General features: G+C 40.5%; 5 protein-coding genes across 5 annotated transcripts; 3 read left to right on the forward strand and 2 right to left on the reverse strand.

The window, feature by feature from the left end:
- Positions 1-11,906: 11,906 nt before the first annotated feature.
- Positions 11,907-17,388, reverse strand: LOC146548858 (uncharacterized). Its single transcript, XM_085263406.1, has 2 exons — positions 15,538-17,388; positions 11,907-13,727 (listed from the first exon to the last, which is right to left on the reverse strand). The coding sequence occupies exons 1-2, from the start codon at positions 17,048-17,050 to the stop codon at positions 12,196-12,198; spliced, it is 3,045 nt and encodes a 1,014-aa protein (XP_085119532.1). The 5' UTR covers positions 17,051-17,388; the 3' UTR covers positions 11,907-12,195.
- Positions 17,389-19,786: 2,398 nt separating this feature from the next.
- On the forward strand, positions 19,787-25,039 carry LOC146548859 (XK-related protein 8-like). The gene is made up of 3 exons (XM_085263165.1): positions 19,787-20,184; positions 20,681-20,928; positions 23,009-25,039. Exons 1-3 carry the CDS (start codon positions 19,877-19,879, stop codon positions 23,686-23,688), a joined length of 1,236 nt encoding a protein of 411 aa, XP_085119291.1. The 5' UTR covers positions 19,787-19,876; the 3' UTR covers positions 23,689-25,039.
- A 3,179-nt stretch (positions 25,040-28,218) lies between these two features.
- On the forward strand, positions 28,219-31,658 carry LOC146548860 (XK-related protein 8-like). Its single transcript, XM_085262850.1, has 3 exons — positions 28,219-28,526; positions 29,046-29,278; positions 30,928-31,658. Exons 1-3 carry the CDS (start codon positions 28,219-28,221, stop codon positions 31,656-31,658), a joined length of 1,272 nt encoding a protein of 423 aa, XP_085118976.1.
- A 4,892-nt stretch (positions 31,659-36,550) lies between these two features.
- Positions 36,551-40,642, forward strand: LOC146548861 (XK-related protein 8-like). The gene is made up of 3 exons (XM_085262369.1): positions 36,551-36,895; positions 37,175-37,365; positions 39,223-40,642. The coding sequence occupies exons 1-3, from the start codon at positions 36,588-36,590 to the stop codon at positions 39,888-39,890; spliced, it is 1,167 nt and encodes a 388-aa protein (XP_085118495.1). The 5' UTR covers positions 36,551-36,587; the 3' UTR covers positions 39,891-40,642.
- A 1,211-nt stretch (positions 40,643-41,853) lies between these two features.
- On the reverse strand, positions 41,854-46,938 carry LOC146548862 (interferon-induced very large GTPase 1-like). Its single transcript, XM_085262243.1, has one exon. It carries the CDS (start codon positions 46,921-46,923, stop codon positions 42,544-42,546), a length of 4,380 nt encoding a protein of 1,459 aa, XP_085118369.1. The 5' UTR covers positions 46,924-46,938; the 3' UTR covers positions 41,854-42,543.
- Between the last annotated feature and the right edge of the window lie 24,544 nt (positions 46,939-71,482).

Raw genomic sequence — 71,482 nt, forward strand, 5'->3', positions numbered from 1 at the left:
AGCAAACATGTCACACTGATGTGTTACAGCATTTTTCTTTTTTTAAATGAGTGAAGTTATCAAACCAGAAGCCAAGAGGCTTGATGTTGTGTCCAGTCCTACTGGATCCCTACTGTCTGTTTAACGAGCAGGCTGTGAAGTGTTAACAGCTCAATGTTGCTCTTTTTTTTGGCACCTGTTAGATGTTTAGTAATGATGCTGGATTCGTGATTCCTTGCAAGCTTTGTTTACTATGTAACTGAGAGACATTAGATGCAAGCAGCTTGACTCCCGGGGGCGGGTCTAGCGTTAGATGTTTTCTCACTGGCTGCGTGCGCAGAGTATTACTTTGAACAGGAATAGGAAACAAGCATTAATGAACAATACTAATCAGATGTTCTACAGCACCTGAAACATTTGAACAAGCTAAACAAACCCTGGATGACTGAATAAAATTAGCACTAAATCTGGTACTTGAACACAGTGAAATCTCTTCATTTCTAACATATTTATGGCTGTGATGAACACGCAGCGCTCTGAAAATGGGCTTAGGTTAAATTTAGAAGAGGGATGAATTAAAATTTAAAAATAAACAAAAACACATTTCAAATTAATGTATGAATTTAACTGACAAATTCTGAGAGCCTGTGGGCGGGACCTATTTTCAATGGGCGGGAACTATTTTCAAACATCAAAGCAAAGAGAATGAGGCCATGACATCACAGTCACCAAAATTCTATAAATAGGGGTGAAACAGCACACTGGTCAAGCACGTTTCTTACTTACAGTCACGAGCGATTCACTAGACGAACTTTTGTTCTGCTACAGCCAACTTCAAACCCTGATTCACATTTGATTATCGAATTCACATCTGAATATCTTATTTAGTGTAACACGCTAAATTTGTTTCAAAGTTAAATATCAAAAATGAGCAATCAGGAAGGAAAACCAGAATTTGTCTTCACTCTGCCAAAGAGTGCACTCGACAACCTCATGCTGGTTAGGAAAGCCTTGCAAAACTCTCTGACTGAAAACAAACTTTTAAAAGAGGGTGAAAGTAGAGCCAGACAGCAAATCAAACAGATGATGACTCAAATTTCAAACATGCGCACCAAGCTGGAGCTGTATGAGAACCAAGCTGCAGGAGTCACTGACGAATCAGTGTCGCGCAAACCGCAGGTGAGCAGCGCCACCAAAGAAAAAGAGCAACAGACGTGTTCAGATCAGGAAAAGGTCAGCAACCTTGACCTTGAGATGAACTGTCTGAAAGAGCAGCTTCAGCAGAGGGACAACGAAATCCTGATGCTGAAACAGGAGAAGGACACTCTGTCTGCCAAGTTCACGCAGCTCCAGAAACATGAAAGAGATCTGAAAGAAACTATGTGGAATGCTCTGTGGAAAGAACAAACACTGAGAGAGAATCTGGAGCAGGAGAAAAAAGTCCTGGAGGAACAAAATAAGAAACTCCTGGAAGAACAGAAAGTGGTGAAGGACACAACAGAAGAAGTCAAAGAGGCCATCACAAAATGTCAGCATGCAGAGAAAGAAGAGAAAGAACTGGAGGAGGACAAGAAAGCTCTGCAGCCACAGAGTGAGGACTCCAGCGAGATTAAAGAAAGTCAGGCAGAGACAAACATACCAGAAATGCAGACAGAACTGGACACGCAGAGAAAAGAATTAGTAGAGTCTCAGACTGAAACACAGGAGACGGCAACCCCAGAGTCGTCCTCATCTGATTGTCTGAGTGGGGAAAAGTTGTGTGTCAACAAAGTGATTGAGTTGGTGGTTTCACAGGCCATAGAACAAGTCTCCACTAAATACAAGCTCTTCACAGAGCGCCTCACTGCTGACTGCATTAGCGATCGCCTGATGGAAAAAATTTGGCCTGAAATTGAGCCGAAACATTTGGATCTGTCCCCCAAATGGCTGAAAAACATAGACAAGGCCATTCTCAAGGATCTTTGCAAAAGACACAACTGCAAGGGAAAATATCTGATTTTCAATCTGAGGGAACAGCTTGATAGTATTACTGTCCCAGCCTTCACCAAACACCTGTTGGCATTACCAACAAGAGTACTTAGTGTCTCTAAACACAGGGAAGAGTACCAGGAGGCTGTGAAAAATGTCACCAAAGATCTGGTAATGCACGCTATGAAGGGAGAAAATGAGGCAGCTACATGGAATGCAGGAACATCAGAGTTTATTGTACAGAGGCTTTCCCACAAGATCTGGAACAAAATTTTGTCCAAAAGCTACAAAATGTCCATGGAAAACATTGAACAACTCGGCCTGAAAGTAGCCAATGATCTCCGTGAAAAGTGGCCTTCTCCAATACTGTTAATGAGGTCAAGCAACCCAGTGGTTGACGAAGCGGTCGTCAGCATATTCAAAAAACATGCCAAGCTGAGGAGCCAAAATGTCATCTTGAGGGTTTTCTCATGAGCACGCTAAAATCGAACTGAAACGTGCACGTGATTATGTTACAAAACTCTTAAACTGGCGTCAAATATTCTTTTAATTCAGCAACCTAAATTACATTTTAAAACCCCAACTTCCTTCCCTCATCACTAACTGGCCGAGGCAGATGGCCACCCCATCTCAGAGCCTGGTTCTGCCGGAGGTTTCTCTCTTTTAAAAGTGAGTTTTTCCTTCCCACTGTCGCCAATGTGCTTGCTCTAGGGGCTTAGTTTTTGTGCATTCTTGTAGGGTCTTCACCTTACAATATAAAGCACCATGGGGGAAGTGTTGTTGGGGCTTGGCGCTGTTTCTTAGCTCAAAATGTCCAATTACAACAGGACATTTTGAGTTAAGAAACAGCGTCAAACCACAAAATAAAATAAAAAAAATAAAATAAAAAAAACAACTGTGACTTTGTGCTTTGTTTCATTTGCTGTAAATTTGCTAAGAATGTAATATAAGATTAGAATAGTGTTTATTTGTCTGCTTATTTATAAGGAACTCCATTAGCTTCCACAACAGTGGTTGCTAGTCTTCCTGGGGCCTAAGCCATCAAATACAATCAATTAAAATATTACACAATAAAGTGGATGCAAAATATCCACAATTTGGCTCTTACATCCACAGTGAGATTTTGCAATTGTGAAAATATAAGCATATAAATATCAATAACACTGAGGCAAAACACACCAATAATGTTGTTTAGATATTCTACTTTCCATGTTCCAGATCCCCAGAATTGATATTTTCACCGAATGGTCTTTTCTGTCTGCCAGTGTGTCATGCAGGTTTCAAGATTAATAAGCGCTGACACTCAACCTGACAAAGTGTGAATTTGCCAAGGCCACTGTAACATACTTGAGCAGGGAAGTGGGACGTGGTCAGGTGCGGCCCCTTAGCGCCAAAGTGGTGGCGATTAATGAATATCCCACACCTAAACAAAGGACTTGAACTGTGCAGATTCCTGGGAATGGTAGGTTATTACAGGAACTTCTGCAAAAACTTCTCCTCCATAGTCCAGCCATTAACTGATCTACTTAGTCCAAAAGTGGATTTTATATGAAAGTGCAAAATTCCTCCTCTGCCACACTCCTGGCTGTAATCTAAAGCACAGCGTTAACATAACTTTATGGCAGTTCAGGTACTACCATAAACAAGGTATAGCGTCACATCAGCAGTGACAACATCAGTGACATCGCTTCACGTCCTTTATAAGATTTTGTTTTCCTGATGTGTCATGATTTTTAGTATTCCCCAAAATCCGTAATTAGTAATAAGCTGTTGAAAAATAAAAAGATCACCTTAAAAAAACCTAGTACACATATTCTCTGTGTTTTAATTGGATGCAGGATGAAAGCAAACATGTCACACTGATGTGTTACAGCATTTTTCTTTTTTTAAATGAGTGAAGTTATCAAACCAGAAGCCAAGAGGCTTGATGTTGTGTCCAGTCCTACTGGATCCCTACTGTCTGTTTAACGAGCAGGCTGTGAAGTGTTAACAGCTCAATGTTGCTCTTTTTTTTGGCACCTGTTAGATGTTTAGTAATGATGCTGGATTCCTGATTCCTTGCAAGCTTTGTTTACTATGTAACTGAGAGACATTAGATGCAAGCAGCTTGACTCCCGGGGGCGGGTCTAGCGTTAGACGTTTTCTCACTGGCTGCGTGCGCAGAGTATTACTTTGAACAGGAATAGGAAACAAGCATTAATGAACAATACTAATCAGATGTTCTACAGCACCTGAAACATTTGAACAAGCTAAACAAACCCTGGATGACTGAATAAAATTAGCACTAAATCTGGTACTTGAACACAGTGAAATCTCTTCATTTCTAACATATTTATGGCTGTGATGAACACGCAGCGCTCTGAAAATGGGCTTAGGTTAAATTTAGAAGAGGGATGAATTAAAATTTAAAAATAAACAAAAACACATTTCAAATTAATGTATGAATTTAACTGACAAATTCTGAGAGCCTGTGGGCGGGACCTATTTTCAATGGGCGGGAACTATTTTCAAACATCAAAGCAAAGAGAATGAGGCCATGACATCACAGTCACCAAAATTCTATAAATAGGGGTGAAACAGCACACTGGTCAAGCACGTTTCTTACTTACAGTCACGAGCGATTCACTAGACGAACTTTTGTTCTGCTACAGCCAACTTCAAACCCTGATTCACATTTGATTATCGAATTCACATCTGAATATCTTATTTAGTGTAACACGCTAAATTTGTTTCAAAGTTAAATATCAAAAATGAGCAATCAGGAAGGAAAACCAGAATTTGTCTTCACTCTGCCAAAGAGTGCACTCGACAACCTCATGCTGGTTAGGAAAGCCTTGCAAAACTCTCTGACTGAAAACAAACTTTTAAAAGAGGGTGAAAGTAGAGCCAGACAGCAAATCAAACAGATGATGACTCAAATTTCAAACATGCGCACCAAGCTGGAGCTGTATGAGAACCAAGCTGCAGGAGTCACTGACGAATCAGTGTCGCGCAAACCGCAGGTGAGCAGCGCCACCAAAGAAAAAGAGCAACAGACGTGTTCAGATCAGGAAAAGGTCAGCAACCTTGACCTTGAGATGAACTGTCTGAAAGAGCAGCTTCAGCAGAGGGACAACGAAATCCTGATGCTGAAACAGGAGAAGGACACTCTGTCTGCCAAGTTCACGCAGCTCCAGAAACATGAAAGAGATCTGAAAGAAACTATGTGGAATGCTCTGTGGAAAGAACAAACACTGAGAGAGAATCTGGAGCAGGAGAAAAAAGTCCTGGAGGAACAAAATAAGAAACTCCTGGAAGAACAGAAAGTGGTGAAGGACACAACAGAAGAAGTCAAAGAGGCCATCACAAAATGTCAGGATGCAGAGAAAGAAGAGAAAGAACTGGAGGAGGACAAGAAAGCTCTGCAGCCACAGAGTGAGGACTCCAGCGAGATTAAAGAAAGTCAGGCAGAGACAAACATACCAGAAATGCAGACAGAACTGGACACGCAGAGAAAAGAATTAGTAGAGTCTCAGACTGAAACACAGGAGACGGCAACCCCAGAGTCGTCCTCATCTGATTGTCTGAGTGGGGAAAAGTTGTGTGTCAACAAAGTGATTGAGTTGGTGGTTTCACAGGCCATAGAACAAGTCTCCACTAAATACAAGCTCTTCACAGAGCGCCTCACTGCTGACTGCATTAGCGATCGCCTGATGGAAAAAATTTGGCCTGAAATTGAGCTGAAACATTTGGATCTATCCCCCAAATGGCTGAAAAACATAGACAAGGCCATTCTCAAGGATCTTTGCAAAACACATAACTGCAAGGGAAAATATCTGATTTTCAATCTGAGGGAACAGCTTGATAGTATTACTGTCCCAGCCTTCACCAAACACCTGTTGGCATTACCAACAAGAGTACTTAGTGTCTCTAAACACAGGGAAGAGTACCAGGAGGCTGTGAAAAATGTCACCAAAGATCTGGTAATGCACGCTATGAAGGGAGAAAATGAGGCAGCTACATGGAATGCAGGAACATCAGAGTTTATTGTACAGAGGCTTTCCCACAAGATCTGGAACAAAATTTTGTCCAAAAGCTACAAAATGTCCATGGAAAACATTGAACAACTCGGCCTGAAAGTAGCCAATGATCTCCGTGAAAAGTGGCCTTCTCCAATACTGTTAATGAGGTCAAGCAACCCAGTGGTTGACGAAGCGGTCGTCAGCATATTCAAAAAACATGCCAAGCTGAGGAGCCAAAATGTCATCTTGAGGGTTTTCTCATGAGCACGCTAAAATCGAACTGAAACGTGCACGTGATTATGTTACAAAACTCTTAAACTGGCGTCAAATATTCTTTTAATTCAGCAACCTAAATTACATTTTAAAACCCCAACTTCCTTCCCTCATCACTAACTGGCCGAGGCAGATGGCCACCCCATCCCAGAGCCTGGGTCTGCCGGAGGTTTCTCTCTTTTAAAAGTGAGTTTTTCCTTCCCACTGTCGCCAATGTGCTTGCTCTAGGGGGTTAGTTTTTGTGCATTATTGTAGGGTCTTCACCTTACAATATAAAGCACCATGAGGGAAGTGTTGTTGGGGCTTGGCGCTGTTTCTTAGCTCAAAATGTCCAATTACAACAGGACATTTTGAGTTAAGAAACAGCGTCAAACCACAAATTAAAATTAAAAAATAAAATGAAAAAAAAAACAACTGTGACTTTGTGCTTTGTTTCATTTGCTGTATTCCTCAATATTGAACCCTTAACAATGGCCTATATTTGTGACTGTTTCTTTTGTAGTTTATTCCTATATGAATATTAAAAACTTGACTCAAAGTATTAAAAATGTATTTACATTGCTTTACAGAAAAAGGGAAAAATCATAGGACTGTGGGGGAAAGAGTGATTACCTCAGTTAAATAACCAGTGTTGACCAGTGTTGGTCAAGTTACTTGAAAAGGGTAATCAGTAACTAATTACTGATTACTTCCCCAAAAAAGTAATCCCGTTACTTTACTGATTACTTATTTTCAAAAGTAATTAATTACTTAGTTACTTAGTTACTTTTTAAAAACATGATTTACAACATGAAGAGGTGATAAAGCGATAGATCTTTCAGCCCAATTCTACTTTTTCTACATAATCCATCATGCAAAATGTAATCAAATGGAAAAGTCTCTTTTTTTTAACTTGTTTTATCAGTTTTAATCTTTTAACTTTATGCATCAAGCAAAAATTTTATTATATGCAATATTCTCTGACTTGAATAAATTAGTTTAACATTTAAATCTATTTTCTGCACATTCCAGCACATAAAATAAAATATTTTTTGTGTTTACACTCACTCTTTCAAATAGATGCAAGTAAAACACAGCAGAAAATAAATAAAGTCAAAGACTCAGCGGTCCTGTTGCTCTATTTTCACCTGTAAAGCAGGACTGACTGCGGTAGGCGGAGGTTTACCCTGGTGCAGGTGTGCCGCGGTCAGTTGAAGAATCCGCGAGTTTCTCTGTGAATTTCCCATTATGTCATTGCGCACTCGGTGCTTGCTTGGAAGTTTAGGGGGTTTTTTTGCTGTTAAAAAGAAGTTTTCTTCCCAGGCACAATGGACGCTAATGTTTTTGTCACTTTTTATGGAATCAAACTCAAAGTAAGGTCAGTACTTCCAGGCTTTAAACGCTGCACGCTCATACTCTCTCCCACAATCATATGTGATCCATTGTTGATCTGCACACAGCTGTTGTCAATACGTCACTGTTGTCAGAAAAATCACGGTTTTAGTAACGCAGCGTTCCTACGGGAAAGTAACGGTAATCTAATTACCGTTTTTGCAATAGTAATCCCTTACTTTACTCGTTACTTGAAAAAAGTAATCAGATTACAGTAACGTGTTACCCATCTCTGGTGTTGACTATATTAGGTTCAGCTTTAAGGACCTCTGCATGTCTCCAAATGGCTTTGAATGTCTTTGAAATGAGAATAATACAAATAGAAAAAAAGAAAAGTGGACATCTGAACATTTCCATTAAACTTTACATTTGTGAAAATGACATTGGTTGTATTTATGAGGTTTCTACACAACACTTAAGCTTTAAATAATGTGCATTATGTTTTTTGTTGTTGTTATTGTTTTGAACCACTCGAATGCAAATCTAAACTCTGACATGAATGTTTTCTCCTTTTTTACAAAAGATGTTAGTTGTGAGTTCAGCTCACATGTTGATTAATCGAAGAAATGAATATTTTAGACATCAAATCTCTGTTTGTTGAAAACTTTTTCATCTCTTCAGTGTAATTATTAAAGTATTAAATCACTTCTTTTTCTTCTATGATGTTTTGTGTCTTTATTTCCACATAAACTGATGAAGCAGTAGTGATGGACTGCCTGACAGATGAGGTCAGCAGGAGTCTCTGTGAACTGTGATGTTTGTTGATGACACTGTGATATGTAGTGAGAGTAGGGAGCAGGTGAGGTGGAGGTGTGCTCTGGAGAGAAGATACAGCTTCTCTGCAACTGTGAAAACTTTGACATGAAGTCAGAGGTTCAGGACCAAACCACAGTAACTCCAGTAGCTGAGTCTGCTGCAATAAACCATCTACAGATTACATCATCGGTTTCATGTCTCCTTGTTGTAAAATATGCCTGTGTGTAGACTCATTTAAGAACTGGGAACATGTTGATGCATGAGTCAAGTCTCAGTCTCCTGACTTACAATAACAAAAGTTTTCTTTCATTTGTTGTAACTGAATTTATTTGCTTCTTCTTGTGTGTGACAAAAATGCTGTTTTTCAGAGAAGCTGGTTATGTTTCATAATCGTTTGGCTCTCAGTCACAGAGGATTCATGGAAAACAAGAGAAACACACAGAGCTTCTACACAAAGTCAGTAAGAGTGTGTCCAGATTCCTGAACCATGATGTCCGCATGTTATGAATGTTCGTGGCAGTGCTCCATGGCTTATGTCATGTGCATGCTCACCATTTTTCCTTCAGCTGGATCCTGTGACAAGAGTTTATTACTCAAGCTAGGTCATGCAGATACTCTGTCAGTATCAGAACAGAGCAACCAGAAGTTAACTTTGACTTCTGCACGTCAGAACGTACAACATACGTTGTGCACTGCAATGAGGAAGCTGGTTTAGAGCTATTACTCCTGATCTGCATCATTTGACATCCACAGGAGTCATGCTATACCACAAATTTAAAATTTAGATCACAGGGTTGTGTAGGATTAAGGACTTGGACTTGCATCCTGATTAACCACAGTTCCAGTCTCATATTACTCAGCCTAATGTGGACATAAAATCTCATCTGCACTGTCTGCTCTGGAGAAACATGACTGTATGAAATTGATGTTTGAGGGCTGAGAGGAAAGACTTCTTTGAAAGATATTTTAATGGATCTCTAAATAAAATAAGTGTGAAATTGGTGTAAAAAGCATGTTGACGAATGTGTTATTGTTTAAGGTAAAAGAGGAAAAAACCCGTATTATTGGTAAACCTGTTCAAAGAATATTGCACTGTTACTAGGCTGTACTTTATTGAATTGTAATACATTCACTAAATAAAGGTTAAACGAGCTGAAAGGATACCAAGCTTCCCTTGTTTTTTCAAATGTATGTGAGCTCTGTTTATTTTCTCTGTTTCACTTTTGTAATTTTTCCTTAGAAGAGACTAATAATTAAAGAGGAAACAAATATTCTTTTTACCCCAGGACTGATATACTGATCAAGAGCTGAGCATCAACATAGAGCACTCAGGTGTGTGTTAACAGAATGTTACACCTCCCAGGAGAAAATTCATCCCAAAGCCAGATGGTGCAATGCTCAGAAAAACTACAAATCTCCCAACAGCTACACCTCAAACTCCACAGGCCTCTGCATGTTAAATATTAATGACAGTTGAATTAGAAAAGGGCTGCACAATTATTTTTTTCAATGGTTACCAGGAGAAAACCATTGTTCTCTTTCTCTGTGTATTTGCACAGCAGCAGATCTACAACAGAATGGCTGAAAAACAATTGAACGTTTGAATTGTCCAGCCATGAAGTCTAGATTCGATTAAATTTAAATGCTGTGGCAGAACCGTGAGAGAGCTGTGCACAAGAGAAACTTAGGATAACTTGATGATCCAAAGCAACATTGTGTGATGTAGAAGAGTGGGTCAAAATTCCTTCGCAATGATGTGAGAGACTGATAACGTCATATAGAAAACTCCCTCGCTGAAACACATTCAGTTCCATTTTCCCACACTTCTTACTACTTTCAGTATTGCGTTGTCATTCATGTTTGCGTGACGGAGGTCACACACATTGTGTGTAAAACAGCCACACGCCGGATGTTGCAACACAGACTTCAAAGCAGCTGACTGCTGTTTCTTATGGGCTCATCATGATTCACTCAGGTTAACAGCTGGATGTGGTACAGCTGTGACAACTGAAGCCATCCACATGACCCACCTCCCACGTGATCTTAATTCGGTCATTCCTGATCACTGTAGAATAAGGAGGGGATGTTTTTCTCATTATCATTTAATATTTTAATATGCCATTATTAGTTCATTAGAAGTATATAACCAGCTTTGCATTAAGCATAAATTGAAGTTTTTGATCTTACATTATTCTTTGCATTACAGTGATGGTGATAACTTTAGTTTGATCTTTTTTTACAGGTACCAGAATAATAACATGATTTTCCATTGCAGATGTAATCATGATCATTCCATACACATTGCAGTTTGTTGCTCATTCTAGAGTTGTGCTCAAGGTAATTAAAGGTTAAAAGCTACAGCCAGCGCGAGTCTGGCTGATCTATGGAGGGCAAAGGCTTTGAGCTTGGAAGGCCGCACGCGCTTACACAGCACTTATAAGATGTCATTCTTGGTGATTTTGTGCTTAGTCATGTTTTAATATGTTTTAAGTAGAAGTAGCTGATCCAGCAATATTCATTTAATATTATATACTTGATTTAGAGCAATACACACTGATGGTCTTAATAAATGAAAGAGTCCTTGTAGTTGCCATGTTGTGTCTTAGCAGGGTACAGACGGTTCCAGGAGAGGGGGGCAGTTAGCGTCTGCCCTCGGGAAGGAGACAATGTTATTCTTTGTGTTAAATAAAATTGTCAACATTGATTGTATTACACCTGTCACTACGCATGAGGGGGCGTTCTAATACCCTGATTTCATAAAACTATGGAGATGTGTTTTTTGAGATGAGATCTGAGACTGTCTGCATCAGTGTCCATCTCCCACGTGTGTGATCATTAAATCATCGTTTGACTCAACCTGACCGGACCAGTGTTGTTATTGTGGGTTTTTCCTCTGGTGTCCATCTCCAATATTTTTGAACCATAACATCACCTTAGCTGGTGTCACCCATTGGGGCTTCCAGGCCCCACATCAGCACAAATGTTTCTTTATACTATACCATATTGCCTGTTGTATTGGGTGCAAAAAATTAGGGCTGGGCAATGTGAGGAAAATCTCAAATCAGAACATTTCTTTTTTGCTGTATCACGATATATGTAAATAACCTAAAGATTCAATGTATCGCCCACCCCTACTAGAAACACTTGTAAATATCTTCAAATACAGGAAGCTATCTGGGCAAAGCGATCTGGAACACGGAAAGTAGAATATCTAAACAAATGTAACCAGCTAACATCAAACACAGGTTATACTTTATTTATCTTCTGTGTTTTTTCACTACCGGTTTGTACACACATACAGAAAGACAGTACTATGACATCCACTTCAAACTGGGAAATGATGCTATGATACATAAGATTGAGACACACTATTCTAATCTACTATTGCATTCTTTGTAAATTTACAGCAAATGAAAGGAAGCACAAATTCAAAGGTTTTTTGTTTTTTTTAATTTGTTTTATTTTTTTAATTTCTGGTTTGGTGCTATTTCTTAACTCAAAATGTCCTGATGTAATTGGACATTTGAGTTAAGAAGCACCAAATTCCAACAACACTTCCCTCATGGTGCTTTATATTGTAAGGTGAAGACCCTACAATAATGCACAAAAACTAACCCCCTAGAGCAAGCACATTGGCGACAGTGGGAAGGAAAAACTCACTTTTAAAAGAGAGAAACCTCCGGCAGAACCAGGCTCTGAGATGGGGGTGGCCATCTGCCTCGGCCAGTTAGTGATGAGGGAAGGAAGTTGGGGTTTTAAAATGTAATTTAGGTTGCTGAATTAAAAGAATATTTGACGCCAGTTTAAGAGTTTTGTAACATAATCACGTGCACGTTTCAGTTCGATTTTAGCGTGCACATGAGAAAACCCTCAAGATGACATTTTGGCTCCTCAGCTTGGCATGTTTTTTGAATATGCTGACGACCGCTTCGTCAACCACTGGGTTGCTTGACCTCATTAACAGTATTGGAGAAGGCCACTTTTCACGGAGATCATTGGCTACTTTCAGGCCGAGTTGTTCAATGTTTTCCATGGACATTTTGTAGCTTTTGGACAAAATTTTGTTCCAGATCTTGTGGGAAAGCCTCTGTACAATAAACTCTGATGTTCCTGCATTCCATGTAGCTGCCTCATTTTCTCCCTTCATAGCGTGCATTACCAGATCTTTGGTGACATTTTTCACAGCCTCCTGGTACTCTTCCCTGTGTTTAGAGACACTAAGTACTCTTGTTGGTAATGCCAACAGGTGTTTGGTGAAGGCTGGGACAGTAATACTATCAAGCTGTTCCCTCAGATTGAAAATCAGATATTTTCCCTTGCAGTTGTGTCTTTTGCAAAGATCCTTGAGAATGGCCTTGTCTATGTTTTTCAGCCATTTGGGGGATAGATCCAAATGTTTCGGCTCAATTTCAGGCCAAATTTTTTCCATCAGGCGATCGCTAATGCAGTCAGCAGTGAGGCGCTCTGTGAAGAGCTTGTATTTAGTGGAGACTTGTTCTATGGCCTGTGAAACCACCAACTCAATCACTTTGTTGACACACAACTTTTCCCCACTCAGACAATCAGATGAGGACGACTCTGGGGTTGCCGTCTCCTGTGTTTCAGTCTGAGACTCTACTAATTCTTTTCTCTGCGTGTCCAGTTCTGTCTGCATTTCTGGTATGTTTGTCTCTGCCTGACTTTCTTTAATCTCGCTGGAGTCCTCACTCTGTGGCTGCAGAGCTTTCTTGTCCTCCTCCAGTTCTTTCTCTTCTTTCTCTGCATCCTGACATTTTGTGATGGCCTCTTTGACTTCTTCTGTTGTGTCCTTCACCACTTTCTGTTCTTCCAGGAGTTTCTTATTTTGTTCCTCCAGGACTTTTTTCTCCTGCTCCAGATTCTCTCTCAGTGTTTGTTCTTTCCACAGAGCATTCCACATAGTTTCTTTCAGATCTCTTTCATGTTTCTGGAGCTGCGTGAACTTGGCAGACAGAGTGTCCTTCTCCTGTTTCAGCATCAGGATTTCGTTGTCCCTCTGCTGAAGCTGCTCTTTCAGACAGTTCATCTCAAGGTCAAGGTTGCTGACCTTTTCCTGATCTGAACACGTCTGTTGCTCTTTTTCTTTGGTGGCGCTGCTCACCTGCGGTTTGCGCGACACTGATTCGTCAGTGACTCCTGCAGCTTGGTTCTCATACAGCTCCAGCTTGGTGCGCATGTTTGAAATTTGAGTCATCATCTGTTTGATTTGCTGTCTGGCTCTACTTTCACCCTCTTTTAAAAGTTTGTTTTCAGTCAGAGAGTTTTGCAAGGCTTTCCTAACCAGCATGAGGTTGTCGAGTGCACTCTTTGGCAGAGTGAAGACAAATTCTGGTTTTCCTTCCTGATTGCTCATTTTTGATATTTAACTTTGAAACAAATTTAGCGTGTTACACTAAATAAGATATTCAGATGTGAATTCGATAATCAAATGTGAATCAGGGTTTGAAGTTGGCTGTAGCAGAACAAAAGTTCGTCTAGTGAATCGCTCGTGACTGTAAGTAAGAAACGTGCTTGACCAGTGTGCTGTTTCACCCCTATTTATAGAATTTTGGTGACTGTGATGTCATGGCCTCATTCTCTTTGCTTTGATGTTTGAAAATAGTTCCCGCCCATTGAAAATAGGTCCCGCCCACAGGCTCTCAGAATTTGTCAGTTAAATTCATACATTAATTTGAAATGTGTTTTTGTTTATTTTTAAATTTTAATTCATCCCTCTTCTAAATTTAACCTAAGCCCATTTTCAGAGCGCTGCGTGTTCATCACAGCCATAAATATGTTAGAAATGAAGAGATTTCACTGTGTTCAAGTACCAGATTTAGTGCTAATTTTATTCAGTCATCCAGGGTTTGTTTAGCTTGTTCAAATGTTTCAGGTGCTGTAGAACATCTGATTAGTATTGTTCATTAATGCTTGTTTCCTATTCCTGTTCAAAGTAATACTCTGCGCACGCAGCCAGTGAGAAAACGTCTAACGCTAGACCCGCCCCCGGGAGTCAAGCTGCTTGCATCTAATGTCTCTCAGTTACATAGTAAACAAAGCTTGCAAGGAATCACGAATCCAGCATCATTACTAAACATCTAACAGGTGCCAAAAAAAAGAGCAACATTGAGCTGTTAACACTTCACAGCCTGCTCGTTAAACAGACAGTAGGGATCCAGTAGGACTGGACACAACATCAAGCCTCTTGGCTTCTGGTTTGATAACTTCACTCATTTAAAAAAAGAAAAATGCTGTAACACATCAGTGTGACATGTTTGCTTTCATCCTGCATCAAATTAAAACACAGAGAATATGTGTACTAGGTTTTTTTAAGGTGATCTTTTTATTTTTCAACAGCTTATTACTAATTACGGATTTTGGGGAATACTAAAAATCATGACACATCAGGAAAACAAAATCTTATAAAGGACGTGAAGCGATGTCACTGATGTTGTCACTGCTGATGTGACGCTATACCTTGTTTATGGTAGTACCTGACCTGCCATAAAGTTATGTTAACGCTGTGCTTTAGATTACAGCCAGGAGTGTGGCAGAGGAGAAATTTTGCACTTTCATATAAAATCCACTTTATTGTGTAATATTTTAATTGATTGTATTTGATGGCTTAGGCCCCAGGAAGACTAGCAACCACTGTTGTGGAAGCTAATGGAGTTCCTTATAAATAAGCAGACAAATAAACACTATTCTAATCTTATATTACATTCTTAGCAAATTTACAGCAAATGAAACAAAGCACAAAGTCACAGTTGTTTTTTTTTCATTTTATTTTTTAATTTTAATTTGTGGTTTGACGCTGTTTCTTAACTCAAAATGTCCTGTTGTAATTGGACATTTTGAGCTAAGAAACAGCGCCAAGCCCCAACAACACTTCCCTCATGGTGCTTTATATTGTAAGGTGAAGACCCTACAATAATGCACAAAAACTAAGCCCCTAGAGCAAGCACATTGGCGACAGTGGGAAGGAAAAACTCACTTTTAAAAGAGAGAAACCTCCGGCAGAACCAGGCTCTGAGATGGGGGTGGCCATCTGCCTCGGCCAGTTAGTGATGAGGGAAGGAAGTTGGGGTTTTAAAATGTAATTTAGGTTGCTGAATTAAAAGAATATTTGACGCCAGTTTAAGAGTTTTGTAACATAATCACGTGCACGTTTCAGTTCGATTTTAGCGTGCTCATGAGAAAACCCTCAAGATGACATTTTGGCTCCTCAGCTTGGCATGTTTTTTGAATATGCTGACGACCGCTTCGTCAACCACTGGGTTGCTTGACCTCATTAACAGTATTGGAGAAGGCCACTTTTCACGGAGATCATTGGCTACTTTCAGGCCGAGTTGTTCAATGTTTTCCATGGACATTTTGTAGCTTTTGGACAAAATTTTGTTCCAGATCTTGTGGGAAAGCCTCTGTACAATAAACTCTGATGTTCCTGCATTCCATGTAGCTGCCTCATTTTCTCCCTTCATAGCGTGCATTACCAGATCTTTGGTGACATTTTTCACAGCCTCCTGGTACTCTTCCCTGTGTTTAGAGACACTAAGTACTCTTGTTGGTAATGCCAACAGGTGTTTGGTGAAGGTTGGGACAGTAATACTATCAAGCTGTTCCCTCAGATTGAAAATCAGATATTTTCCCTTGCAGTTATGTGTTTTGCAAAGATCCTTGAGAATGGCCTTGTCTATGTTTTTCAGCCATTTGGGGGACAGATCCAAATGTTTCGGCTCAATTTCAGGCCAAATTTTTTCCATCAGGCGATCGCTAATGCAGTCAGCAGTGAGGCGCTCTGTGAAGAGCTTGTATTTAGTGGAGACTTGTTCTATGGCCTGTGAAACCACCAACTCAATCACTTTGTTGACACACAACTTTTCCCCACTCAGACAATCAGATGAGGACGACTCTGGGGTTGCCGTCTCCTGTGTTTCAGTCTGAGACTCTACTAATTCTTTTCTCTGCGTGTCCAGTTCTGTCTGCATTTCTGGTATGTTTGTCTCTGCCTGACTTTCTTTAATCTCGCTGGAGTCCTCACTCTGTGGCTGCAGAGCTTTCTTGTCCTCCTCCAGTTCTTTCTCTTCTTTCTCTGCATCCTGACATTTTGTGATGGCCTCTTTGACTTCTTCTTTTGTGTCCTTCACCACTTTCTGTTCTTCCAGGAGTTTCTTATTTTGTTCCTCCAGGACTTTTTTCTCCTGCTCCAGATTCTCTCTCAGTGTTTGTTCTTTCCACAGAGCATTCCACATAGTTTCTTTCAGATCTCTTTCATGTTTCTGGAGCTGCGTGAACTTGGCAGACAGAGTGTCCTTCTCCTGTTTCAGCATCAGGATTTCGTTGTCCCTCTGCTGAAGCTGCTCTTTCAGACAGTTCATCTCAAGGTCAAGGTTGCTGACCTTTTCCTGATCTGAACACGTCTGTTGCTCTTTTTCTTTGGTGGCGCTGCTCACCTGCGGTTTGCGCGACACTGATTCGTCAGTGACTCCTGCAGCTTGGTTCTCATACAGCTCCAGCTTGGTGCGCATGTTTGAAATTTGAGTCATCATCTGTTTGATTTGCTGTCTGGCTCTACTTTCACCCTCTTTTAAAAGTTTGTTTTCAGTCAGAGAGTTTTGCAAGGCTTTCCTAACCAGCATGAGGTTGTCGAGTGCACTCTTTGGCAGAGTGAAGACAAATTCTGGTTTTCCTTCCTGATTGCTCATTTTTGATATTTAACTTTGAAACAAATTTAGCGTGTTACACTAAATAAGATATTCAGATGTGAATTCGATAATCAAATGTGAATCAGGGTTTGAAGTTGGCTGTAGCAGAACAAAAGTTCGTCTAGTGAATCGCTCGTGACTGTAAGTAAGAAACGTGCTTGACCAGTGTGCTGTTTCACCCCTATTTATAGAATTTTGGTGACTGTGATGTCATGGCCTCATTCTCTTTGCTTTGATGTTTGAAAATAGTTCCCGCCCATTGAAAATAGGTCCCGCCCACAGGCTCTCAGAATTTGTCAGTTAAATTCATACATTAATTTGAAATGTGTTTTTGTTTATTTTTAAATTTTAATTCATCCCTCTTCTAAATTTAACCTAAGCCCATTTTCAGAGCGCTGCGTGTTCATCACAGCCATAAATATGTTAGAAATGAAGAGATTTCACTGTGTTCAAGTACCAGATTTAGTGCTAATTTTATTCAGTCATCCAGGGTTTGTTTAGCTTGTTCAAATGTTTCAGGTGCTGTAGAACATCTGATTAGTATTGTTCATTAATGCTTGTTTCCTATTCCTGTTCAAAGTAATACTCTGCGCACGCAGCCAGTGAGAAAACGTCTAACGCTAGACCCGCCCCCGGGAGTCAAGCTGCTTGCATCTAATGTCTCTCAGTTACATAGTAAACAAAGCTTGCAAGGAATCACGAATCCAGCATCATTACTAAACATCTAACAGGTGGCAAAAAAAGAGCAACATTGAGCTGTTAACACTTCACAGCCTGCTCGTTAAACAGACAGTAGGGATCCAGTAGGACTGGACACAACATCAAGCCTCTTGGCTTCTGGTTTGATAACTTCACTCATTTAAAAAAAGAAAAATGCTGTAACACATCAGTGTGACATGTTTGCTTTCATCCTGCATCAAATTAGAACACAGAGAATATGTGTACTAGGTTTTTTTAAGGTGATCTTTTTATTTTTCAACAGCTTATTACTAATTACGGATTTTGGGGAATACTAAAAATCATGACACATCAGGAAAAAAAATCTTATAAAGGACGTGAAGCGATGTCACTGATGTTGTCACTGCTGATGTGACGCTATACCTTGTTTATGGTAGTACCTGAACTGCCATAAAGTTATGTTAATGCTGTGCTTTAGATTACAGCCAGAAGTGTGGCAGAGGAGAAATTTTTCACTTTCATATAAAATCCACTTTATTGTGTAATATTTTAATTGATTGTATTTGATGGCTTAGGCCCCAGGAAGACTAGCAACCACTCTTGTGGAAGCTAATGGAGTTCCTTATAAATAAGCAGACAAATAAACACTATTCTAATCTTATATTACATTCTTAGCAAATTTACAGCAAATGAAACAAAGCACAAAGTCACAGTTGTTTTTTTTCATTTAATTTTTTTATTTTAATTTGTGGTTTGACGCTGTTTCTTAACTCAAAATTTCCTGTTGTAATTGGACATTTTGAGCTAAGAAACAGCGCCAAGCCCCAACAACACTTCCCTCATGGTGCTTTATATTGTCAGATGAAGACCCTACAATATTGCACAAAAACTAACCCCCTAGAGCAAGCACATTGGCGACAGTGGGTTGCGACAGACCCTCATTAAACACTCACATTTTACAGCTTCACACGACTGTGGGTCAATATGAACGTGTCATGTGCCTGTTGCTTACGTCTAAGGTAGGAAGGATAATATTTAGTACAAGCGGGCGAACTGCGCTGATTTTTTTTTTTTTACTATGGAAAAAAATTATGTCTTCGTTTTTTGTGTTATATATTGAAATAAGATTACTTCTCTTGTGTTTAGAAAATAATGCAGTTTTTCTTAATCAATCTTAAAAGCAGCTATTTGCTGTTTTGCGTTGCATCCAGACCTACTGCTGCCTCCTTCCTTTGCCTCCGTGGGTGTCTTTATCTGAGCGTCCCTTTAGCCTCCACTACGACGCTCCTGGTAGCAACATTTAACTTTCAAGGCTGTTTACAATCAGACAAAAAGTCTCAGTTTTGAGCGCAATCAGCTCTTAGTTATTCTGACCTCACCACAGCGCCATCTGTTCAACACGACGTCTGTGTGCAGGCTCATGACCGTCATGTCACAGGTATTAAAACACATGAGAGAGATGCTGATTCATCACAGCCATAAATATGTTAAAAATGAAGATATTTCAGTGTGTTCAGGTACCAGATTTAGTGTTAATTTTATTCACTCATCCAGTGTTTGTTTAGCTCGTTCAAATGTAAAAAACAAAACAAAACAAAACAAAACAAAAAACAACTTTGTTTACTTCAATCTTAGTTCAAAGTTCAGTACGTGTACTGGCCTAAAGATTCAGCAAAGATTCAGCATTATTTGTAATATATGAGGCATTTTATTACAAAAACCTGCGAGACAGTGTTTGAATCCACGTTTTTTCATGTTGTCGGCGAGTATCAAAAGTGAGGCTCAGTGTTTGTTGTTAAACTTTAACCTATTCCCTGCAATAAAAATACACATTTGTTAAAATTTTCTATTTGTTATTTGTCTGTTTTTACTAGATTTACTTTAGATTTTACTGTAAGCCATTAACTTCTGTGTGGAAATACCGTCAGTTAATGTTAAAGGGGCGGCTGTCAATAGCAGGCGTGTTGGTGTGTGAAATACCTCAATGTGCCTTTAAGACGATCCTGCAAACATGGGCGGGTCAGACTGTAGGAGGTGTTTTTAAACGCTGAACTTTGGTCGTTGCTTTCGTTTGTGTCAGAACTGCTGCTTGAATCTTAATCAGCTGTCAATGTTAACGTGTAGCTGTGTCAGAGGCACGCAGAGAACATGTCAGGTACTCGGACCAAGTTTAAATACAACTGCTGGGACTTCTTCTTCACTTGTGTGGGCCTGCCGCTGTTCATGCTTGACGTCGTTTTGGATGTACTGGCTGCTGTGTCCTTTTATAAGGAAAGGGCCTACGTGTACCTCGGTGTGCTGGTGCTGTTTCTCCTGGGCTCGTCGCTGCTCACTCAGGCTTACAGCTGGCTTTGGTACAGCTATGACGAGTTTGAGAGGAAGACAAAGGTCGAGAAGCTGCCGTCCCCGAGGCAGCTCAAGCTGCTCCACGTATTTCAGCTGGGAATCTACTTCAGGTAGTTTTTTTTTATTTTTTAAATAATAACTATAAGTGCAAAGTGCCTGTTTTTGTTTTTGAAGTAGGTGTAAGCAGGGAATACTTAAGAAGTTCAGCTTATCTAAGGGTGCCACCCTGACCGTCCCATACAGGAAATGCAGACTGACAATCTGCGGTTACTATACTACAATGTTGTGCACCTGACTGTCTGCTGTAATAAACTATCCACAGATTACATTTTTGGTTTCGTTTCGCCATGCTTTAAATATGTCTGTGTGTAAACCCGTAGTTGAGACCTGGGAATTATCTGAAACATGAGTCATGCCTCAGTTTTCTGGTTTACAATAGCTGAGCTGATGAGGTAATGCAGCTCCTTCCTGTCTCCATGCTGAGTGGGTGAACCTGATATTATTTGGATTGTAGTTTTCTTCTCTCGTGCATGCTTCCTTAGAAATTCAATGCAGCATATTTGACGGGAGGATTCAGTCTAACTGGTTATGTTTCCTGTTTCGCAGGCATGCAGGAGTCCTGGAAATGGCCGTGCAAAGCTTCTACAAGAAGATCCCCGACCCTGAGAATGGTGCCAGCCGACATACGGGTTCCTCTGCAGATGAACAGGAGCCTGATTCCGAGAGCATAGCCGTGTCGTTGAACCACGATCTGAGCATGTTACGAATCATAGAGACGTTTGCAGAGAGCGCCCCGCAGCTCACTCTCATGCTCACCATCATTCTGCAGCAGGGCCATCCAGATCTTATTACAGGTGCAATTCTTAATGGACACGTGTTCTTTATATCTGTGTGCTTTTTTTTTTTTTTGTTTCCTCTTCTTTTTTTTGTTTATAAGTTCATTTATAACTTTATACAGTGGCTTGCAAAAGTATTCGGCCCCCTTGAACTTTCCCACATTTTGTCACATTACAGCCACAAACATGAATAAATTTTATTGGTCTTCCACGTGAAAGACCAATACAAAGTGGTGCACACGTGAGAAGTGGAACGAAAATCATACATGATTCCAAACATTTTTTACAAATAAATAACTGCAAAGTGGGGTGTGCGTAATTAATCAGCCCCCTGAGTCAATACTTTGTAGAACCACCTTTTGCTGCAATTACAGCTGCCAGAATTTTAGGGTATGTCTCTACCAGCTTTGCACATCTAGAGACTAAAATTCTTATCCATTCTTCTTTGCAAAACAGCTCCAGCTCAGTCAGATTGGATGGACAGCGTTTGTGAACAGCAGTTTTCAGATCTTGCCACAGATTCTCGATTGGATTTAGATCTGGACTTTGACTGGGCCATTCTAACACATGGATATGTTTTGTTTTAAACCATTCCATTGTTGCCCTGGCTTTATGTTTAGGGTCGTTGTCTTGCTTGAAGGTGAACCTCCGCCCCAGTCTCAAGTCTTTTGCAGACTCAAAGAGGTTTTCTTCCAAGATTGCCCTGTATTTAGCTCCATCCATCTTCCCATCAACTCTGACCAGCTTCCCTGTCCCTGCTGAAGAGAAGCACCCCCAGAGCATGATGCTGCCACCACCATATTTGACAGAGGGGATGGTGTGTTCAGAGTGATGTGCAGTGTTAGTTTTCCGCCACACATAGCGTTTTGCATTTTGGTCTCATCTGACCAGAGCGCCTTCTTCCACATGTTTGCTGTGTCCCCCACATGGCTTGTGGCAAACTGCAAACAGGACTTCTTATGGTTTTCTGTTAACAATGGCTTTCTTCTTGCCACTCTTCCATAAAGGCCAACTTTGTGCAGTGCATGACTAATAGTTGTCCTATGGACAGATTCCCCCACCTGAGCTGTAGATCTCTGCAGCTCGTCCAGAGTCACCATGGGCCTCTTGGCTGCATTTCTGATCAGCGCTCTCCTTGTTCGGCCTGTGAGTTTAGGTGGACGGCCTTGTCTTGGTAGGTTTACAGTTGTGCCATACTCCTTCCATTTCTGAATGATGGCTTGAACAGTGCTCCGTGGGATGTTCAAGGCTTGGGAAATCTTTTTGTAGCCTAAACCTGCTTTAAATTTCTCAATAACTTTATCTCTGACCTGTCTGGTGTGTTCTTTGGACTTCATGATGTTGTTGCTCCCAATATTCTCTTAGACAACCTCTGAGGCCGTCACAGAGCAGCTGTATTTGTACTGACATTAGATCACACACAGGTGCACATTTAGTCATTAGCACTCATCAGGCATGTCTATGGGCAACTGACTGCACTCAGACCAAAGGGGGCTGAATAATTATGCACACCCCACTTTGCAGTTATTTATTTGTAAAAAATGTTTGGAATCATGTATGATTTTTGTTCCACTTCTCACGTGTTCACCACTTTGTGTTGGTCTTTCATGTGGAATTCCAATAAAATTGATTCATGTTTGTGGCTGTAATGTGACAAAATGTGGGAAAGTTCAAGGGGGCCGAATACTTTTGCAAGCCACTGTATGTACAGGAGATAGTCAAAATCTCTTTCTTGTCAAACATTTATTGCAACCAACTGTGAGCACCAATCTGATTTGATATATTAGAGTTCCAACAGCTTATGTTTCTGATGTAGAGAAACGACCACTAGTACCTTGGATTTTTGATCTCCTTTGCATAATTCATTGAGGGAAAACCTTTAATGGCTTCTAACCACGTGTGATATTGTCATTGTTGGAATTTTCCCCCTGGCTTCAGTAAATGCACTAATGTTATCTTACATTAAAAGTTTGGTGATTCTGAGGTGATCAGGTTGGAATACTTTCCAGATTTTTTCGTCTTCATACAGAATCACCTGGCTTAACAAGATTTCTCAGTCATTTCTGGACTTTCTAACGCTGCCTCTCGTTTCCCTCAGTGTTGAAGGCCGTCGGCTCGGCCTCGGCTATCGCCTTCGCTGTGACGACCTATCATCGCTCCCTGCGCTCTTTCCTGCCTGACAAGAAGAAGCAGCAAATAACCTCATCAGTCATCTACTTCATCTGGAACCTGGTTCTCATCTCTTCTCGTCTCACTGCCCTCGCTCTTTTCGCCTCCGTGCTGCCCTGCTTCATCTTCACCCACTTCATCTGCTCTTGGCTGGTTTTATTCTTCTTCGCTTGGCGATCCAAGACAGAGTTCATGGAAAGTCCTTGTGGAGAATGGCTTTATCGAGCCACTGTTGGTCTCATTTGGTATTTCGACTGGTTTAATGTGGCCGAGGGGAAGACGCGGTACAGGACTGTGCTCTATCACGGGTATATGCTGACTGATATTTGCATCCTCTGTGCTGTGTGGTGCTGGAAGATGAGCACAGATCCTCCTGATTTTGTGATAGAGCCCACGTACGCTTTAATCACAGCTGTCTGTGTTGTTGTGGTTTACATCCTCGGTCTAATACTCAAAGTTATTTATTATAAGTTCTTCCACCCAAACCTTGACAGCGATGAGCAGCAATCTGTAGATCAGGTGGACTTCCGCATGATGAGCTCTGCAACAGAAGTCTCAGCACACTACAATAAAAGAATGAGGAAGCTGGCCAAGAATTTCTACTCATGACCTGCATCATTTGACATCCACAGGATGTGGAGGCTACAAAGAGACTCAGTCATGCAGATGTCATGAAACCAGCTACTTTTTAAAGCTAGATCATAAAGGCTGTGTGATATTGTGGATCACCTGCTTCCTAACCAATCACTCATACATTCTCACAAGGCATTACTCAACTTAGTTTGGAGACAAATTCTTAAAAGCACTTTCTGCTCTTCATTAAGTGGTGCTACCATCTAACAAAACATTTCTAGACATCAGTCTTTTGTTTTCCTTTAAAAGGACAGGCTTTCAGGTCAGTAACATGCATGTTTGAAACTGTTATGGAGATCTTTTTGAAATATTATTGCACTGCTTTTTTTAAAAAAAAAAAAATTATTTTTATTTTTCTGAAGAATATAACGGTGTAAAAAAAACTAATTTAAAAAATATATTTTCTTTATTATAACAAAGCAATATTCTAACAATGTTGCACTATTGTAAACTGTACTTTACTCAAGTCTAAAGTACAAATGTTCTGTTTTACAGAATTAATGAGTTGCCTTAAAATCCCCAGACAGCCTCCATGGACCTGAAATCTTGATTTCTTGAGCAATAGAGCACCTCTCTCTCCTAATACAGATTTATTCTGGTTTAGATTTGAAACATGTGATAAGGCTGCCATTTTTGAATAATATAGATGGCTCAGTGTCACTGTTTTTCTACAGTGTTTGCCAAGATCACTTGGACTGATGTGGATATAACACAACGCATCTAAAATACGTTAAGGCTGCTACATGGTGAAAAGATGCCAATGCCTTCCGTTTGACTCCCAGTGTTGATGACCTTTACAATCAATAATGTAATTTTTTATTTTTTATGTTAAGCAAACTTGGATTTAAAAAGGTGTATGAAGCTACAAAACATATTTATGTCACATAGTGCCTACTTAAGTTTGTTTGATGTGTTTAAGTTAATTTATTAATCTATTGTAACAGAATTCCCAACTTTGGGATAAAGTATATTTTGTCTATTATTATTATTATTATTATTATTATTATTATTATTGTTATTATTATTATTATTAGTTTTAATGGAAATAAATCCTTGTATGACATGACTATTCTGCAGTGGGTTATTTATGATTATGTGGTCAATTTTTTTTTTTTTTTTTTTTTTAAATGGCTGAAAAACATATATTAGGTTTAGAGCTATATGAAACAATAGTTTAAAGCTTTGTCGGTCACTTTCAGTTCTGTGTGCAAATGAATCCAAACAAAAGGAGACAAATGTTATTATAAATTAAACACACTTTTACCGAAAAGAAGAAACAAATTCTATTGTAACTTATTTTATATAATGAATACATTTTGATGTATGTTGGAACAAACAACACTTTATCTTAAATTGTAATTTCATTATTTTAGTTGTACAAAATACTATTGAGTTGTGCTCTTATATTAGAGATTATGTATCGGAATTTCAGGAGTGCGACCACGCCTCCAAACACGCTCCTTCCGGTTGTCATCTATATATGTTCCCCCAGTTCTGCAAGCTGTTCATTCTCGTTTACGTGCCCCACCCTCCCTCCTTGGGGATCTACCAGGCTAAGTTCATGTCCAAGCACTCACCTTTACCTACGCTGTCAAACCTAAAATGAGGATGTGGACCCAGCTAGTGAATTTCAAAATATAATAATACAAGTTATCGTCCTTCTTTTCTATTTCTTATTTGTGCATTTAAAACAATCGGGTCCTGAGAAAGTAAGTGTGTTATTGTAACACATTTGACTGAGCAGCGAGGGGGCGCTGTTAAGTCATCTCAACCAAAGGGGATGACGTGCTGCACTCTGACCTTGACAGTGGTAGTAGCGCACTACACTGATGGAGGAGTACAAATGCACCATAACTGACTTTGACAGGTTGATTCTTTTCAGCTGGTACAGGAAGTGCATCGTCTGTGCCTTCCTGATGAAGTAGATGATGTTTAGCTCCCACTTTTAGGTCCTGGGAGATTATGTTTTCAAGGAAGTGGAAGGACCTCACTGTCTCCACGGGGCAGGCCTGCAGGGTCTGTGTTATGATCTACTTAAAACTCCAAATATGCAGCTAGAGTCCTTTTGCAAAAAAAAAAGCAAACAAAACATAAACAGTAAAAATTTAAGTTATGCAACAAAAAAAAGTAAACTTGGTAACGGACTAAAAGAATAATTCATTCAAAAAATGTATGCAACAAGTAATGCATGTTTGATCAGGATCTTATCAGCTGCTGTTCTTTCTCACATGTTGCACACACATGAATGAGTCTGCTTTAGGTCTGCTCTCAATACTGGAGTTAGGGAGCTGCATGGACAGAGGGTGTAGTGCAAAGGATGCTCGGCTGTCTGCTGAGATTCCTGCACCTGTAGAAACATTGTGTTTACAAGCAAATGAAATGAAAGCACTGATTCGTTTGGCAGCTGCACTGTACTCCCTTACAGAGGTGCAGTAGTTAGCCTCATAGTGAAGTAGTATCAGGTTCAAATCAAGGCCGAGACCTTTCTATGTTTGGTTCACGTTCTCCTCTACAGGTACTCTGGTTTCCTCCCATAGTCCAAACACATGCTCCGTTAGGCTAAGTGGGAATTCTGACATGGCCATGGCTGTTAATGGTTATCTGCTCTCTGTGTCGCAACAGGCTGACAACCTGCCCAGGTTCTATCTTGCTTCTCACCCAACCACAGCTGTGATAACCTCCACCAGCTATGAACCTAGTTTTTAAGTGTTTTCTGGTCATGTCTCCATTTTCTTGTATTCAATAGGTGGCTGATGACATTTGACGTTTCACGTAAACGGATGCAAATTGTTTTGTTTAGACAATAGTGGCTCGTTTTTATGCACGAATACCTGCTGTCATAAGCATGCTTACAGAGAAACTCAACTCAGCATATTTGGCAAGTAGTTAAAGGGGAACTGGTTATGTTTCATGTTGTTCTGGTTTTCAGAGATGCAGGAATACTAAAGAGGTTTGTACAAATCCTCACCACTGACTTTTCTGATCTGGGTGCCACACTGACAGTCACTATCATTCTGCAGATTGGTGCAGATTTTGTGATAGGTTCAGTTTCTTTTTCAATTTCAGGCCATTTTCATTTAGAGAAGATTCCTGATTCCAACTTGTCACAATGTCTTGGGATGTGCACCAAGAATAAAAATACTCTTTCATGAGAAAATGTGATTTTATATGGTCAAAGGAGCTTGTAATGAAAAGCGTCTGGACTTGTTTAAGTTGCTTGTACTCTGGGGCCTCTGGATATCTGGGGGCTGGATCTCCTCCATACCTGCTTCATACCCTGGTGGACGGGGCTGTGGCTCCCCACACTCCCTAGCAGATCGTTACATGGAGAAACCTTTGGAATACAAGCATGCTGATCCACACAGGTGTACACACAGGTGTACACACGGGTGTTCACAGACGCGGACTACACCTTTCTTGGTTGCTGCCTCAAAGCACATTGTGCGCTGTCTATCTTGCGTGCTGCACAATATCGTTTATTATTTAGTATCTACTGATATCTACTGCTAGCTAGTTTATTGTGATGGTGCTGTTTTTTTTATTATGTTGCTCTTTGTTGTTTGCTTTCTCTTCTGTTTTTTTCTCCATACAGGTGACCCAGGTGTTTTTTTTTTTGTTTTTTTTTTTTCTTTCTTCCCCCCCTTCTCACCGTCTCTTCTCCCCTCTGGTTTTCTTTCTCTCCCTCTCTTTCTTTCATTCTTTCTCCCTGTCCTGTCCCGTTTGTAGCAACTGAAAATAAAATAAATACATAATTATAATAAAGGTCAATCAAATGGACCAATATGGCAAGGCCATGATGATCCACTTGGTAAAATAAATCCGCTTGGCATCTTTCTTGGCCTTAAGACAACAATTCTGATGGCTAAAGATCCAAACGGGACACAAAATAAATAAATAAATAAATAAAAATACCTAAAAAAAAATAACAAAAAATGAACACAACTTAAACAAGTCCAGACGCTTTTCTTTGCAAGCTCCTTTGACTATGATGACCTGGATGACTGAGAATCTTCACAGACGTGATTTTATTTGCAATTTTGGTCAACTTCCTTTAAAAAAATGGGCCAATACTTGCAGGCTTTTGCAATTAAAGTACAAGTACAGCACTTTCAAATCTAAACATTTATTTTGCATTTAAATGCATTTCTATTAAATGTGAACATAATAATATTTATAACAGATAAGGTGTGTTAAAACTCTCTGACTGTGATCAGTTGCAGATCTTTTTTTTTTTTTTTTTTTACAAGTTCTACTGATTTTTCAATGGAATTACCACAGCATTGTTAAAGGGAAACCTTTCAGTAGGAGGAGTCTACATGTATGGAATATGCCGATACATCTTTAAGACGCTACTGAAAAAAAATGGGTGGATCAGTTTCTAGGAGGTTTTTTTTAAAACCAAAGTTTGGTTCTCACTGTCAGTCATTCACAGGTTATATGTGAGTTGTAATCAGCTGTCAGTTATAAGATGCAGCTGTGTTAGAAGCAGGCAGCGGGACAGAGAACATGTCAGACACTCAGGGTGAGTCTAAATACTCCTGCTGGGATTTTCTCATCACTTGCGTGGGCCTGCCCTTGTTTCTGACTGACATAGGACTGGATATATGGGCCGCTGTTATCTTCTACCAAGAAAAGGCATACGCCTGCCTCGGTGTTCTGCTGCTGCTACTTGTGGGGTCAACACTGCTGGCTCAGGCTTACAGCTGGCTTTGGTACAGCTATGACCAGTTTAAGATGAAGACAAAGGTTGAAGGCCTGCCTACCCAGAGGCAGCTCATGGTTCTGCACGTTTGTCAGCTCGGAGTTTACGTCAGGTAGTATTAAAACAATAATAATGTGTGTAAAGGCTGAGGCTTGTGTGGGAAGCTTAAATTTATTTGCCTGTTTCTAGACAGGTGCAGTTTTTTGTAGAGTAATTCATAGGAAACACAAGCTGAACCATTATGTGTTGTGCAGCTGAACTGTACTCCACTACAGTGGTGCACATAGTATATACAGTAACTCCAGCAAGCATCAGTCTGCTGCATTAAGTAATCTACACATTATATCATCTGTTTCATTCACAATTTTTTTTTGCAATATTTCTGTGTTTAAATCAACTGTTGTGAACATGAGAATGTTAGAAACACAAGCTGCTTCCTTGGTTTCAGAAGATAAACTGAGAACACATTTTATTTCCTTCATCAGAAGTGGGTAAACTGGTTTCATTTGCTCCTTTTCACGCAATGAATACCTGCTGGCTCACAAGAATGGTTCCAGAGAAATTAGTCTCAGTGTAGCTAGAAGGAGGATTCGGTCTGACTGGTTATGCTTCATATTTTTCTGTTTCTCAGGCATGCAGGAGTCCTGGAAATGGCAGTACAAAGCATGTACAATAGGCTCCCTGACCCTGAGAAAGGTGCCCTTACGCCAGGAGAACAGAAACCTAAGACTGAGGACATTACCGTGTCCTTGACCCACGATCTAAGCATGTTACGGATCATAGAGACATTTTCAGAGAGCGCCCCTCAGCTCATGCTCATGCTCACCATCATTCTGCAGACGGGCCACCTGGATCCTGTGACAGGTGCAGTTTTACATTTTTACACAAAAATGTATTTTTGAAATCTGTCAAAAAAATTTCACATTTAGAATGGACTGAATTCACTGAACTGAACCCATGTTTTTAAACATGGCAGGTGCAGGACATTTTTTTCATTCATGTATAGTCTGGTATGTTTGAGAAAACAGTGAGAGTCACTGTGTTCTTAATGATTTAAGTGAATGCTGAGGTCCTGAAGTAGAAACACCTATAGGAATGTCAGTTAGGTTTTTTAAGGGTAAATTCAATAAGGCGAGATCTCTTGGAAGAATTTAACACGATTTTTTGAGATAGAGAAATTAACGGATTTGGTAATTAGACTCCAATGACCCCTCATGGCAGAACTGGGTCCCAGCAGTTATAGGATTTAGGACAGGGATGGTGATGATGGTGAAGACAGAGGCTTGCATAGAGGTCTGGCTGAGGTGTCTGAGGTGGATGAGGGGAGGAGCTGGATTGCATGAAAAAGAATCTGAAAGGGAGAGTGACACAGAGCACAGATTTAAACCGTGCAAAGCGGAAGCTGATTGGCTCAAAGAAGGCGGGCGAGAAGACGTTTGGACAAGAGTAATGATGTTAGTGTGTCCCATGTGATGACATGATTATAAAATCAATAGCCAACCTGAGATTTCAGCACATTGTGCTAAGTTGAACCGGTCGATCCTTCCAGTAACACTTCTACAGATTTTAATTTCATGTCGTTGCTTGTGTGAACATTCAAGTTCCCCAGTAGGACAAGAGAGTTCCCGACCAGCGTACTTTCAGCAACCAGCCCAGACACTCCAAGATTGTCAGGTACACTGAACTGTTATTTGACACATGTGGCAACAGTCAGCACCTGTTCCCTGAACTGAAGGCACAGGGAAGCAACCCTCTCATCCACTTTGGAAAACCGCAATGGAAAGTCACCAAGCCAGAGGAGATACGAATATATCCACCCCTGAGCGCCACCTGTCACTGTGAGCAACTCCAGATAGGAACATTGTCTATCCCCTCTCCAGACCCCAAAAAAATTACAACACAATTACAAAGAATTGGTAACAAATGTCACAGTTACTGATCAGGAATAACTATCAAAAAGTATAGATCAATCAAATAATTTTGCCTTCATTCTAAAACATATTCACGGCTCCTACATTAGCCTCTAATTATTAGTCTATTATACATAATAATTTTTTACATTATCCAAATTCATAGGAGACGTGACAATTAAAATATTTAAAATACATATATCAACTTTCACTTCCTGCACATATGTTGTCCTCTTTCTTCCGTCTTCCATGTGGCAAGTCCATAAAGGTCAAATAAATCATAGATAATCTGTCAGAGTCTGTCTGTCACAATCAGAGTCAAGGTTAAGTTCAAAGTGTCACTCCTCATCCTGCTTCAGCTTCCTGCAGCAGGCAAATCTTCATTATTGCCCAATGCAGGCAGCTGCTCTTTGTTTTGATGTGCACCGCACATCCAGTATCTCAGAAAATTAAAAATTAAAATTGTTCATTAAATATACTAAAGTCTGCTGATTCTGAGTAGACATATCCAAATTTGATAGATTTTTATTTGGAGTGAACCACTTTTTCAGTGTTTGTCATTTGCATCTTGCTGGTTCTGACACTGTCTCTTGTTCCCTTCAGTGTTGAAGGCTGTTGGTTCAGCTTCAGCTATCGCCTTCACTGTGACGGCCTACCATCGCTCGCTGCGCTCTTTCCTGCCTGACAAGGAGAAGCAGCAAATAACCTCATCAGTCATCTACTTCACCTGGAACCTGGTTCTCATCTCTTCCCGTCTCACTGCTCTCGCTCTTTTCGCCTCCGTGCTGCCCTGCTTCATCTTCGCCCACTTCATCTGCTCTTGGCTGGTTTTATTCTTCTTCGCTTGGCGATCCAAGACAGAGTTCATGGAAAGTCCTTGTGGAGAATGGCTTTATCGAGCCACTGTTGGCCTCATTTGGTATTTTAACTGGTTTAGTGTGGTGGAGGGGAAGACGCGGTACAGGACTGCGCTCTATCACGGGTATATACTGACTGATATTTGCATCCTCTGTGCTGTGTGGTGCTGGAAGATGAGCACAGATCCTCCTGATTTTGTGATAGAGCCCATGCACGCTTTAATCACAGCTGCCTGTGTTGTTGCAGTTTACGTCCTCGGTCTAATACTTAAAGCTATTTATTATAAACTTTTCCATCCAAACCTTGACAAAAATAAGATTAAAGGGACCAGCAGAGAGCAGCAACCTGTAAATGAGCCAAATATGGGTGATGAACCGGACGCATGTATGTTTAGAGCCAAAGCAGCCCCCTCCCCACCACCACAACCATGTTGTAATAAAAGAATGAGGAAGCTGGCTGAGAGCTTCTACTGCTAACCTGTTTCACTTTCACAGGAAGCTATAAAGAGACCGAGTCATCACAGGGCTGTGTGTGATTAAGGACTCTTTTTTTTTTTTTTTTTTTTTTTTTTTTAATTTCTTTGGAAGTGACATTAGAAACAGCAGCATGTGACATCACGTGATGGCGGAGCTTCAGTTCATCCTTTGTCATCCTTTTTTTTTTTTTTATTTTTTTTTTTTAATAGGACAGGGGGAAAGAATAAAAGAAAGAGGGGGAGAGGAAGAAAGAAAACCAAAGGGGAGAAGAGACGGTGAGAAGGGGGGTAAGAGAGAAAACAAACAAACAAACAAAACACCTGGATCACCTGTATGGAGAAAGAAAACAGAAGAGAGTGGCGCGGCTGCCCCTCTGTGGGTCTTCCTTGGTCTCTTGTGTTCTGGGGGCCTCTGGATGTCTGGAGTTTTGATCTCCTCCATACCTGCTTGATACCATAGAGGACAGGGCTGTGGCTCCCCACACTCTCTAGCAGATCATTACATGGAGAAACCTTTGGAATGCAAGCATGCCGATCCACACAGGTGTACACATGGGTATTCACAGATGCGGACTACAGCTTTCTTGGCTGCTGCCTCAAAGCACACTGTGCGCTGTCTATCTTGCGTGCTGCACAATATCGTTTATTATTTAGTAACTATTGATATCTATGACTAGCTAGTTTATTGTGATGGTGCTTTTTTTTTTTATTATTATGTTGCTCTTTGTTGTTTGCTGTCTCCCCTGTTTTTTTTGTTTTTCTTTCTCTCCATACAGGTGACCCAGGAGGTTTTTTTTTTTTTTTTTTTTTTTTTTTTTTTGTGATTAAGGACTCTAACCTGCATGATTAACCACATATACAGTCGGCTCAAGTTTATGATTTCTGCTCACTATTAACTGGCTCTACTGTCTAACAAAGCATTTAAAAATGCCATTCAATGTTTGTTTTCCCTACCTTTAATCTTCAGGTCTGTAATGTTCTTGTATGAAATAGTTATCTTTTGCTATGAAGACATGTTCTTCCATGAGTTTCCAGTGGCTGTTCAGTCTTAAAGAATATAGTCATGATTTTTAATTAAAATATTTTATGATAATTTAAAATAAAAAAAACATTTCATAAATAATATTTCAGCTTCCAGAAAAGGAAGCAACAATATTTCCTGGGTTTAAAAAAAAAAAAATCTATGTATATAATTTGTTTTTTCTGTCATCATGTCATTGTGTAAATTACTAATTGAATTTGAAATCTACTCAGTTTTTAAGATGTCTTTAATTATGAAAAACAGCAGACTTTTTAAAAGTTTTTATGCAGATTTTACTCTAAAGTTCCAAGATAAGTATCTAATTAATTTAGGTGCTCCTATTGAGACTTCTTTGCACCAAGATTTGTTTGATATATAACCCTCAAGATGTTTTGTTTACATCGATATGTTTTGGTCAAACTCTGATGTGAGCCTTCCAATTTCACCTGCTTTGGATGTTTTCAGCTCTTTCGGTGCACGTTTTCAGCAGTGATGAGCCTCATCTCAGTCTTCCATCAACATGCTATCAGGGTTAAAGCCACATTTTAATGAATAATTTGCTTAAGGCATATTTAGAAACACACCATATGAAGGTTCTTTGTTATAAATGTTTATATTTGATATTTTATTTGTAATAGTTGATTACACTTGCCTCTTGCCTAATTTCATGCTTGCTTAAAATTCAGGCGCTGCTGACATATAATCAGTTTTGTGTTCTTAGTATCAGCCTGAGTGTGTGCAGAGAGGCTGTTGTGTTAGATGCAGGCTTCTTTCTTTATTAGGATTTTATTCTGGTTTTTCTTTCCTGACAAACCTCACATGAACTTGTGTCTGCTCCTGGTGTCAAAGCAAAATCATTCCTGTTATAACTACAACACAAAATTCTACATAATCATCTCATGGTGGGTAAAAGTCCTTTGAAACACTCCTGAGGATCGACTCCAAACGTTTATCGTTTCCATGTTTGGAGCCCCACCTCTGATAAATTGGTCAGCAAATCTTATCACAGGGTTTTGATGGGAAATAGACAAACTGAACCAATCAGTGAGGCAACAATTTCCTTTGTGACATAAAAGTACTTCCCCGTCTTATCACCCTGACACATTTTCACCCCTAAAGCTCCCAGGCTTCAACAATTAGTTAAATCAAAGAAGTTTCTTATTTGTTACAAATAAAGAAAGAAAATATATCACACATGAAATTTTATGACAGAAAATAGCCTTATTACCTTAAAAAGTTTAGGAAATGATCTGTGTGGTCTGTCTGAATACAACTGAGATGTTTTTCATATGGATTAATCTTCCATCAGAAACCAAAACTTGTTCTTTCTATACTGCAACAATTCTTATGAAGAACTCCAATGAAAACCTTTTGAAAGTTGTAAGTTGTATTCATACTAAATATGTTGTGAATATTTTCTGTGGTTTACATTTGTAATTCAGTTTCTTCTCAAACAGTTTTTCATATGAAATAAAAAATACAAACTGAGTCTGAAACTTTAAAACATGTATTTACATTATATTTAAATCTTACAGAAGTGTTGGGAGTAAACCGTGACTATTCTCATCAAATAATTAGCAATAATTATTATGATAGTGTTCAATTTTCAGGGTCTCTTCACTCCTAATGGCCTCACATGTCTTATTTTGTACATTAGCATGTTTACCATGGAAAAAGGAACAAATAAATTCCACTGAGTATTACATGATCATTATGAACTATTATTATGTATTATTTAGAGCTATGGTATATATTTCAATAGACACTTAAGACCAAGTAAAAAGTGAACATGCTGAACGGAAGCAAAGGCCTCTTAGTTTTCTACATTTTTGCTTATTTTTACTTGGATTCACACTTTGTTAAAGCTGCTTTTTATATTTTGATCTACAATAAAAACACCACAAATCAAGGATTCTGATTGTTTAAGTGATACTGAATGTTTTACACAAAAGGAAAAAAGAAACTCTTCTTCAAAAGCTGAAACACATCAGACTGTTGAGAAGAATATGAGCGTATGTTCCAAACCTTCATCACGTTCCCTCAACTGAAACACATTTCTTTAAACTCTGAGCCGCTGTGCATGTAGAGTGTTCATGGAGACCTTACAGATGCAGTGCAGAATTGACTACACCAAGATAACACTTAATGACAATGCAGATGATATTTCCAGTTAAGCATACGGACGATGGTTAAAAACACAACATAGATATGCACACAGTGACACAAACAAAGCTACACAGAAAAATATTTAAATAACAAGCAGAAAAGTATTGCACTGTCATATTTCTTTGTCTTGTGTGCACAAGTGTGGACTGTCATATGGATTAGTGATGATCACTTAAAGTAACTGCGAAGTTTTATAAAGTGATCTCTAAATTCTCATATATTTCAGTTTTGACTGTAGTTTTCTGTAAATGTAACAACTTTCATAAAAAAAATTTAAATCAAAAAAACACTATCCTGATCCTGATCCCAACCAGCTAGGACACTCTTATCATTTGATAAATGATTTGATAAACAATTATTGGTTATTTAATAAACCAAATAATTTATGCTTTTATCAGGTGTCTGTGACTTTTCTCAGACAAGAATTATGTTTAGTTTCAAATGAAAACAGTAAAAAAGTTTCATGGTTTAGGAAACTGAGCACTAAAGTTCACAGGAAAAAAAGCTGTTTTAATAAATTAACTATGTCAGTTGAAAGAACTTATCTGTCTTCACAGCACACCACTGGGATGTAGACAACAGTCGGCTTTATTCATCCCTTGTGGGGATGTGTTTGGTTTAAGTGAAGGAGCCTAGAGAAAACAGGGGAAAGGGCGCCCCCTGGCCTGCATCAGTGGAAGGTGCAAGCATAAGACAGGATATGATTTAACCACATTTTGTCACAATATACAGTACTTTTAAAAAATACTGTATCATGATTTCTTATTTTTCAGCTTATGCCATGGCTGCAGTAATAGGAATACCAATCACAAAGGCTGTACAAAGGTCTAGTATTATTGTGGATGGCCATATTGAAAAAATAAGCCCATGTGTAGGAGTTAAAAACAAAAAAATGCTAAATCTATTGTAATGAAATAATCGTCAAATCACCAACCTGATCAGTAGGCGCCCTGCTCTAAACGCATTTCTGTGTGTTTAGATAAAAAAAAGCTAGTGTTTATCTCACTCACCCACTCCATGTTTGTTTACTTTGTTATCAGAGCTGACACTAAAATCTTTGTTTACTTTAGTTTCAATTCAGACTTGACCTGATCTGATATCAGACAATTTAAAGTTAAAACACTTGCACATCAGTAATAGTTGATAGAAAGTGTTCAGATAAACTTTTTTTTGATGTTTATCAGATATTTGGATTGGGAATCAGTGACAGTGATTTGATGCATTAATTGTGTTGAAAATTTGAAAGTATACAACATCTACTACTTGATTATTTGAAAAGGTTTTTTTCCAATAGCACAAAGAATTTGTGTTGTATTCTGTTTATGGGGCATAAGCCTGAAGGACACGTGTTGGAGTGAGAAATAACTTTATTAAATTATGAGAAGATCTGAAATATAAATGGTTTAATGCATTCGGAACGATCTCTGCTGATATCAAAAGTCCAGATCGTTGCTTATTTTTCATTTTTCTCTCGTCAATCTTAATGTGTTGATGTTGATTTTTTCTTCTTCTTTTATTTTTGTTTTTACAGTTTTAGGTTGTTTTAAGTTGTAGTCATGTCTCGGTGGACATACTACAGTTGATTATATGTATGCATGTGTGTAAAATGGTACAATATGTCTTTAAGATGTGTGGATCAGTTTCTAGGAGGTGTTTTTTAAACACTGCCTCTTTCAGTTTCAGTTTATGAGCTGTCTTAAACCTTAACATATAGTTGCTTTAGAAGCAGGCCATCTAGTCAGCATGCCGGGCTCAGAGGATGAGTTTAAATGCTGCACTCGGGACTTTCTCTTCACTTGTGTGAACTTGTTGTCTTTCCTGCTTGATATAGGGCTGGATATATGGGCTGCTGTGTCCCTCTACAAGCAGAAGGCCTACGTGTACTTCAGCCTCCTGCTGCTGTTTCTCTTGGGCTCGTCCATGTTGGTCCAGGTGTACAGCTGGCTGTGGTACCGCTACGATGATTTTAAGATGAAGACAAAGATTGAGAAGAAGCCGAGCCAGTGCCAGCTCAAGCTGCTGCATGTTTTCCAGCTGGGGATCTTCTTCAGGTTGTTTCATGATGATATTTGTGCGTTCATAGAGCCCCAGGCACCATCTTTACATTTCCTCACCTGTTCCTTGAAATATTTGATTTATAGGAAATAAATTTACATGAACTTGTTTGTTTGGCAGCTGCACTACAGAAGTACACACCTGTAGTAACATTAAATCATCTTAGTAAAGCCTGTTTTGTTCGGACGTTTGTTGCTCCTTTTCTGCTTCGAGATCTTTTCAGTTCAGCGTGTCTGGCGGGAGGATTTGTTGTAACTGGTTTTTCTGGTTCTCAGGTATGCAGGAGTCATGGAGAAGTCTGTGCAAAGCTTATACAGAAAGCGCGCTGACGCTGAGAGTGTGGCCAAGTTTCTGAGACAGGATCTCCGAATTTTGCGCTTCATAGAGACGTTTTCAGAGAGCGCCCCGCAGCTTGCTCTCATGCTCACCATCATTCTGGACAAATGTCGGCTGGATCCTGTTACAGGTACAGTTTGTTACTCAGCTTTTGATCACGTATACTTGGATCACTCAGGTGTAGCTTTTCATTAGAAAGTAGAATTACGAATAAAACCACATTCAAAGTTTTCTCATCTGTTTATAACTTGAATTCCAAAAGAGTTGGGACGCTGTATAAATTGTAAATAAAAACAAATTCCAATGATCTGCAAAATTAATAAACACTTATTTTATTTACAACAGAACATAGAAAATATATCAGTCTCTCATCAAGCTCATTTTGAGTTTGATGGCAGCAGCATGTGTCAAAAAATAGGAGCAGGGTCAAATTTCCCACTGTGTAGTTTGCCCTCTTCTTTTAACAACAGACTGTAAATGTCTGGGAACTGAGGAGATGAGCTGCTGGACATTTGGGAGAGGAACACTGTCCCATTCTTGCCTGATGTAAGATTCTAGCTGATCAACAGTTCTGAGTCGTATTTTTTGTTTCATGATGCTGCAAATGTTTTCAGTTGGTGAGAGATTGTGACTGAAGGCAGACCAGGTCACCCAGACTCTATCGTGAAGCCTTTATAATACACGCAGTATGCAGTTCAGCCTTGTCTTGCTGTGTTGTTTAGTTTGTTTCTAAGGCTTTCGCTACATAAAGGTCTGTATGGGAGCAGGTGTTGTTCTAGAAACTTTCAGCATTGATGGTGTCTTTCCAGATGTGGAGGCAGGGTACACCCTGGACAGCTCACCAGTCTATCACATAGAGACAAACAACCATTTACACTCACATTCAGGAGCAATTTGGAATCACCAATTAACCTAACTCTAATTGTGCTACTGTTAGGGGAGGAAACCAGAACACCCAGTGGATTGTGGATTTGAACCACAAAGCGATGGCATACACGTGGTGTGTGTGTAGCTGTCTCTGCCTCTTATAACTCCAGTGGTTTTTCTGCAGTTTTTGAAAACTCATGTGATCTTGTTAATTTCATGAGTCCAGAAACTAACCACTCTTACTAGATTGTAACAGGTCATCTCACCAGGAACAAATTAAGTTGCTGAATTTCATACAGATCCTTCATGATTTAATTACTTTCACCATAGAAACATGAAATTATTTTCTTCAAATTACAAGTTAGACTTTTTTAATGTAACAACCACCCAATTTACTTTTTTCGGTATACCAAAAAAAAGTAGAGGCGGCTGATCGACTTGACTGAGATGGATGCCTTCCTCAAACCACGATCCAAAGCGTGAACTGAAATCCTGTGCAGAGTTGCAGGATTTACCATTGCTATATCATTGACTTACTTCACTCGAACATGATATGAACAATTTAATCATGTAGTTTCTACACTATATAGTTACACTTAACTTTAAAGCATGAGTCACTTGTGTTAAATACATGCAAGCTGCTTATGTAAATCCAAGAGCTGGCCAATCCCTTTTTTCCAGTGTAGATGATGAGGAACACTGAGGAACATTTTTCTGAAATTGTTCACTTACTTGTCCAGCCTTCTTTTGCCTCCATGAGACGTGTTGCTACCATCAAATTCAAAATTGCTTCAATTTTTGTGTGAAATCTGGTCATCAAATTTTGGAAAGTGAAATTGCAGCAGACAATTAAAAGCATCTTTGCTGGAGCTCACACTGAGATGTGAATAGAAGAGAAATAAATATACTAACCTATTATAATTGGTTGATGTGAAAATGTTAAATGCCAAATGATCGCTGTTTCTGTGAAAACAAACATCATACAGTTGAAATAATAAAATACTGAATGACAAAAAATGTTTGAAAATATTTGGGGTTGCTTTTTGAACTCGTAAATTACTTGGATCTTCTAACAAAGAATCAACGTTTGTTCTGACTCTGTCCCTCGCTCTCTCCTCAGTGTTGAAGGCCATCGGCTCGACTTTGTCCATCGCCTCCTTTTTGACCACCTACGATCACTCAATGCGCACCTTCCTGCCAGAGAAGGAAAAACACCACATGATCTCGTTAGTTTTCTACTTCATCTGGAACCTGGTTCTCATCTCTTCTCGCATCGCTGCTCTCGCTCTTTTCGCCTCCGTGCTGCCCTGCTTCATCTTCGCCCACTTCATCTGCTCTTGGCTGGTTTTATTCTTCTTCGCTTGGCGATCCAAGACCAGCTTCATGGATGACCCTCGTGGAGAATGGCTTTACAGAACCACTGTTGGCCTCATTTGGTATTTTAACTGGTTTAGTGTGGCCAAGGGGATGAGGATCAGGTCCGTGCTCTATCACGCATATATCCTTATTGATATTTGCATCCTCTGTGGTTTGTGGTGCTGGAAGATGAGCACAGATCCTCCTGATTTTGTGACACACCCTTTAACCACGGCTGCCTGTGTTGTTGCAGTTTACGTCCTTGGTCTGTTATTTAAAGTTATTTATTATACGTTCTTCCATCCAAACCTTGATAAAGATAAGCTGAAAGGGGCCACCATCACAGAGGAGCAACCTGAAGATGAAGAGCGTCCCCTTAAGGCCACTGACAATAAAAGAATGAGGAAGCTGGCCGAGAACTTCTTCTGCTGACCTGCATCATTTGACATCCACAGGACGTGGAGATTAGAAAGAGACTGAGTCATGTAGGTCACAAGGCTGTGTGGGACAGAGGACTCTGACCTGCTGCTTGATTAACCACAGATACAATATCTTATGATGTTACTCAGGTTTATCTGGGGATAAATTTACAGAAAACACTTTTCTCTGTATTAACTTGTGCTTTCCTCTAATGAAGCATTTAAAATGCCTCACTTGTTACATGCTTGTATGAAATAGTGATGAGTTGACAAAGAGATGAGTTTGCTAATGCTAATGAATGGGTCTGCCTTCCTGAAAAATATGACAGTATTTAACCAGTATAAAAATCATGTTTACAAAAATTTTTAAATGGTCATTTTAAAGCTAGAACGTTGAATGGCCTTTCAACATTTGTGTGTGTGCTTTTTAAATTCCCATTTCTATACCATTTTGTGAGCATCTTTTTCTTACGTAATAGTTGTGATGTAGGAGGTGTGAAATAGGTATGAAGGTATTAACAAGGTATCGACAACGAAGCAGCAAAAATACAGAAAGCGAAAAAAAAAAAAATAGAAACATAGAAAGATTAATAAAACCATTTTGATTGCAGGTGTTAACATGTAATTTAACACATATTAACTATGTAACCTTATACTGTATTTGAGGGTTGAAGTTGTCTGTGTGTGAATGTGCACACGTGCATGTGTGTGCAAATACATAAATATACAAAGAACTCAGAAAATCTCAGATATTTCTGTTGCTTAGTGTGGAAAAAGGAAAAAACCAATTAAGTAAACATGATCAGCTCATACTATATCATCCATATGCTGGTCTCATGTGTTTGTTTTCCCTTTTAATTCTCTCATTTCCCTTAATTTTCCTCCTTTTTGTGTTTACATTATATATTAATGTGTCAGTACTGTGTTTCTGTAAAAGAAGCAAAATGTGCACAGGTTTTAGTTTGTGGATGTTTGGAATCAGGGCAGAAGTTTCAGAGGGTCAAGATGAGAAGGTCACAGAGGAATCACCGACCTTCCAGTGACCTGCCTGAAGCATATTAAAGGGTCCAGCCGGTGCTGTGCAGGCTGCTCCTGGGATTTGTACACAGTTAAACTGCTTATTCACATTTCACAATGTGATGTAACAAAGCAAGTACTTTGACATTTTTACTGCAACCATATTTGAGTATTTTCCAGCCGGCCATTTGTGCTGTTGCAGCTGTATGGTGAGCCAGAGTTGTGCAAGCTCATAGTGATTTTGAACACATTGTGTTAAGGTTAAACAGTGAGTTTCAAGCGCATCTCCCTGGCTTCTAGTTGGAGATCAGGTCCTGTGAGACACTCACAGAGGGAGTTTTTTAGTTAACTGTTTCAGTTAATGCAGCTCCAATATGAATTACCAGTGACAGCCACTAAAAAAACCAAAACATTAACACAAACTTACAGCAAGCACATGATAATCCATTGTAGTGTGTAAAAACTGAGACGGCCTTGTATCAGCACAACCACTGCTACCAATTTCACACTTAAATTGAAGAGTACTGCGCCATCTAGTGGTAAGTACTCTGTAATTTATGGTACAGGTACAGCCTGAGAGAATGCCTGAGTTTGTGAGCCTGAGCTCAGGCCTAATGCACTGACTTAACTTATTTACAAACAACTCTCCTCACACATTTGCTGATCCACCGCGGCAGAAGTGTAGCAAAAGTTACACATGAAAACAAAGTAACTGAAACTTATTTGCAAATTTACAAATCTGATCACACAAACAGCCAGTTGACAGAGAGCTGTCAGGTTTGTTTCATCTGTTTTTTATCAGTTGTTGATGAATTTGTTGCTGCTCCATGTCAGTGCAATTTATGAAATATAAGGTTAGCAGATTTTGACAATTAGATGGACTATTCTGCATTCAATGTTGTACATAATGAAAAAAAATCAAGCAATTCAAATGAGATGAAGCATAAACTATTTTATTATTTAAGACATAGAAAACAAAAAGTTGTTCAAACTGTTGATACATGTCTTTTTTCACTTGACTAAACACGCAAAACATTTGCAAATGCAAACAAATAATAATAAAAATCATTCCAGTGCTGAGACAAAAAAAGAGCTGAGATGAAATAAAAGTCGACTTAAACAAAATTCAGTGTGGATATAACAGGTTTAGATGAAATTAGCATAAGACAGTCAAACAGATCTCAAATCATATATCTGTGAGAATAAACTTTAACTTAACATTGAATCTAAATCTAAATTACAAAAGACGATGTTTTTGTTGTGGTTTCAGATGCAATGTTTGAACTTAATGATCAAAGAGTGTTAACATGTGTTTGACAGCAGTTTTTAGATTTAGTTTCCTTACATTTTTTGACTATTTGATAAACAAAAAAAAAAACTTTGTTATAAACAGGTGAATGATATCCCAATTAACAAAATTAGGTTAACATGTATTTAACTGGAAAACACCCTGAAAGCCTAGATGGACGAAACATTGAGAATGTGACTTTTGTATTTTTTGTGAATTAACTTATAGTCACTCATAACATCTTCATGTTAATAATTTATAGAATTTCCTTTTTCTCACTCACTGTCACAGCTGGATTCATGGGTTGTTAGGTGAAAACAAGTATCATCATTTTCAGCAGATTTGCAGTTTCTTTGGCTCATTAAAACATTTCATCCAGATTTTTAATGGCTTCATCTTTAGATAAATATTTCCATTGATCTGGAATAGCTCCTCTGCCCATGAAGTTTTTCCCATAGTGCTTTTCCAGTTGCGTTTGAAATTGACAAACAAACCATTTCCAATATGCCAGGTTAGACCCATCAGGGGTGATGCTCCAGGTATCATACGGTGGACCAGCAGTTTTGTACTGTTTGTAGGGAATGGCTTTCTGTGAATCAGAGCTAGGATAAAAACCTCCTTCACTTGCAACATTTGTTGTGCAGAAAATGACGCTGAGCTCTTTAGTTTTTCTATAGTGCCATCCTTTTATCCCATCAGGTCGATGAAAAGGAGTCCTGTGGTCATCAGGACTGTGATCTTTCATGGTGTTGGTACAAACAGCTGCACAGAATGGACAGTTTACCCAGCAGCAGTTACAAAGCTGATCTATGAGGATTTCTTCAGGCTTCTGCCTGGATTCCTTCAGCTTATACAGTGACAGGCTGCTCATCTGCTCAGTGATGGATTTAAATCCTTTTTCTATCTCTTCCTTGAGAAAGTGAAAATGTTTTATGTCACTGAAGTTTTCAGAACAAATGTTGTCAAATGTCAGCACATCCTTTAGAACATTAGAAAAATCATTCAGCCACATGTCTGTGTCTCCTCTCTGATTTTGGACCTTTTGTGTTGCAGTAAATAAAGCCTGAGTCACACTTGTTTTGATGCCATCAACATTTTTCTTGAGTATATTCACAGCTTCATCTTTGTGACTCATGTAGATGTATTTCTGTACTTCTGCTTTAATGAAAGCTTCTGTTTGTCTCCTTGGATTTGTGATGTAAGTGATGAAATCAACAAAGTTTTCTTTCTCAGCGAGTGACTTCAACACATGTTTGTCCGATTCCAGTTTATTCTCACTGAATGCTGGGAAATTACACCTCATCCTTCCAGCGAGATCAATGGCAGTCTTGTTACAGACAGCCTCAACAGTGGAAACTTTCAGCTTCTCACAGATTAGTTCTCCAAGCACAACAGCAGATGCGTTTTCTTTAAAAAAGCTTCTAAAAACTGTGTTATACTGTGTTTTTTTACTTTCTAAGTAAGCCTTGGCATCATTGTTCTTTACAAATTTTTCCAGGGACTCTAGAAGCCAACTCTTTGCTCTGTAGAACACAAACAGTAAGAGATCAACACTAAACTCCTTCCTCAAAGTATAATTCTTCTCTGACAGAAATTTCTGCAATTCTAATGTTACATGATTGGCTACTTCACGCAAATAAGTTGTTGAGTAGCCTCTTGTAACTACAGGTTTGCTTCTGATTGCATCAAGCGAGTCTTTTTCAGCTTTGTCAATGAACGATCTGATCTGTTGTTGTTCTTCATGGGAGAAACCACTTGAAATATGTTTTTGTATAAAACGACTCATCCGATTACTACTTGTCATCATATAAACTGAATAATCACCAACGTCTGATATTTTCTTGTATTTTCCACTTGTTTTACATTCATCTACGAGATCTGGCTCAAAACTAAGTTCCTGAAGGATCGTTAACTGATCTTTTTCCAAGTTGATGTCTTCAACAGGTTTTGTATCTGCTGTTAATTCAGTAACCCAGCTGCTCCAAACAGAGCTGAACTGTCTCTCAAGCTCCTTTTCATGTTTGGCCTTATCCTTCAGCTGCTGAGCGAGCTCTTTGCTCTTCTGTAGCAGTTTGTTCTCAAACTCTGATTTCTTATCATCCATCATTTTACGACCTTTCTTCTGCTGGATAATGCCATCCAGTTTTATTTTTACTTTGTTTGCATGTTCATCACGAAATTCTTTAATTTTGATTTCAAACCGTCCTCTCCACTGAGCCAAGATCTCTCTGTCTTTGTCATCCTCAAAGTACTTTATCATTTCTTTTCTGACTTCTTCATATGTTTTACTTGTTTCTTGAAAAAGATGAGATTGTTCAACCTCATGAAGTTTTCCATTTTCAATTCTGTTATGAAGTTGGCTTTCAATGGTCAACATGTTTTCCCTCAGGGTCCAGGTCCAGCTCCCATACTGGACTTCCAGTTTTCTGTACACTGCAATTTCATGTGTGTTTTTAAAACTGAAAACAAAACTTTCATTCAGCAGTGCAGTCCACAGGTCCTGGATGTTTGTTTTGAACTGTGAGAGAGTGATCCCAGCAGACTTTGAAGCTTTAGAGAGGATGGTGTTCTTCACTTCCTGGATGCTCTCACTGTAACCTGGATTTGGAGGAGCCATGGGTGGACTGCCCTCCCACAGCTGGGCACAGTATTTCACATCTTTCTGAACATCAAATTCAATGACATCACTGAAGCACTCTGCATCACAAACTTCCTCTTTGGCTGCTAGTTTGGCCATCTGGTCCAGTTTTTCCTGCAGACGTCTCTTTCCATCCATGTTTTTCTCTGCTGCTGCAACATCTGTGACATTCTGGTGAACAAACACACAACTGGGAGAAAGTTTAACTCCCTTCATCCTCATGAAAGCCTGAACAACAATCTGCAGAATGTCCTGCATCTCAGATGGATTCTCTCCAAAGATGTTGATCAGTGTCAGGTTTCCAAGACCAACAACAAGTGTTGCCAGTTCATTGTCATGATGAAGAGTGTTGTTACCTTCTATCTCAAGAGCACGCAGTCCTTCAGTGTTTACCGCTAGAACATAGTCAAACTTCCAGTCTTTCTTCATCTCCTCTGATACTTTGAGCAGCTGCATGAAGGCACCTTTGGTGCACCTGCCAGCACTCACTGCAAACTGCAGCCCAAACATGGTGTTCAGCATTGTTGATTTTCCACTGCTTTGTAGGCCCAAAACTGACAACACAAAAACTCTCTGGTCCCCCAGTTTCTTGATGACTTCTTCTAAAAGACTGGAGATCCATGTTAAAGGCACATGACCTGCATCACCATCCATCAGCTCCATCGGGTGTCCTGATATCATCAGCTGTGCAGCCAGCTCAGGGTATTTAGACCAGTCAGTGTTTCTGCTCTCTCTTTGTGTTGTTTTATGGGCTTCATAGATCTGTCCCATTTCTCTGAAGATGTGCTCCAAACCAAAAGTTGCAGACTGAAGTTTCTTTGATATGTCTTCAAGTTCAGTTTGTGTTTTTAATAACAGATCTGATTTGTCCTGTTTGTTCTTCAAAGCCAAGACCTTAGACCACTTTTCATCATAACTTTGGAGAATTACAGAAAGATCATCTGTGGAGAGGGCATCTATGAAGATCTGAGTCCATTTTAGGAAATACTCTCTGTCTGTTTCTGGCAATGATGAGAGACTTCCAGTGAACAACTGCATCAGTTTACTGCAGGAAGCAGCACATTGTTTCTGACGTATTTCCATCAGTTTCTTATCCCTTTTACTTTTCTCCATTTCAATTTCTCCTCTGAGATGAAACAGTTCTCTGTGTATTTTGCTCCACTGATGCCACAGTTTGCCTTGACAAGGGAGAAAATCATCTTTGATCTTTGAGACATCCTTCTTATCATTTTTTAGCAGATTGTTTATTTTCATAGCAGCAGATTTCCCTTTTTGACAGGCTGGGTCAGTTTCATCCACTTTGATTCCAGAGAGCTCAGCCATGGATTCAAGCTGGAAGGATGGTTTCAAGCTGGGACCATCAAGAGAAAACAAAACCTCTCTGATGATCTTTTCTAGCTCTTCAGATACATCTGAGTGGTTTTTGTCTTTGAGGCCCATTATGTACTTTCCCTTTTTTGTCTCCACAGCATCACGACTGTCATCAACAGTTAAACAAATGAGAGGCTTCTCAGCCTTCAAATGAGATGACATTAAAGATCGAATTTCTTTATTTCTTTGCAGAGATGCCATAAGAAAAACAATGATTGAAGATTTTTCAATCAGTATGTCATGCTGTTTTTTATTCAACAGAGCATCACCATGGAGATTACAAAAGGCAATGCAGTCATTGAAGGCATCATTGGATTTTCCAGCAGGGCAGTACCAGGCAATCTCTGCCACACCATCCATCAGATAGCGAGACTTGGTGCTTCCTGGGCAGTTTCTGTGGAAGAAGGTGTCGTGACGGTTGCTGATCAAAGTGTTGATCAGCTGAGATTTAGACACTGACAAAGAACCCAGACGGAAAAATGACACTAAGGGTGTTTCAGCTTTGTAGACTGGAACACTCTTCATGGTGACAATGTTGGGGTTATCTTTGATTTGAGTTACCTTCCAGGTTTTTGTTATTTGTCTGAAAGTCCACAGAGGACACTCAATCTCCTTTGTAACTGGGTCAGGAACAAGTAAAGGTAAGGCATACTGACACTGAGAGAGCTTTGTAATCATCATTTGTTTCAGGAAGCTGTCTGAGCAGTGAAATACTGCCATCTGAACGTCCATTGGATGCACACGAGGATCTTTCTTATTTGTGTCTGCAGTGGTTTCCAAGAAATCCTCTAGATCTCTGTCGTCATCTATAGATGACTTAGTGTCATCATCTATCAAAGTGTTGTCAGACACTGAGATAGATGACTCAATGTCGTCATCTATAGATGACTTAGTGTCGTCAGATGACTTAGGACTGTTTGGTCTTACAGGAATATATCTGGCCCTGTAGTCCAACATTATCAGCCTGTGGAGAAAAGTGTGAGCTAGATCTTTCTCAGATGTTACATGGTCCATCTGTTTCCCAGGTGGACGTATTTGAAGAAAATTTGCTGGTGACAACTTCTGTTCAACTTTGTCTTGAAGATGAAGTCTGTCAAGCAGTGTCTCAGTTTGACTCGGTTTGTTTCTGCTGATTTCTTTGGAAGCCATACCTGACTGTATTAACAAATAAAGAGGTACTACATGTAATCAAATTACATTGTCATACGGCAGAACAGAGTAAATACTCATTTCGATCTTTTGAATAAAGGTTTATTCTCCTATCTTCTTGTTTCCACTTATGTAATCATCGGTGGTTTCTGCAGGATAGCATGAACCAGATAAGCATTATACACAGTGCATGTTGCTGCAAATCCTTTCAAAGTTATGAAGTCAGCAGTTTATATATTTTTTGCTTTTTGTGTTACTGTATAATGAAAAATTGTACCGTTGTCATTGGTTTTGGATGATTCATAAAATTTATCTCCTGATTTTCTCTCCTGGTCATCATTGTGATCACCCAGTGGGCCACTCTGAGAAGTAAAAACATTACCCTGAAATTTAGCTTATCTGGTTAATACCATTGACATATATAACAACAGAATTAAAAGGTCTTGCTTTGTACTTTATTGAGAAGACAGTAAACCATTTTAGAATCGATTTGACTGATATTTATATATATAACACATTTCTAGTCTTATTGATTACTCAAAGTAGCTCATCAACTACATCAAGACCTGTCCTGATTTTCCAATAATGACTTGATTTAATATATGTGATCGCAAACCTAAAATACTTTTTGCTGTCAAGGGACAGAGGAAACCACTTGTTTAAGCTGTTATTATAATCAAGTGATCTGAGGGATTGCTAAACTTCTGCATTCCTGCTCCTTATTTTCAGACTTCATAAATGCAAGAGTGTGTGAAGGAAATCTTTCAAACCCCTACATGCTGTTCATATTTGAACCATAACTGACCTGAACCATCACATGGTGGTTTTTGTTAATTTTTTGACCCAGGCCAAGAATTCCCCCATCATACATTTCTATACAGAATTTTGAACTACAGACTTATTTAGAGTGTATAAACAGACAATCTAGCACTCACAAATGGATGATTAATCCTTGATAACATTTCAAGAAGCAATGCTTGAGTAATGTTTGTTTTTAGAGAAACAAACAAGTTATTAAACAATGACACGTTTTACCTCAGACAAACAGCCATAATATTTTTTTATATATTTTCATGAGGAATATTGTAGAACTGAATGCAAACTGTTAAACTCCATCCTTACTGCTTTTTTATAAAAAAAATCCTTACTTGACATTTATAGTTATCAATATTAAGTCAACATTAATTAACGCTCAGAACATAAAACACAAAGAATATATCCTTAAGGCAATAAAAAAACCTTTAGCTGTCAGTTAGTTTTAGCTCATTAACCTCAGAGTAAACAGATCTGTTTATTATTTGTTTATTTTTAGATTCATTTGTAACATTGCAGGTGCAAATGTAATTACATTTATGTAGTGCTGCAAGTTCATTATTCATGCACAATTTAGAGCCGAGTGTGAAGCAGCGGGAATGAGGATCAGCACCTCCAAATCTGAGGCCATGGTTCTCAGCCGGAAAAGGGTGGAGTGCCCACTCCGGGTCGGGGATGAGTTCCTGCCCCAAGTGGAGGAGTTCAAGTATCTCGGGGTCTTGTTCTCGAGTGATGGGAGAAGGGAGCCGGAGATCGACAGACGGATTGGGGCTGCAGCTGCAGTAATGCGGACACTGCACCGGTCCGTCGTGGTGAAGAGGGAGCTGAGTGTAAAAGCGAAGCTCTCAATTTACCGGTCGATCTACGTCCCTACCCTCACCTATGGCCACGAGCTGTGGGTAGTGACCGAAAGAACGAGATCGCGGATACAAGCGGCAGAAATGAGCTTCCTCCGAAGGGTGGCTGGCCTCTCCCTTAGAGATAGGGTGAGAAGTTCGGCCATCCGGGAGGGGCTCAGAGTAGAGCAGCTGCTGCTCCACATCGAAAGGAGCCAGCTGAGGTGGTTCGGGCATCTGACAAGGATGCCCCCTGGGCGCCTCCTGGGCGAGGTGTTCCAGGCATGTCCCACCGGGAGGAGGCCCCGGGGCAGACCCAGGACACGCTGGAGAGATTATATCTCTCGGCTGGCCTGGGAACGCCTTGGTATTCCCCCGGATAAGCTGGAGGAGGTGGCTGGGGAGAGGGAGGTCTGGGCCTCTTTGCTTAGGCTGCTGCCCCCGCGACCCGGCCCCGGATAAAGCGGATGAGGATGGATGGATGGATGGATGGAATTTAGAATAATCAATTAACCTACTGTCATGGGAGGAACACACAGCTTTAGTAATGCAATGCAAAATAAAATTTTACTGTTCTCATAAGAAAAAAACGCTTGTATTAGAAACAGAACAAAAGGAAATAAATCATTAGGAGCTGTCTATGCTGCTTCACCACAGGAACAGAAAATAAACAACCTGAGAAATCTAAAAGTAGAATTAAACGAAAGAATTAACAAGAGAAAATAATTTCTGATGCAAGTGCTGCATTTGAGGAACTTTGAACATGTTGATAAATCTGGAAAATTCCTTGCTGACCAGTTAAAGCTAAATAAAGAAAAATACATAGGACTGCTTTCTCTGATTTGCACAATATTTCTAAAATTAGAAACATCCTGTCTCAGAGTTATACTAAAAAAAGTAGTTCATGCATTTATTACTTCTAAGATGGACTACTGTGATTTATTATTAGATTATTATCAGGTTGTCCTAAAAACTCCCTGAAAGCCTGCAATTGATACAAAATGCTCCAGCAAGAGTACTGACAGGGACTAGAAAAAGAGAGAATACTTCTCCTATATTGGTTTTTCTTTGTTGGGTCCCTGTTAAATCAAGAATCAAATTTAAAATCCTGATCCAGGTCCCTCTTCTGTTGAACCATCTTCCAATTTGGATTCAGGAGACAGACACCTTAAGATTAGGCTTAAAACTTTACTTTTTCATAAAGCATATAGTTAGGGTTGGATCAGGTGTGCCTGAATCCTCCCGTAGTAATGCTGCAATAGGTGTAGGCTGCTGGGGGATTCCCATGATGCACTGAGTATTTCTTCTTCAGTCACCTTCCTCACTATGTGCTAATAGACCTCTCTGCACTGAATCGGGCTTGTTAATAATCTCTGGCATGTCTTTTATCCTGTTTTCCTTCTGTCATTCCAACCAGTCATAGCAGATGGCCCCGCCTCTCCCTGACCCTGGTTCTGCTGAAGGTTTCTTCCTGTTAAAAGGGAGTTTTTCCTTCCCACATAGCAGGTCATATGATTTTTGGGGTTTTCTCTGCTTTCTTTGTATTACTGTAGAGTCTACCTTACAATATAAAAAGCCATGAGGCAACTGTTGTTGTGATTTGGGGCTATATACACTGTAAACCCCAACAATTAACCTGATTGTGGATACATCAATTAAAATCTGTTATAGTGTTTAAAAAACTTAAAACTTTTCTGTTCTCTGAATGATATATATGTAGTTATAATTGTACACGACTCAGGGATTGAGAGTAAACACTGCTTCCTTAATTATTATTTTGAGTAAATGTTTTTTCTGAGCTCCCTTTTAAATGATTATGTACAAAAATGTGTTAACGACACACTTGAGAAAAGTGTTCCAGCTTTGGATGGAAAACTGGTGGGGTTTTTTTCAGCAGCAGCCTCATAGTCAAGTGTGTTTTTTTATCTTAATATTTTGGTTCTCATTAGCAACTTTTCTGTTCCCATATTACTTAGCTAGCAGTAGCTTCTATCAACAACGATTAAAAATAATAGCCCTGTGCTGGCCCAGAACAGTCTCAGTTCTGGCCCCAGATGTCAGCCTAATGTGTGCCTTAATCAAGCCATGTAATAACAACATGTGCCGGAACATAATAGTGCAAAAGTAACATGACAGACAGTAAATGGACTGATTCTTATATAGCCCTTTTCTACTCTCCCAGATTACTCAAAGTGCTCTATGCAACATGTCACATTCACCCAGTCACACACTTTCTCTAAACTTAGTGCCAGATGTGGCATGCCATCACATAAACAGTGCCACCTACGCCAGGCCTGGGCTATATCTGGATGACATACCACTTACCATGCTAGAAGTCAGCTAGCAGTGCCAGCTTGACACCAGACCTGTCTATGTGGGATGGTACATTATTTTATTTGGGTTTCCTAGAGTATTTAAAAGTAAAATCAGAGGGAGAGCCTTCAGCTTTCAGGCCCCTCTTCTGTGGAACTAGCCTCCAGTTTGGATTTGGGAGACTGACACTATCTATATTTTTAAAATTAGGCTTTTAAAAGTTTTCTTCCTGTAAAAATTTAGTTCTTCCTTCTCACTGTCGCCAAAGCACTTGCTCATATGGGATCATATGATTGTTCGGTTTTTCTCTGCATGTATTATTGTACAGTTTAACTTACAATAAAAAGCGCCTTGAGGCAACTGTGATTTGGCGCTTTATAAATAAGTTGAATTGAAAATTGAAATGTAGACAAAAGAAAACTGTTTTAAATTCTCTTTTGCTGCATGTGCCCTACATAACAGATTCCAACTGAGTACATTCTTTAGAATTAGAATTTTATTTTTATTTTAAAATTTGTGTGAAAAATATATTACTAATTCGGTGTCCAACTTAACAGCCTAAGGTGAGTGGCTTTTACTTTTATATTTTTACATGTTATTAAAATTGAATTAAAAGAATAGTTTATATTATTTCACTTTAAATCTAAAAACTATTCTTATTAAAGCCTTAAAAGAAATGTGGTCTATTACACCTTATAGCCCCCTTTAGACTCACCCCGACTTCTGTAGGTAACACGTTATAGAAACATCAGCCAATAACTCCCAAAAGGTTGATTCTTTTCATCTGGACAGAACGTTTTAAAGGACACCCGCCTAACTAATTCGCTTTTATTATTACTAACTGAAAGAGATTGGTAATGAAAAGATGAAAACTAATCAAGCTGTTTACAGCTGACTTTTAAAAAACTCCTGTTGTGCATTGCAGCAGAGAGAAAATGGGAACAGAAAATGTTTACATCACAGCAACAGCAACACCAACCCAAACAGAAAATGACAGAGCTCTCGTTTCCTTCTCCTCACCTTCCAATGAAGTTTCATCACGGTCCTCCATCTCAGTGACTTCTTATCTTTTCAGGAAATCTGTGAATCATACATCCAAGTAGTCAATCAAAGATGAAAATGAAATAAATGAAATAGGTTTATGTTTCTGTCTGCACCAGATGGAGAAAAATAACTGCATATCTTGTCACTGGCGCTGAAATTTGCTGAGATCTGAAGACAGTAAAAACCTTACAATTCACATAATTTTCATCCTCTTCAGGCTAAAGTGCTTCATCTCAAAGATTCTGACTATGAAAGATGTTACACTGATTTACATTGACCCTTCTCCCACCCAGTTCATCTTTACATACTGATATGTAAAATGGACGCTAATTTTGCCCCTCACAAACTCCTCCCACTTGCTTTCAACTAATGGGAGATGTTATGAGAGATATAAGGAGTTTAGGGTCCATAAACGTGCCTTAATGATTAAAAGGAATAATCGTGTGCTTCACCTTTTGATTTCCCAGAAACCATGTGACTTTGTGGTAAAGAAATGACTAAGCAGGTCACGGCCGATGTAAATAAAAGTGAATTATTCTTTCACTTTTTCTTTTGATGTCACACATATGAAAGTCATGTGTATGCAGCGATCCAAGGTCATTATACTTCTCATGTCATATTCTGTTTGTTGAGAGTAGTTAGGAGAGATTTATGAGGGGCAGACCTATCCGGTTGTTCAGTCTGACGTCACTAGCCGTGTCTGGGTCTAAACTCCGCTGCAGGTCCATATATCAAACGATCACTATGGCATTACTGAGAGTTGAAAAACTGTCTAAAGTCTTTCATCTTTAATAAAATGATCAGCGTTCTGCTCTACCAGGTGTAACAATTGAGTTTAACATCCAGGCATCCATGAAAACGGAATTTATGACATTTAACGGAGTTAGAAGTTAGCAGGAAGTTAGCTCGCTAGCTTCTATCTAAATACAATATAGCATGTCCTGACTGCGGGGTTTTGGAAACAAATTAAAACGTACATCTCTGTTATCACTTCCAACATAAATGAAGACAGAAAACGAAACAGCAGTGACGTTTGTAGGGTTACTGAAGTTTGGCTAGCTGGTATATAATGATGTGCTATAATGACCGCTAGCGACACAGCTATGTTAGCATAATATGAACAAGCTAACTTTTTTCCACTTGATAAAAGTTAACATGAGTGTTTTCGGTGGTCAGGAACAAATGTAATCGCATGGCAGGGTGCTGTAAAAGGACAAAACTTCAGCCAGGAGAACAACTGAGATAATCCATCCACAATACGAGGTTAGTCATTCATATACTGCTGCATGGGCTGGGCTACATCCTAAGGTTTTAAAAACTGAGCCTAAATAAATGATTAGCGGTAATAAAAGCCGAGGGAGGTCAGCAGTGATCACTGACTGTTTTAGGAGCTTTTTGAGATCAAATAGAAGAAAATACATAACATTAAACATGTTAACAAGACAAAAGCCATATTAAACGCAGACTACTTTAGACCCGGAAGTAGGATTCGTCGCGTCATCACTGAACAACCGGATATCATCTAATGTTACTGATCTCTTTCTGTTAAAACCTGGCTCATGGATTATAACACAAAAGAACTATTTACAAATATTTATTTTAAAAAATAACAAAAAACTAATAACAAGCAGTATAAGGAGTTCGGTGTCTCCGCATAAACATATTTTTCCAACTCTGTTGCAGTTCCCATATTGGAAATGTGTAGCACTTGTAGGTTGCTTTGCGTTCACTCTTCTGCCAAGTTCATCCCAAAGCAGCTTGATGGGCTTTAAGTCTTGAGACTTTGCTGGCCAGTCCATGTTTTCAAGCTTACCATCTTGTTCTTTCTTTTACGATACCACACATAGCTTGAACTTATTCTTTGGGGCATTATCTTCTTGTAGGATGAACTCCTGACCAACTAAGTGCATAGCAGAAAGCTGCAGAATGCAGCCCCAGTTTCTGAGGGCCTTTTGATGGTCAAGGAGACTGTACTCATGGACACCTTAACTGTGTACACCAACACTTTTAAGCGTTATAATGGTCTATATTAGTTTTGTATTCACCTAGGACTGTAAGTATGGACATGGATAGCTAGCCATGGTGTGTTTTGTATTCAAAAGGTTTCTCCATGTAAGTGTCTAATAGTGTCATGGTCCTGAGTCTGACGACTCTATGCTTTGTGTTTCTTTATATTATTCTATGTTAAGATAAGATAAGATAAGATAAGATAAGATAAGATAAGATAACTCTTTATTGTCATTGCACAGTCATACATAGTACAGTAGTACAATGAAATTGGAAAAACTGTCCTACGTCGGCACTACATATAACACGACACGATATGACACATCACAACGTAACAAACAACACAACACAGTATATTAACTTAGTATAAAAAAGAAGAATAAGTGTATGTGTATTGCACACTGTTATTATTGCACATTAATTATTATTGCACCTTGTTATAAATATAAATATTATTGTTATCGTTTTAAACATTGTTACCTCCCCCTAAAAAGTCCAGGGAGGTATCCAGTCAGGTCAGCTATTTACATTGATCAGGGCTATTGCCCTGTTGTAAAAGCTGTCCTTGAGTCTATTTGTTCGGGACCTCAGCAGCCTGAACCTCCTGCCAGACGGCAGCAGCTTAAACACCCGGTGTCCTGGGTGTGTGCAGTCCCGTAGGATGCTGCGTGCCCTCTTGAGACAGCGAGTGCTGTACAGGTCCTTCAGGGAGGGAAGAGGATGTCCAATGATTTTTTGGGCCATGTTGATGACCCTCTGGAGTGCCTTTCTGTGTGCTGTGGTGCAGCTGGAGAACCACACACCGATGCAATATGTCAGCACACTTTCAATGGAGCAGCGGTAGAAGACGGTCAGCAGCTCCTTCTTCAGGTCCATTTTTCTGAGGATTCTCAGAAAGTGGAGACGCTGTTGGGCCTTCTTTAAGACCGCAGAGGTGTTAGAGCTCCATTGGAGGTCTGTGTCTATGTGCACACCCAGAAACTTGAAACTGGAGACCCTTTCCACGCACTCCCCGTTGATGCTGACAGGCTGCAGCTCGGACTTCCTCCTTCTGAAGTCAACTACCAGTTCTTTTGTTTTGGTGGTATTGAGGTCCAGGTTGTTGTCTGCACACCAATCTGACAGCCTCTGAACTTCAGCTCTGTATGCAGTCTCATCTCCCCCTGAGATGAGCCCCACCACAGTGGTATCATCTGCAAACTTGATGACTGTGTTGTCTGGGTGGGAACTAACACAGTCATGTGTGTACAGAGTGTACAGTAGGGGACTCAGTACACAGCCTTGTGGAGAGCCGGTGTTGAGGCTGAGGGCTGAGGAAAGATGAGGCCCCACTCTAACTCTCTGTACACGGTCTGAGAGGAAGTCTCTGATCCAGCGGCAGGTGGTGGAAGGAAGTCCAATTTCCAGCAGTTTATCTATTAGTCTGTCCGGGAGTATCGTATTGAAAGCAGAGCTAAAGTCAACAAAGAGCAGCCTGGCGTAACGGCCCTGCACTTCCAGGTGAGAGATGGTGGTGTGGAGCGTTGTAGCAATGGCATCTTCAGTTGATCTGTTAGCTCTGTATGCAAACTGGAGCGGGTCGAGTGTGGGTGGCAGGCAGGACATGATGTGACGTCGGACCAGTTTCTCAAAGCACTTCATTATAACAGGTGTTAGAGCAACTGGTCGGTAGTCGTTGAGGCTGCTAATGTTAGTACGCTTTGGCAGTGGGACAATTGTGGCTGACTTTAGGCACGGCGGGATGCAGGACTGGGACAGTGAAGTGTTGAAGATCTTAGTGAAGACCCCAGCCAGCTGGTCTGCACACTCTTTTAGGACCTTTGCGGTTACCCCATCTGGTCCGGTGGCCTTCCTGGGGTTCACTGCCCTCAGTGTGCGCCTCACCTCATATTCCTGCACTATGAGGCTTGGGCTGCTGCTGTCCGATGTTTTTGCTGCTGCTGCCTCTGGTCCCTTCACCTCAAAGCGTGCGAAGAAGTGGTTCAGCTCCTCTGCAAGCTCCGCGTTACCCTCAGTCAACGTGGTATTGCCAGGTTTGTAGTTGGTTAAGTGCTGAACTCCCTGCCATACCTGTCGTGAGTTGTTGGTGGTGAAGTGGTCTTCGATCCTTCTCTTGTACGCTGCCTTGGCCTCTCTGATGCCTCTTTTCAACTGAGATCTGGCTGCACTGTACTGCATACCATCACCGGATCTAAAAGCGGCGTCACGTTGCTTCAGCAGGACCTGGACCTCTTTAGTCATCCAGGGTTTCTGGTTGGAATACACCCGGAGACGTTTGTCCACAGTGACACTGTTGACACAGAAGTTAATATATGAGAGCACTGATGTTGTGTGCTCTTCAAGGTCCTGATGTTTGAACACGCTCCAGTCCGTGTTTTCAAAACAGTCCTGCAGCTGATGTGATGCACCTTCTGGCCAGGTTTTCACAGTTTTTGTGACTGGGGGGGCTCTTCTCCTAATGGGAGTGTATGCAGGGATCAACAGCATGGACATGTGGTCTGACAAACCTAGATGTGGTAGAGGGGTTGCTCTGTAGCCTTTTTGGATGTTGCTGTAGGCTTTATCCAATGTGTTTTTCCCCCTCGTTGCACATTTAATATGCTGTTCAAATCTGGGGAATACTGACCTTAAATCAGCATGGTTGAAGTCCCCAGCTATAATGTGCACTGCGTTTGGATGGGAGTTCTGCTGGTTGCTTATTGTCTTGTGCAGCTCCTCCATGGCAGAGTTAGCATTAGCATCGGGTGGTACATACACGGCCATTACCATGACAACAGTAAACTCGCGAGGTATGTAGACGGGTCTGCACTTCACAGTCAAGTATTCCAAATCCGGGGAACAGTGGCTGTCTACAGTCTTTGTGTTTTTGCACCAGCTGTCATTGGTGTAGATGCATAAACCCCCTCCTTTGATCTTACCGGAGTGGCCGTTCCTGTCGTGACGGTGAACCGTGCGGCCTGCTAGCTCAATAGCCGAGTCCGGAATTGATGGCTGCAGCCAAGTCTCTGTGAGTAATATTATGCTGCTGTCCCGTACACACTTATTGACTGCAATTTGTAATCTCAGTTCGTCGATTTTGTTGGTTATGGACCTGACGTTGGAGAGGAAAATACTCGGAAGCGGTTCTTGTTTATTCTGTTATGTCTTTTCTTAAGGTTTGCCATTTGTTAGGGTTTTGTTGCTGGTTCGTCTGCGTTATCTCGCTCCGTCATCTGTGTTCATTCCCTGCTTCAGTCTGTGTCATCTACCCACGTCTCCCTGCTTCGCCATTTCAGGTCTGTGTTTTGTTAGCTTTCTCCAGTTTAGGTTTTGCTTGGTTCCTTTCCACACCTTTGCCTTTTCTGTTTGGATTCGTCCTCAATAAAATCCCACTCACATCACTAATGCCTGCATCTTGGGTCCCTTTAATAAATTCCACACAGCTCGCCCTGCCGGCCTTGACAGTATGAACCAGCCACAATGGACCCAGCAGCATTCGAATTTCCCGAGGAGCACCGGGAGGATATTATTTACTCTGTGGACAGATTAATGAACTTATGGCTGGAGCACGAGGGGAAAGAATTTCACCAAGCCATAGCTAATCAGCTACAGCACTTAGTTTCTGGTCTCCCCTGGTTGTTCAGCTCACTTCACCCGCTCGCACAGAATTTCGTTCTGAACGAACTTCGTCTTCACCCCCAGGCTGCTGCTACCCACCCAGGCACTATTACTTCGCTGCCTGGCCCAATGGAGGATGTTCTGCCTGGCCTGTCAGCCCAAACGGGCGCTCATGCCGTTGACACCCCTCGCCACAGTTGGACCTCGGGATTTCAGAGCGGCTGGCTGTGGTGATTAGAAAGGACAATATTATTGGTTTGAACTGTGGGACTGTTTACTCGGGGGTTGTCTTCTGTACGGCAAAGGACAATAACTGCTTATCACCTGTTCAGTCTCCTGCCCAGCAGCCTTCAGCTCAGTTAGCTGCCCAGCAGTCTTTAGCTTAGTTAGCTGCCCAGCAGTCTTTTGCTTAGTCTCCAGCGTCACCTGCTCAGCTGCCACTAGCTCAGTCTCCAGCGTCACCTGCTCAGCTGCCACTAGCTCAGTCTCCAGTGTCCCAGCTGCCACTAGCTCAGTCTCCAGTGTCCCCGGTACCTGTAGCTCAGTCTCCAGTGTCAGCGGTACCTGTAGCTCAGTCTCCAGTGTCAGAACTGTACCGTGTCAGCGGTGCCTGGGCAGAGCCAGTGCCCTGCACAGCTTCAGTTACCTTTGTCTCTGCCAGAGGCCCCCGCGCCTGCTGGTTCTGATCCGTCTCTGCCAGAGGTCCCCGCACCGGCTGGTTCTGTTCTGTACCTACCTGCCTCAGCTGGAGGGTCCAAGGGGCAGCTTCAGCCTTCTGTCTCTGCTGGAGGGTCTAAGGGGCCACTTCAGCCTTCTGTCTCTGCTGGAGGGTCCGAGGGACCGCTTCAGACTTCGTGTGGCTCCGAGGGGCCCGTTCAGCAGCCTGCCTCTGTTGGAGGGTCCAAGGGGCCCGTTCAGAAGCCTGCTTCCGGTGGAGGGTCCCGGTGGAGGAACCAGTCTGGCCATCACTGTCGCCTGCAGCTTTCACTGGGGGGTCCAAGGAGCCCGTCCAGCCATCACCGTTGCCTGCAGCTCCATCACCTACGGTTTCCTCGCCGTCCCCTGCAGTGCTTCCAGCAACTGCTACAACTCTGCTTCCAGGCACCACCTGCTCCATTGCCTGTGGCTTCCACACCGTTACCTGCAGCATCACCACCCGCAGCTGCCACGCTGCTGTCTGGTTACGTAGCATCCTCGCCTGGTCCCGCCTCTGCCTCGCTGGGTCCAGCCTCTGCCTCTCCGGGTCCAGTCTCTGCCTTGCCTCGGCCTGGACCACCTCGCCTTTGCCGGCCAATTTCCAGGCCTCTATCTGCACGTCATCACCGTTGAGGGTGGCACCCTGAACGAGGTCTCATCTGACACCATCTGACGCGGCCGGCCTCCGGACTTGTTTTTCCTGTGTCGCCACCACTGCTTTTCACACGGTCGGCCTCCTGAACTGAACTGTTTTGAACCTCTGTGCTGCTGGCCTCCTGCTTTGTTTCAGACTCCTGTGTTGCCGTCCTCTGGGTCGGCCTCGTCAACTGTTTTTGAACTGCTTCCCGTGCTCCATTTTTTTTGTGGTTGTTTTGTTTTCAGACTTCGTAGCCACGGTTGGCAGTAGCGACGAGCCCGCAGGCTCTGCCAGCATTGCCGGCAGCCGGCTATGCCAGAGCAGACCAAGCTCCGGGCCCAGAGACCCGAGATCCGAGGGCCCTCAACACACCAGAAGGGTCCCGACAGAGCCATGGGGGCCAGGCCCCGCTAAGCAGTCACAGGAGTGAGCCAGTAGACACCCGAGCACTAAGCCCGGACACCGAGAACCACCAACGCACCAGCAGGTGGCGGCACCTGCCACTGGCAGGGAGTGTGGTGGGGAGAGATGGGCCTCCACACCTGCGAGGGCCTGAGACGTTCTGAGAGAAGTGGAGTCTAAGGCCTAACACATAGACATAAACAAACAGGCACACACAGAAACAAGAATGTATTCCCACCCTCATGCACACATGTGCAAATACTCATGGTTTGCTAATACTATTACCATTACCATACCATTGCTATTGCCATTTCACAATGGTTTGTGGCTCAGTTTTAGGGGAAGTTATTACAGCCAGCAAAATGGAGATCGAGCTGACAGAGAGAGACACTGGAACGTGAACAATAAAATAAAAGGTTCACAAATAAGCAATATCTGGGTCTCGCCCTTTCCAACTGGATCCGAAACCCAAGAAGGCATGTGAGAGCCCTGACCCACACAGCCAGTGGAGGCATTGGCCAGATGGTGTTTGAGCTGGCGGCGATGCACCTGGAGCAGGCAGAGGTGCATAGGGGGAGGTGGAGAAGCTGAAGGCCAAGACCAAGGTTTTCAACTATTTTCCAGTACTGGAAAACTGCGTTGCGTGGTTAGGCTCATTGCCAGCCAAGGTACAGCAACGGATGCCAACGCTTGGATTACACAATGGTATCTGGCTTTGCAGTGGTCCAGGTGCACAGATGGTCATGGCTGATTTCCTCTCCCGCTTGCAGGGTGGGGGAGGGGGTAGGCTAGATGGCTCCCTGGCCTAGTCGGGTGGTGTGTGTGTGTGTGTGTGTGTGTGTGTGTGTGTGTGTGTGTGTGTGTGTGTGTGTGTGTGTGTTGGGAAGTGGTTGTGGCCTCAGCTGTAGGAGTGCTGGTGCTAATGCCACGACATTGCTCTCATTCACTCCTCCTCTTTTCTTATCTGGGCTTGGGACTGGAATGGCAAAGTTGAAGTGTTTGTTTTGTTTTTTGATGTAGGGGGTACACATTTGGGGTAAAATTCAACCATTTGTGAAACAGGAAATAATGAAAACATCACATAACATCAGTCAAACATGGACAAGAACTGTTCCATGTTCCAACAGTCAAGTTTTTGTCTGCACTAATGTACACAGGATGTGCAAAGAGTGTGTGCATGCTCTTTGCAGACATATATCTTGCATTGTGCACAGGTCATGCTAGTCGTAGAATCATTCCTGGTGGGAAAGACCTAGCACCTGTCACTTTTTCTGCCCGTAGTTTGTACCATTTGTGAAGTTGGGCTGTTTGTCTTTGTCTGTTGCAGCTGTTGTTGCTCTCAGAAGGCACCCTCTCTCAATATGAGGTTTTACCAAGCTGCTGTATGTGGCTGTGACCTTCTCCAGGTTGTCCACCCCTCCCTTTGTCTCATTGTGCTTTGTCTCCCTTTGGGCTTTGTGCATCGTGCTGAGCAGGAGGACATTTTTCCCTTTCTTGGGGCAATAAGAGACTAGAGTTGCTTGTTCAGTGAAAACAAACACTGAAGATGTTACCTTCCTGTTCTTGACAGCAAGAAGTTCAGAAGACAGCTCGGGCTTGTTCTTTCTCATTGTCCCCAACATGGTAACCTTTCTTTTGAACACTTCCTCACCCAAGGCATAAGACACAACCAAGCACTCACTTGGGGTACTGGATTGTACAGCAGGGGTAAACGCTGCACCCACTTGTCCCACACACCCCTTATTGCCACAAGTTTGTCATGGTGGCTGGAAATATTGCCCTTCTAGTCTCAGCATTCCAAAGGTTTTCTGTTGCTTCACCTTTTGACTTGTAAACTCCTGCCAAAATGAGCAAGACAATGTAGGCTTTCAAATCACTTACATCCAAGTCTTTACAAATGTCCCCATACCCACACATCCTGTCTAAATTTGGCATCCGAAATAAACTACTTTCAATAGATGGTGTCATGATTATTTGATGTCCTTAACATGGCTGACTGCGTATCTGGTGGGGCCTGGAACCATTTTGATAATATTAGCAGCACTAAGTTTACCCTGTTATTGGAGTTGGGAAAGGGACCATATCATCTTTCCATTTTTGGAAGGGATTGTCTGCTGTTTGTTGAGAGACAACAGAAGGGTTAACACTCTCGTTGTCATCAGATGAGAATTCTTTAAAATCAGGGTCCTCCTCAACACAATCCTCTGTCTCTCACACATTCTCCTCTGTGTCACTTTCACTGTCAAAGAGTTGTACCAAAACCTAATTAACAGTAAAGCTTTTCCCAGAGGACATTTTTTTTAGAGACCATACAGATTGCAGAGTACTCAGTGCACCAAGAGTAATGTTTTAGATAGAAGGATGTCATGGAAGCTTTTATAAGTTGGCTCCTTTCTTATTTTGCATGAGCTGTCAATGTCCTTGCAGAGAAATATCGGTTCTAATTTAGCAGGTGTGAGTATAGGAGGTCTCACACACACACACACACACACACACACACACACACACACACACACACACACACACACACACACACACACTCACACATACCTTCAATACAAGCTACTCTGCTATTTTTGAAAATACACCTTTTTCTATGTGTCTTGACCTTTTGTCCACAGGTAAATGGCGTTTTGCGTCACTGAAAACTGAGATTTTTAAGAAACTCCTGCCAGGGTACTTGTTTATATGGGATTAATTTCTGGAGTGGCGGATATAGACAAAATACTGTTGATGTTAATCTTACCAAAATACTGTTGCTGCGTGTGTATATGTAAGCAGTTTTTACAGGCTTACATATACACACGCAGTTACTGTCCCTCCATTTAGAAAGACAGAGGCGTCAGAGTGACCTTCAGACGCGGCTTCTACATTCAACACAGACACTCTCACAACCCAAATCCCAACCCCAGCGGCATCTTTGGTTTTGAATAAATAATTGTTTTTGTTTTTTTTAATTAAATGTACGTTTGCTTGTATGCATTTTGTCAATTCCTAAGTTGTGAGTCTACACAAGTGAAAATGTTTTTAGTAATTAACATTTGAAATGATGAAGGCACTTGAAAAGTAACACAAAATTAGCTGCCTTTCAAGAAAAACACAAAAACTTTTCAGAAGTACTTAAGATTTTGTGAGGGCACAAAACCCTGTTTACTCTTTCCTCCCAGGATTCTAGACTTCTTATTGGCCAACATTTCTACATTGTTAGGATTTTGGCAGAGTTTCACGTCGTTTTTGGTGTTTACATGTGGATGGGGATATTTTTTCAAAACTGCACATGTGGACTGGATTTTCTGCACCAGCACGAAAATCCAAGGATTTTTGGTTACACACACAAACAGACATGCTTTAGATAGCTAAACAAAGTGGGCTCAAGTAGACACCAGAGGAACATAGATGTACGTAAAATGTGTACAGCTCATTGAAAAACTTTATGCTTAATCTGTAGTCCCCATCAAACTGTTGTTTTTTTTTTTTGATAAACATTGAATCAGGTTAAATTGACCCCAAGAATGATAGGAGGGTTGAGTTACCTCTTTTTCTAGAATGGAAAACTCAGTTTCCATCATCTCAGTTCAGTACTGTTTCAATATTAAACTGTTTACTCTGTGCTTTTGTTATTGCTGGTTACTTTAACCAGGCCAACATACAAACTCTCATTCCAGATCAAAGCTAACATGTGAACTTTGCAACTAGTCAGTTTCTTGAAAATTCCAAATGTATAATTCTTTTTAAAGTTTATGACTATGTGAGATAAGTCCTGCAACATAAAAAGAAGCCAGTGTACTTCTAGTGCCAATCCCATTGATTGATCGAGGATTGGGATGGGCTGCATCAGGAAAAGTACATGGCATGAAATCTTCACCAAGTGATTTCCAAAACTGACGCAAAGGAAAACAGGTTTACAGTGAGCTTAATGTCTATCCCATAATTCATACCGTCAAAGTACATGACTGTCAGTGGAATTGGCTGATGAGCATAGATTTATAAAAATTGCCTGAGTCCTTCCTCAGTACAAGTATTACAGTGGCTTGCAAAAGTATTCGGCCCCCTTGAACTTTTCCACATTTTGTCACATTACAGCCACAAACATAAATCAATTTTGTTGGAATTCCACGAAAAAGACCAATATAAAAGTGGTGTACACATGAGAAGTGGAACGAAAATCATACATGATTCCAAACATTTTTTTTACAAATAAATAACTGCAAAGTGGGGTGTGCGTAATTATTCAGCCCCCTTTGGTCTGAGTGCAGTCAGTTGCCCATAGACATTGCCTGATGAGTGCTAATGACTAAGTAGAGTGCACCTGTGTGTGATCTAATGTCAGTACAAATACAGCTGTTCTGTGACGGCCTCAGAGGTTGTCTAAGAGAATATTGGGAGCAACAACACCATGAAGTCCAAAGAACACACCAGACAGGTCAGAGATAAAGTTATTGAGAAATTTAAAGCAGGCTTAGGCAACAAAAAGATTTCCCAAGCCTTGAACATCCCACGGAGCACTGTTCAAGCCATCATTCAGAAATGGAAGGAGTATGGCACAACTGTAAACCTACCAAGACAAGGCCGTCCACCTAAACTCACAGGCCGAACAAGGAGAGCGCTTATCAGAAATGCAGCCAAGAAGCCCATGGTGACTCTGGACAAGCTGCAGAGATCTACAGCTCAGGTGGGGGAATCTGTCCATAGGACAACTATTAGTCGTGCACTGCACAAAGTTGGCCTTTATGGAAGAGTGGCAAGAAGAAAGCCATTGTTAACAGAAAACCATAAGAAGTCCCGTTTGCAGTTTGCCACAAGCCATGTGGGGGACACAGCAGACATGTGGAAGAAGGTGCTCTGGTCAGATGAGACCAAAATGGAACTTTTTGGCCAAAATACAAAATGCTATGTGTGGCGGAAAACTAACACTGCACATCACTCTGAACACACCATCCCCACTGTCAAATATGGGGGTGGCAGCATCATGCTCTGGGACAGGGAAGCTGGTCAGAGTTGATGGGAAGATGGATGGAGCCAAATACAGGGCAATCTTGGAAGAAAACCTCTTGGAGTCTGCAAAAGACTTGAAACTGGGCGGAGGTTCACCTTCCAGCAGGACAACAACCCTAAACATAAAGCCAGGGCAACAATGGAATGCTTTGTATTGGTCTTTCACGTGGAATTCCAATAAAATTGATTCATGTTTGTGGCTGTAATGTGACAAAATGTGGAAAAGTTCAAGGGGGCCGAATACTTTTGCAGGCCACTGTAAATGAGAGCTCATCTAATCTAAGAAGAATCATATAAGCATGAATACACTAACATGGTAGAAGACCTAAATGTTCCTTCCCTACATGTTTAAGATGAAATGGTGTTTGACGTCTAGGTGACATATTTCTGTCTCAGAAGTAAGATGTAATTACTCAGTTAAAAGTACAACATTTTTTTGTAAAGTTGATTAATTGTGAAATTTTAGAGTTATTGCAGCTTGGTAGGCAAAAACTGGCCAGCAACAGCCTACTTTGGTAAATGGCCTGTATTTGTATAGCGCTTTACTTGTCCCTAAAGACCCCAAAGCACTTTAGACATTCAGTCATCCACCCATTCACACACTGGTGATGGTAAGCTACATTGTAGCCACAGCCGCCCTGGGGCGCACTGACAGAGGCGAGGCTGACGGACACTGGCGCCACCAGGCCCTCTGACCACCACCAGTAGGCAACGGGTGAAGTGTCTTACCCAAGGACACAACGACCGAAACTGTCGGTCTGATTACAAGACGAACTGCCAACTCTTTAGCCACGATCGCCCCTACTTGGTAGTGGGCAGGTGTGAGTGATGTTATCAGTAAGCCAACAACTTTTTCCGAAGTTACATGTTTCCTCCAATGAAACAACACACATTTTTTTTCTACATTTTAGTTATATATCAGTACTGCATTCCATTAAATTTGATCCCCTTTCCATACTGTCTTTCCCCACCACAACCTCTAACAACTTGTCTCCCCTCCCTGAGCCTGGTCCATCGGGTCCTTTCTTGTTTTAAGAGAACTTTTCCTTCCCACTTTCACCAAGTGTTGCTCACAGAGGATCATCTGAATTTTGTGGTACTCACTCTAACATTGTGAGTTAACTAAGGTTACCTTCCAATATAGAGTGATCCAAGGTCATTCTTATTGTGAAATAGCACTATGTAAATTAAACTGAATTATTCTTTCACTTTTGCTTTCAATATCACACATTTGAGAGATGTATGCATGCAGCGATCCAAAGGTCGTTTTACCTCTCATGTCATGTCCTATTTGTTTAGAGCAGTTGGGAGACGTTTGTGAAGAGCAGACGTAGCATCTGCTGTAGATATCTGTTGTAAATGGGTTCTTATGTATGATCCTCCAATACCCTTTAACATTGGTACTTTAACTATAGTGAACTGCATATTAATTTCTTTACCAACTTAGTTTATATCAGATACTGTCCAAGTCTCAGTGCTGTTGTTTTCATAGACTTTTCATAGACAGGGCCGCCAGAACAACCGCCACTTTGCTCTGGACTGAGAATACCTGCATAGTATTCATCTGAATTGGACCTGAAAATATACATTAACACATTTAGCCTTTCTGCAAGACCACAATTTTAATAAGACTACCAGTTAAAAGTACAACATTGTTAATACAGAGTTTTACAGTGGTTGCAGTTTAGTAGGTGTTGAATCTTCCAATTCTTTGATTTTTGGGCTGAAGGAAGAACAACACTTGGTTACCTTCCAATATAGAGTGATCTAAGGTCATTTTTATTGTGAAAAAGCACTATGTAAATTAAACTGAATCATTCTTTCACTTTTGCTTTTGATATCACACGTTTGAAAGTCGTATGCATGCAGAGATCCAAAGGTCATTATACCTCTCATTTCATGTGTTTTTGTTGAAAGCAGTTGGGAGACGTTTGAGAGGTGCAGACCTAGCATCTGCTGTAGATATCTGATGGTTATAAAGTTTTGCAATACTTTTGCAATAATATAGTTAGTGTTAAACAACTTCTCCGTCTTTTAAGCATTTGATATCGGCCCGGGCATTTTGACTAGAGACTGGCCCACCAGGCATTATAGGAAAAGCCATAAAGCCTTTGAATGAAAATAACTGCTTTTATGTACACTGCCTTGTTGGTATATACGTATCAATCTAATAAACTTAAACCTACACCATTCTCCCTATTGTGGATTCTAAACAGTACATAGCGGAAACAAAAACTGCTTGGTTGAGTTAACCTCCCGAACTATCTACAACACATGGTAGAAACCTGAAATTAAGACCAAGAACACTAGAGGTGAGACATGATCATTAATTAATATTAAAATTAATAAATGACAGATTTAGGGATATTTTCATAAACCTTTAGAAATGAAAGGAGACAGAGAAAGAAAGGTGAGAAAGAAGAATAAGAATAACAATTAATTGAGTTTTTGATGGCATTTTACACACAGTACTGGTACAGTATCTAGAAAATATGGGAAAATACTGGCATCATATAGAGTACTTACTTCTGAAGAAATTACATGGGACCCTGAAAAACAGGAAACAAGTGAAAGGACTAGAGATGGACTGATCCGATATTACGTATCGGTATCAGTCCGATACTGACCTAAATTACTGGATGATATCGGAGAGAAATAAAAAATGTAATCCGATCCATTAAATATCAAAAAAGCACCTCACAAAACTTGTGACATGGCATAACTCTGCTCATAACCTTAGCACGTCGGAGCAGTGTGCATCACGTGATAGAGCGGCAGTGGCGTGCCAGACCTGTGGGAGGTCTGGTTGAGTATATGGAGCCTCCCTACCAAACCGGCATTTCATCTCAGAGAAAGTTATTCCACAGAGAAGTAAAGCAAGTGTGTAAGTTCATCTCTGAATGTTTGTAAAGCATTCCAGTGTTAAGCTTAACAACCGATATATGGAGCGTCTGGCTCTTCTCTCTCCCTCCTTCTCCTGCTGCTACTTCAATCGTGAAACTGATTAATGATCAGCTGATCGGCTTTTCTGTCGGGAGTCTGTCTCTCTTGTTTTTTTTTTTGGCTTACTTCGCGCCAGAAAGAGGAAACCAGCGGCTGAAGAAACAGCAGCACGTTTAAGCTTGATAAGCTGTTGTTAGAATTTATTTAATATTACTTTCTACACCATGATCCTTTTCTACTAGCTGACGGCTGGTAACTGTGCAGGGGCTGATCTAGCAAAGTTTAGCCAGGGGGGCCTGAACAGGGAAAAGGGCATACGCTAGAACATTTTGGAAAGACTTCAGTAGATTCATTGCTGGACATCTCTATAAAGACTGTGAAATGGGAAAATGTTGTATTTTGTTTCTTTCGAAGGCAAAAAAAAAAGAAGATGTTTACTTTATAATAAACTTGTTAGTTATCTTAGCTAAATTTTATTTTCACAAATGCAAATACAGTAACAAAAAGCCTAATTTTAAACATTACTATAATGATGTTTTATGTTACATAAAATTGATTAGTGGATCACTTGACAAAAAGGCTATGAAAACTATTACTATTTGTAGTAATTACAAATTATTTGAATGTTTGTAATTCTTTGTATTACACCCCCTGGCATATGTTAATTTTGTTCTGGTTGTATACATGTTCTGTATACTGTTTCCTAATAAAGTTTCATATTTAAAAAAAAAAAAAAAAAAAAAAAACAGGGAAAAGGGGGGCACAAGGACATACTTTTCTTTCTTATTCTCATTTAAAATATCTAGCTTTTAATAAATAATTATCTGAATCTTACACCCAATGTTTAAATCTGATGTAAGATGTATAGAAGTCCATTACTGTATACAGTGGCGGAGCCGGGGGGGTGGCTTACTGGGCTTAAGCCCGGGTTGTTTTTTCAGAAGCCCGGGGTCTTTTGGAGTGTAATTTTTTCATAGTTAGATGCCTGGCTGACACTGTATAAAACAAAAACTACACACAATATTCGAAGCACATAGTGCACACGGTGGGAATTTACGACTGTGCGTAAACCCCCCCTAATATTGGTATGATCCAGCGGGGCGGGGCAGCTGCTGCCTGCAAGTGCTGTCTATTTTTTATCACTTTCATCAAATTTAGGAGTACATATACAATAAGTTTATTGTTAATTAATAAGAAAACTCCAGACGATTCCATTCTGAGCTGAAGAAGCTTCTGATAGGTTAGTAGAGTCCATGTGAGTAAATTGGTGACACACCTGTGGATGCATATAAGGCAAAACACAGAGCCTGTTTCTTTGAAATGGGAAAATCAAGAGATGTCAACCAAAACACCGGGAAAAGAATTGTGGAGCTCCATAAGTGTGGCTCAATTTTGAATACAATTTGGTGCCATTTGCAATTAAGAAATACAGATAGTTTCTCTCTTTACTCTTAAAGTTAACAAATATGTTTTTTTATATTTATCAATCTAAAAAAATTAAACATTTAGTCTGATTTGATGTTACAATTAAAAAAAGTGTTTTTATCTGAAGAGTTTGTAAATATCTGGTTTCAACTGTATATTTGATGACTGTCAGCACAAAGAGGGAGAGAGAGGAACAGAGAGGGAGAGAGAGGAGAATGTGGACAGAACAGAGATGGAACAAGAGCAGGTGAGACACACATGTTAGTCAAATGGTTGTTTACCAAAAGTATCACCGTATCATAGGTACTCATGTATCTCGTACCTAGTGTTTCTTTTTAGGTTTGTTATTTTTCAAATTCTATATTTATTAAGTTATGCAGGCTTGTTTGCACAACAAAGCTAAATAATTATATAAACTTTTCTCAATCTAAATAGTGTACTTTGGTAGAATTAAAAAATAAGTGTAGTGCAGGTCTATGATGATTTTTAGTGCTACTATCATTTAGTTCTGATTCTGGTTCTGTCTTGGTTAAGTCCTCAGTAGTCCTGATTTTGAACTGTTGTAGCCCTGTTTTAATTCCGGATCAGTTCTGGGTCTGGTTGAATTGGGGTTTAGTCCTCGTGTCTTGATGCAGCCCTGATTTTGTTCTGTCTTGCTGCTTAATTAAAAAACTAGTTTAAGGTGTCCTGCATATGTGATATATTTTTTTCCTATCCACAGTATTTCTGATTTCGCGCCATTACCCCGATTCATAGCGGAAGCCGGTTTTTTTCTTCCGCTTGCGCTGTTGTTGACAGTTGCGGGGTTACACCTTCACTGTTGATAAAGATTTCTCTCACTGCAGTTTCTTTTACCTGGAGTAAATGCCAACACATCGAAGGTGGATACACAGTAGAGATGTTTTAAAAAGCAGCGAGGACAGTTCAGTTGCAGTGCCTCACCCGTCACTTCTCACGGAGTGGGTAGATGACATGAAACTATGGCCCGATGTTAGCTACATCGACATTATTAATTACCTTGTATTTTCCGAAGGCGTTGATGGCGAGAATTTACGTAATTACAAGAGCACCGAGGCGTATAATTACCTGCACAGCAACAAAATTGATAAAGTACTGCTCAACAAACAAGACTTTATTTTTCTTAAACAGCTGTAGAGCCGAGCCAGAGTATTAATCAAGCATGGGTAATGCTAAGAGAAAGTGGAGTAGTGGAGACAGTCGGCTGTTCCTGTATCGCCGGATTAGGGAGATCATGTAGTCATGCGGCTGCTATTCTGTGGAAGGTTTATCACTTATCGGTATATCACCGCGGTAAAGTGAGCCGTCATTTGTGAGCCGCGGTCAAGCCAGCCGCCTCCTATCCGCCGCATAAATTTCCTTGCGCTTTTACACCAGTCTTTACGGTAGCGCCTTTTCGCTTTATATAAGAATTCATTAAAAATCATCCTGAGTAGTTGAGGTCCAACTTTCAACACATTCCTCCTCTGGGACACCTACTGTACCTGTGTGCCAAGTTTCAGCCAGATTTACTGTAGAATTCCTCAGAAATTAAAGGCCATTTATATGCAATTCAATACAGCCAATACACTACAAATATGGAAATTTTCAAAAATTCATTAAAAATCATCCTGAGTAGTTGATGTCCAACTTTCAACACATCCCTCCTCTGGGACACCTACTGTACCTGTGTGCCAAGTTTCAGCCAGATTTACTGTAGAATTCCTCAGAAATTAAAGGGTACTTGTATCCAATGCAATACAGCCAATACACTACAAATATGTCAATTTCCTAAATTCATTAAAAATCATCCTGAGTAGTTGAGGTCCAACTTTCAACAGATTCATTCTCTGGGACACCTACTGTACCTGTGTGCCAAGTTTCAGCCAGATTTACTGTAGAATTCCTCAGATATTAAAGGGTACTTGTATCCAATGCAATACAGCCAATACACTACAATTATGTCAATTTTCAAAAATTCATGAAAAATCATCCTGAGTAGTTGAGGTCCAACTTTCAACACATCCCTCCTCTGGGACACCTACTGTACCTGTGTGCCAAGTTTCAGCCAGATTTACTGTAGAAATCCTCAGATATTAAAGGGTACTTGTATCCAATGCAATACAGCCAATACACTACAAATATGTCAATTTTCAAAAATTCATGAAAAATCATCCTGAGTAGTTGATGTCCAACTTTCAACAGATTCCTCCTCTGGGACACCTACTGTACCTGTGTCCCAAGTTTCAGCCAGATTTACTGTAGAATTCCTCAGATATTAAAGGGTACTTGTATCCACTGCAATACAGCCAATACACTACAAATATGTCAATTTCCTAAATTCATTAAAAATCATCCTGAGTAGTTGATGTCCAACTTTCAACACATCCCTCCTCTGGGACACCTACTGTACCTGTGTGCCAAGTTTCAGCCAGAT

Source organism: Mchenga conophoros, linkage group LG22, assembly GCF_057382185.1.
Source record: "Mchenga conophoros isolate Kocher_MC1m ecotype Shallow Benthic linkage group LG22, M_conophoros_male_GT1.1, whole genome shotgun sequence".
NCBI classification, from domain to species: Eukaryota; Metazoa; Chordata; class Actinopteri; order Cichliformes; family Cichlidae; genus Mchenga; species Mchenga conophoros.

Bases quoted from the DNA above. Each gene is read 5' to 3' on its own strand.
- LOC146548861 (XM_085262369.1), top strand. From the start codon at position 36,588: ATGCCGGGCTCAGAGGATGAGTTTAAATGCTGCACTCGGGACTTTCTC. The intron at 36,896-37,174 runs GTTGTTTCATGA...TCTGGTTCTCAG, and splicing joins CAGCTGGGGATCTTCTTCAG to GTATGCAGGAGTCATGGAGA. The intron at 37,366-39,222 runs GTACAGTTTGTT...CTCTCTCCTCAG, and splicing joins TCGGCTGGATCCTGTTACAG to TGTTGAAGGCCATCGGCTCG.
- LOC146548858 (XM_085263406.1), bottom strand. From the start codon at position 17,050: ATGAGCAATCAGGAAGGAAAACCAGAATTTGTCTTCACTCTGCCAAAG. The intron at 13,728-15,537 runs GAGCACGCTAAA...TTCAAAGTTAAA, and splicing joins CATCTTGAGGGTTTTCTCAT to TATCAAAAATGAGCAATCAG.
- LOC146548859 (XM_085263165.1), top strand. From the start codon at position 19,877: ATGTCAGGTACTCGGACCAAGTTTAAATACAACTGCTGGGACTTCTTC. The intron at 20,185-20,680 runs GTAGTTTTTTTT...CCTGTTTCGCAG, and splicing joins CAGCTGGGAATCTACTTCAG to GCATGCAGGAGTCCTGGAAA. The intron at 20,929-23,008 runs GTGCAATTCTTA...CGTTTCCCTCAG, and splicing joins CCATCCAGATCTTATTACAG to TGTTGAAGGCCGTCGGCTCG.
- LOC146548860 (XM_085262850.1), top strand. From the start codon at position 28,219: ATGTCAGACACTCAGGGTGAGTCTAAATACTCCTGCTGGGATTTTCTC. The intron at 28,527-29,045 runs GTAGTATTAAAA...TCTGTTTCTCAG, and splicing joins CAGCTCGGAGTTTACGTCAG to GCATGCAGGAGTCCTGGAAA. The intron at 29,279-30,927 runs GTGCAGTTTTAC...TGTTCCCTTCAG, and splicing joins CCACCTGGATCCTGTGACAG to TGTTGAAGGCTGTTGGTTCA.
- LOC146548862 (XM_085262243.1), bottom strand. From the start codon at position 46,923: ATGGACGTTCAGATGGCAGTATTTCACTGCTCAGACAGCTTCCTGAAA.